Consider the following 60,948-nt stretch of genomic DNA (forward strand, 5'->3'; position numbering starts at 1 on the left):
AAAAAGAAAAGGATCAAGACACAATTTATAAATTATGTACTTGTGACAGAATCACCAAAAATGACAGAAATGGTTCATCAAGAACATTCCATCTTCATTCATCTCAGCATGATTATACGAAGGTTTCAAGGTTGATTATGATGGTTTTACTTGTTTTCATCATTTGTTATCTAAGTCATTTATTTAATTTATTCACAATCTTTTAGCACATCCTAGTCTAATTCTGTCAGTCCATCCCACTGAGCCCGTCTTCTTAAAAATGAATGTTGATGCATCTTATTGTGGGTGCTGCTACATTTCAGAAGATTTTTGAGTGAAAAGAGAGAGAAAAACACTTTGTCAAAAATGATAGGAATAAACCTCCACACCACATCTGTTCTGCTTGCAATATTCTACAAGAGGCCATCATTTCTTGTAATATATCTGCTCTCAAGAAAATATAGTTACCATGTTTGCATTGTTATAACACCCACATCGTCAAATTGTAGCCAGTTGAACAATTTATCTCTGAGTTGTACCAGTAATGTTTGTCACAATTTTCAAATGATCAGAAAATCAACAATAACAAAAAGGGTTCGCATAGCAATAGCTGCAGTCTTCTGAATTAGCCTTCTGCAAAGAAAAGCCTCCAGATGCAAATTCCCACAATCCTTATGCAGTAGTTCAAGATATTCCTCAGCATCCTGAAAATAATACTTTTCCAATATTTGGTTTATCCAGCCAAATACAATAGTTTAGCCATGTCGTTCGATACATTCATCTAATTTTTCTGCTTATTTGAAACTAAAAAAATATTCTCTAATACTAAATAGTAGATTGCACTCAACTTGATAGTTCAAATATTGTGTAGGTCTATTTTAACACATCAGATCTCAAAGGGCAAATTAACATACTATAAAAACAGATACTGCTGTGAATAGAATAACTAGAGAGAATTTAAAGTGACTAAGATCATATAACAAGCGAAGTCAGAATTCTCCAACTCTGTTCACGCAAAACATCATTGAAAGTTACAATTTAATAAGGGGTGCCTAAATGTTTGCATGGAACTTTAGGCAGAAGCCACTAACGTAATTTTTCAGGGCATAGAATTAAGGTACAGCTAAAAAAATTTCCCCTTTCATTCATGTCTGACTCTAGGGGTGGTGCTCATCACTGTTTCTTAATCTAGGCAGCCAGCATTTCCAAAAACATTTCAATGGTCATATGGCCAGCATGACTATACGCTGAGGCACACAGAAAGCTGTTACCTCCCCACCAAAGTGGTACCTATTTATCTACTTGCATTTGCATGCTTTCGAACTGCTGGGTGGGCAGGAACTAGGGCAAGTAACAGGAACTCACCATAGAATTAAACATGTCGATTCATTTACTGATTAATATAGACCAAAATACTCATAAAAGATCTAGATCAAAAGTTAGAAGCCATATCTGAAAAGGCAATAAAATACAATATATTTTGTCTATTGCAATCAGATTCACATTTTAATGCAGATGTGAGGGATTGCTCAAATATACGAATGCAGCTTCCTCTAAGGACTCTGCTATAACTCTATATAGAATGACTAGAGAGAATTTAAAGTGACTAAGCTAAGTCAGAATTGTCCAACTCTGTGCACGCAAAACTTCATTGAAAGTTACAATTTAATAAGGGATGCCTAAATATTTGCATGCAACTTTAGGCAGAAGCCACTAACATAATGACCAAAATGGTTCTTATTTCAACCTATTGATGGAAGTCTGCCTGACCATTAAAACATTCTGCATTACACAGGCTATAAGGAAAGTAATATTGCCCAAAACAGCATGTAGAGAAAGGATGGAAGAAAGAAAGTTTGATGAAAAATCTTTCTAGTTCACAAATCAAGAATTTGACTAAATGGTGAAGAAATGATTTTACTAATCAATCTAGTAATTGCTAATTATTCTGGGCCCAAAAGGAAACGTTTTGGAATTTCCCAATATAGCAAAAGGTGTAAGCTTTGGCACAGTTGACTTAATTGGCTGTCTGGTTAGTTTCTCAGCACGCATAAAACCCCCATCCCATTATCTTCAATGCATTCAGTCAGTTTGATATTTTGATCAAGACAACTAGGTTTTCATATGCTCCTGTTATGGAGTCAGCTTCTGGATGTAATTCATCATCATGTCAGTGATATGTGTAGTGATCATTCTCATACAGTATCATTATAAATTAATTCCTGGTGTCTTCCATTTCAATGTACTTAGGAGAGTCTAGATGTGGAAACGTAATACGCACCTCCTTTAAACCTCCACAAACTCTCACCTAGATGAACGGTGGAAGAATTCACTTGTCTTCAGAAGTCATCAAATGTAGAATGTTAGAAACTATCATTTGTAAAGGGTTAGAAGGGCAAGATGAAAGCTTATTTAGTTTATAATTTTCCAGAAAAGGGTTTGTTCTAAGCTTGAACAGTCTTGGTATGGCTGATCATTTTGATGGAAATTTCACTTGCGTAGAATGTTATTAGCCAACTCTTTTAGTCTACAGAATTTTAACCCTACTTGGGGAAATATTTAATTAATCCCTTAAAAAAATCTAAGATGAGCTACAGATAATTCTAATAAGACTGAGGAAGTCTAAGCTAAAGCCCAGACAATTTAACATTGTGTCTAGTTGAAGATGTTCATCATCATCTGCCATTAGCCCAGCTCAGACAATGTTCTTCCAAAAATGTTCTCTCAATTAGTTTTTTAAAAATCCCCTGAAAACTATTTTATAGATTATATATTAAAGTTTCATGTTATTCACTGATTTCATGAATATGTTATGTTGCATATGTTCCAAATGCTTGGATAGTTTTATTCTGAAGGATTTAAGTTTGTGGTTAATCTGTCATATAGTGTAAATTAATCTAATAATCCCTTGCTTTCTAGAAGATAATTTTGTATCCTAATTTCTATAGAGATTCCAAAATATTACCTATATTTTATCTTCTACTTCCACTTGAAGTTGAAATAGCCCTCCAGGAAGAACAGAACTATCACTCTGAGAATTCCTAGCCAATATGATGGTATCTCGGTATTCACCGTTACTGTATTTTTTGGACTATAGGACGCTCTGGACTATAAGACACATGCTTTAGAGGAGAAAAACAAGAAAAAAAATCTGCCTCTCAGCATCCCTCCAGTATTCATCTGGCTAGCATCCTTGCAGCAAATAACAAAGAGCATGTTATCACAGCCCCAGCACATGGCTCATTAGGACTCCGCTCAATTGTGCCCACCATCAGTCAACTGAGCTGAGCTGCTGCCACAGCTGGGGAATAGTTGAGCTGGAGCCTTTGCTGCCAAGCAGCTGATTGGCAATTTGTCTCCCGGAATACTGTTGATCAACTGTTCTAGGTGGCAGGGATCACTGCCTGTTCGCCGTCTGTTCGCTAAAGCCAGTTCACCACCACTGCCATCCATTTGCTGCAGCCCATTTGCCGTGGTCTGTTCGCCATTGATCAGTGGTGGTGGTGATAGGCAGCATTAGGCAGTGGCAATCCCCAACATTTAGATCAGGGGTAGTCAACCTTTTTATACCTACCGCCCACTTTTGTATCTCTATTAGAAGTAAAATTTTCTAACCGCCCACCAGTTCCACAATAATGGTGATTTATAAAGTAGGGAAGTAACTTTACTTTATAAAATTTATAAAGCAGAGTTACAGCAAACCCCTACCGCCCACCATGAAAGCTGGAACGCCCACTAGTGGGCGGTAGGGACCAGGTTGACTACCACTGATTTAGATCAACTGATTGGTGCCACATCAACCTCCCTCTCCCCCTGCCACAATATTAGCTCTATAAGCTGCATAGATGTTTCTACCATCTCGGGGGGGGGGGGGGAGTGTGTCTTATAGTCCGAAAAATATGGTAATTGGTTCCAGGAGATGTGATGAATACCAAAAACAATGAGTACCTTATGGGGAAACAAAATTTTCCATAAGGAATAATATAGGGAGTCACAAGGCAGCCAACACCGATAAGATCTAGCTTGTGTGTTGAGCACCAAATAAACAATGAGTACTGGGACAAAATTTTCACATCAAAATGTGCTGAGTATCAAATTTGATGAGTTTCAAAGCAGTTGAGTACCAAGGTACCACTCTACTGACATTAGAGATTTTGAAACTGAAAAAATATCTAAAAGCAGGGAATGACCTGTTTCTTTTGCAATGCCTTATTCTCAGGTTATCTATGATACAATTATGTTGCTGTACTGTTTTTATACTTTGCAGACTTTTAATTGTTCTCTTATGCCTATTCTGGTGAAAACTTTTTTTCTGGTGGACTTAAAAAAGAGCTTTTTCCCAGTGGAAATAACTTTTGTGAGTTTTCTAGTGTAATCAGTACCTAGACTATAATAGACTGTACCCTTCGACCTTCTAAAAATTCTTCACTTCTCCTTGACATTCCTGCCCAATCCAGTTAATTATAAGTTTGAACTTGCCTTTTATTTCTTCTATATTAAAAGTAAGTAGCAGCAACAGAATCACTTTTGAATCCATAACAACTAGAGTTAGCATCTCAAGTTAGCTACTTAGTTCTTCTGCAAGCCAGTTTTGGATTATTTAAACCTGTGCTCACATGATCAATTGTATGTCAATCTCCTAAATGTATATAAAACTAATTGACTTGATTCATGTACCACACTGAACCATGGTTTGCTTAATTTTTGGTTTATTAGAACAACATTGACTTGATTCATATATGTAGTGCTCACCCTTCAATCTGACCCATCAATACTTGTCCATCAGAAGTGTAGATCCCACATTTATACATTAGAGAAGACACTGAAACATCACCCGCCCTCATAATCTTTGATATGCCTGCCATTGAGTGCCCTAAAACATCTTGCCCCTGTTGCTAAATATACCCACAGCTATCATAACATATGATATTGCATCATGTGGGAGTAGATTTTTAAGTATGCTTGGGAAAGTGTTTGGCAGAATGCTAACTGAAAGGGTGCAAAAGGTGGCAATGAGCAAAAGTTGGGAAGTGTAGAGTGATTAGTTGCCGGAGTGAGATTGTTTAGGGTGTTTTGTGTTTTGCTTTTCAAAAGGTCATAAAGAAACACTTGAATATGAGGAAGTTTATAAACATTTGTTGATTTGGATAAAGTGTATTAGGAAATGCTTTGCACAAATATTGATTGTTGAATGCACTACTTTGTGTCACCATTTGTGAGATCACCATTATGAGTATAAATGGAATGCTTAGCAAATTATACCACTAAGCAGGGATAAAGTCAAGACTCTGTGATGCTTCGTTGATTGTGCAATGTGTTTATGAATAAATGTATTATGGAGTGTTGGTTAGGAACTGGAATATATTTTTACATGAAGAGTATGCCATCTTGTTGATCAACAACCCAACAAAATTATTTGCAGTGGATGTTAGTCAGATTATAACAAGGATTGTGGATCTGAAAAAGACCTAGGTTGTTATCGTTGAAAGAGTCAAGAAGGTTTAAATAAATGGTGAAAAATTAAAGGGTGAGGGGAGGGGATGGAGGAGGAGGGGGAGGGGGAGGGAAGAAGAAGAAGAAGAAGAAGAAGAAGAAGAAGAAGAAGAAGAAGAAGAAGAAGAAGAAGAAGAAGAAGAAGAAGAAGTAGTAGTAGTAGTAGTAGTAGTAGTAGTAGTAGTAGTAGTAGTAGTATTCCAGAAAGACTCTGGGTAGCTTAAATTTTTAAAAAAGCAATTTTTAAAGAAAATAGAACAACAAAAAAGAATATAAATACCCAGAAAAATAGTGCATCAAACCTTAGTACTTTGGCAAAATAGATGTTGAAGTGGATGGAGATATTTTAAGATGTGCAAATGCTGGTAGAAGACTTGTAGCCTATTGCAAGAAATATTTGCTGAAAAAAGTACAACTGTATAAGAGACTGCTTTTGCCTACTTTCTTGTATAGAAAATAAGAGCTAATCATGCAGAAAAAAATACTGTGTTAACTTTGTTGCAGTGTGACTACACTGCTTTTATAGTTTAAAAAAAGGTAGGATCAGGAATGAATGATTGCTAAATGTATGTTGATTCAGTGCAAACAAAGAAACCAGTGAGAAATGAATTCTTATTCATACTGGTTTTGGTAATATAGAAAGATGAATGAGAAATGAATTGCAAAACAAATATATGAAGGAAAACTGAATGGGTTGGGAAGAAGGGAAGAAGTGAGGCTGAATGGTGCTGATGAGGTCTCAAAAAGAGAAATGAGTAGCTGAAAGAAAAAAATAGAATTACATAAGGCACTGTATGGAAATGGTTAGAGTTAGGATGGTTTGCAAGGATTTGGAGCAGTATAATGAATAATAATAGTGTAAATCCAACCTAGGGTTTGTCATAGATTTGGAAAATTTGTGTTTTATCTGATTTCTGACATTATGAAGTCAATTTAAAAAAAAAAATCAGTGTAAGGCTGTTTAAAACATGGTCTATTAATGTAATTAAAAAAGGAATATTTGCTCATCAGGAAGAAGGCCTGATCAGAGAAAAGTTTTAGCAAGGACAAAATGATCTGGAAAGAGAATGTCAACTTCTTCCACACAGTAATGGTGTCCTTCCTTTGATCAACCTTTCTATTGGCTAACATGAACTGTGTTGACTTCAAGGTGGATCTAGACTGATAAAAAATATCCATCAGCCCAACTTCTCCATTGGCAAACACAGAGTCGCATTTGGGTAACCGTCTCATTTCAAAACTATGTTGTGTAATCTTCCTATTGTCGAAGATTGGCCTATATACTTGAAAACCCTGCTAGCTTTAGGTGAACTTGAGCTAGTCACCCTTTGGGGTAGAGCAACAGATGCTCTACTTTATATTCTTGGATCACTCACTATTTTCCTATCTGTCTGTTTGGAAAGAGACCCTGGTCCTGTGGTTCCCAATGCAGATATATGTGCTGGGAACCTTTTAAACTGGACAGTACATATTCTGCAAAAGAATCAATGCCATTCATCACTAGAAAGAACTACATTAGTCCTTTTCTAATGGATTCCTTCTCTACATAAGTGGTTGCTATGCTATAGTTGCCATAGAGATGTTGGGTGCTTGCTAAAAGGAAGCCATCTATAACATGGGGGGGGGGGACAGAGACAGGAGATGTTGTCAACAAAATTTCTCTAGAAAGATGTGCCTTTGATATCAGTTGGCAAACATAACCTGTTTGCAGCTAAGTGGAGTCTAGAGTAAATTACCTCTCTGTTTTTGAGAATAATGATGAAAAGCTAAAGTCTAATGAAATCCTTGAGGGAAGAGGGCACAAAAAGGATGTGAAGTTCATATTAGTGTGATCAAAGCAAGCCTTAAAACAAACATCTTGGAGAAGAGAACATTTCCAATAACCAGGATTATATCCATATATGTAGAATGCTTACAAACTATATCCAATGGTACAAGGATTATGGCTTCCAAGTCTAATCTATTCACTACCATTAACAAGTTCCAAGAACATCTGTTTCCCAAATGTAATAGAAGCTGCCTTTTGCTCAACGTGGGATTGTTTTTCAAGAAAACATGTCTAAACACACATGCAAACTGCAATCTAGCTAAGGTTTTACATGTCTTTCTTGCCATATTAGCTTGTCAATCATTGTTTAATTCATCAACCTTAACTTTCCATCACCAATTAGAAATTGAAATTATTTCAGATCCATATTAACCAAGAAACAATTGATGGAAACTTCTCAAAGAGAGATCCAACCTAGAACAAAGGGGAAATTTCATAACAGTGAGAACAATTAACCAGTGGAACAGCTTGCCTTCAGAAGTTGTGGTGCTCCATCACTAGAAGTTTTTGAGAAGAGACTGGACAGCCCCTTGTGTGGAATGATATGAGCAGGTGAATGGACTAGAATAGTGGTCTCCAACCTCGGCAACTTTAAGACCTGTGGACTTCAACTCCCAGAGTTCCTCAGCCAGCTTTCCTTTGCTGGTTGAGGAACTCTGGGAGTTGAAGTCCACAGGTCTTAAAGTTGCCAAGGTTGGAGACCACTGGACTAGAAGACCTCCAAGGTCCCTTCCAACTCTGTTATTCTGTTACTTAACTTATCATATTGCCAAAAATGATTTTTTTTAAAGAATGGATAATTTTGCAATATTGTTTCACCTCCAAGGAGAATGCAGGCATAGAGAAACAACCTATTTGTTTTCTGCCTTTTACAATTCTATAAATAAAATTCCCCAACTCACCATCGTGATCATGCAAAGTTGGGTTGTTCGACATATATGTTGAAACATGCATATTTGAATGTCTACATAGTGGGTTATTCAACTGAAAGGAGGAATAACATTTGAGAATAAGTAAAAGGAGGAGCTAATCTTGCACAGCTAATTAGAGTCATTTATGGTTAGCTCTTAGGTAAGAAAGCATTAAGAAATCACAGAGGAGAAAAGTTGAGGGAAGAGGAGAAGGAAGGAGAAGGAAGAAGGAGGAAGTAGAGAGGGGAAAGGAGAGAAAGAAATGGACGAGAGGAGAGGAGTAGGGGAGAGGGAAGGAGACGGAAGTGAGAAGAGGAGAGAAAAGAGGGGAGAGGAGAAGAGAAAAAGGGAGGAGAAGGAAGGAGAAGGAAGTGAGAGGGGAAAGGAAAGAGATTAATATATAGAATGTTCTGGTACAATTATGAAAATAATGCCTATAATTATGACGTACAACATTATACAAAAGAGACTATATATGTATGATTAAGAGAATATTGGTTATAATCAGAGTATATAAAACTATGTATACTCAAAAAGGACTGGATACAGCCAGTACACTGCCATTGCAAAACTGGAAATCTGATGTATTATAAAGAAAAATGTACAATAAAATTATTTATTAAAAAGAAAAGAAATCACAGGGGTAAGAGATCAAAAGAAATTCCTGGAACAAGAAAGTAACCACTTCCTATTGTTCCCAGAAAACAATATAAATATGTCCATGAATTAAGATAGATATTGACCTCAATTTGAAGGAGACTTTATCTTTAAGACAGGGTGAGAAAGATACATACTGTAACTCTTACACAATACATTGGAAACCAATTAGAATCATTTTCTGTCTCCTGAAAAAAATTCTTGAATACATGTTGGGCTTGCAGTGGGAGTTTTAACACAGTTTCCAACTTGTTCCACCTTTTAGGACATGAGGCTGGTTAGCTAAAACATTATTCACATATCAAGAAGAAATTAGTATATAAATTGTGGCAACTGGAAAATAAATACACTTCATAGTTACTTCACTGGTGTACAAACCTCTCATGAATTCAAATAGTTCAGACATTCCAATCAGCAAGCTGCAAGTCCTGGTAATGGATATTATTCTTTTCACTCAATTGCTTTGTTGTATTTTGTGTGATACTCAGGAAACTGGATTTGGCCTTGGGAATAACACCATTCTGATGTATGGGAGAAGGAGAAGGGTTTATATTAAGATGCATCATGTTTTCAAGGTCAAAACATTTTCTATTTGCTTTTAACAAATGGTTATTTCCTCTCTTTTCTGACTTGTTCTTTCTACATCACATTTATTTTGGTGCCTCTGTTGCCTCAAAACTCAGGCACTCTGAGTTTGACATGGAGTTGGGTAAGAACTTGATCCCTGCATTTGAGAGGAACCCTTTTACCTTTGCAAAGGAGCTATTTTCCCTATCTGAAAATCCAAATCACCAAGTAATTCAGGCAAAGCAAATATATATATGAATAAACGTGATGATACCTCCCGCCTACCAGACATCTGGCCCTAGTCAACAAACAAGCCCCACCCACAACCCAGGCAGTTACAACACAAAACAACAGTGGACACACAGACAGCACCAATCAGCACCAATCTACCAATCATGATACAACCACACAGTCAATCAATCCAGTTACTGAAACAAAAGCAGCATTCCACATCCCCTCACCAAGATTTATAGAAAGCCTGCAGCTCCAACCATGCTTTAAGCCAAAAACACGAGCCTGAGGATGGTGAGTGAGACCTCGGCAAAATGTTGCCAAGGCAATCTCAATCTTACATGGGAAAAGAACCGAACACAACAAGACCAGCATACCTACACCCGTGAAAATCTACAAAAACACACACGTGCGCCCGTGCACGGGCGCACGCACACACGCACACACAAACACACAAATATATGTATATGTATATGTATATGTATATGTATATGTATATGTATATGTATATGTATATGTATATGTATATGTATATGTATATGTATATGTATACGTATACGTATACGTATACGTATACGTATATGTATATGTATATATATGTAGGTCTTTGGTTATTCGGGTTTTCTCCCGCGTAAAATTGGAGGTGTCTTGGCGACGTTTCGACGAAGTCTCATTCGTCATCTTCAGGCTTCGTGCTTCCAGGAACAATGTGAGATCTCGGCTGTTTCTTCCTTTTAACTGCCAATGGGGGTTTGAGCTGATTGGGTGGGAGCTTGTCTGTGTTCTGATTGGGTGGAGGTGTGTTCTGATTGGTTGGGGGTTTGTGTTTCATGTAAGGATAGGAGGGGTTTAAAGAGGCTAATGGTGCATTTGCAGTCTGGCTTCTGGTCCTTGGTCGTGCCTCCGCATCAGTGTGGGGTTTTTGTCTGCTTTCTTTGTGGATGTTTGGTGGTGACATCCTGTGTGGCTCTTGTGAGTGTGGTCCTGGTGTCATTTATCATGTTAGGGACTCGTTTATCAATAAGGGCAGGCTTCCAAATGGCTGGCAGGCGGGAGGTATCGTCCCACCTGTTCATGCTGTGTGGGCGTTTTTCTATCTCGATGGCTTCTCTGATTATATATATATATATATAAAATGCTGGTTCGATTCCCAGCAAGGGTATGGCTAGCTGATGAGAGCTAAATAGCTTGAAATAGATCTATACTAGTCATGATATGTATGTAGGTCTTTTGTTATTCGGGTTTTCTCCTATGTAAAATTGGAAGTGTCTTGGCGATGTTTCGACGAAGTCTCATTCATCATCTTCAGGCTTGTTTACTCGGCTTCGTGCTTCCAGGAGCAATGTGAGATCTCAGCTGTTTCTTCCTTTTAACTGCCAGTGGGGGTTTCAGCTGATTGGGTGGGAGCTTGGCTGTGTTCTGATTGGGTGGAGGTGTGTTCTGATTGGTTGGGGGTTTGTGCTCGGCTTAGTCTGAGTTGCCAGGGGATTTGAGCTGGTGAGCTGCTTTACTGTTGTTGGGTTTTGTGTTTGTGGACATGCCAGCTCTTCTTGGTGGGTGTCAATCTGCTTCATGTATGGATTGGAGTGGTTTAAAGTGACTAATGGTGCAGTTGCAGTCTGGCTTCTGGTCCTTGGTCGTGCCTCATCATCAGTGTGGGTATGAGTCTGCTTTCTGCGTGGATGTGTGGTGGTGACATCACACTCACGAAAGCCACACAGTGTGTGTATGTCCAGAGGTGGACACAGCACCCTCTCTGATGGTACATGAGCCATCGCCCCAGTTCAGCTCCACTTTCCATGCATGTGCGCCTCCTGCTGGCCAGCTGGCCTTCAGGTCTCTGCCATGCATGCACAGGGGGCAGGACATAGAGGGTCACATATGCATGTGGGTGGGTGGGGCACATGTGGGGGTTTGTGTGCATGCATGGGGGTGAGGCACATGTGCAGGGGGTGCGTTGCATTTTGGGGGTTCACACGTGTTGGGCACTTGGTCCAGAAAAGGTTAGCCATGATCACTGGTATATGTTATATCAGAAAGCAAGTGATTAAACAATAAAAAATGCTGATTACATGCCAAACTTAAACAATAGGAAACGTTGATTCTAGATCACATTCCACAAGTGGCAAATGTATGGGTTACATTATTTTCTTCCAGCTGGGCTTGTATCTTTCTAAAAATTTGAAAGTGTATTGCAAGGACTTTCAGACTATGCTCTCTATTGTTTAGTGCTGAAAAGCCAAGTTCTCACACACCTCAAGAAATGGCCTTGGCTAAGAAAAAAATGTTTTCTTGAAGTTAGAAAAGAGGTCTAGACTACCATGTTAAAATGCTAATATCACCTTTTAAAATGCTAATAAAGGTGAAGGTTCCTCTCGCACATATGTGCTAGTCGTTCCCGACTCTAGGGGGCAGTGCTTGTTAGATAGGGTGAACGAATGAGGTAGGACTCAAGCTTCAGCGACAACAACTCTTTATTTGACAAACTATGTACAGTTCTTGCCCTTTTATAGGGAGCTGTCAGATGGCTCAGCCAATCAGCTTCAAGTATTCTCCCTCCAGAATGGAGGACCTTGGCGGAGCCTATTGCTGCAGTCTTAATATATAACAGTGCTCATCTCCGTTTCAAAGCCAAAGAGCCAGCGCTGTCTGAAGACGTCTCTGTGGTCATGTGACCGGCATGACTAAACACTGAAGGTGCACGGAACGCTGTTACCTTCCCATCAAAGGTGGTTCCTATTTTTCTACATGCATTTTTACATGCTTTCAAACTGCTACGTTGGCAGAAGATGGAACAAGTTACCGGAGCTCACTCCGTTATGTGGCACTAGGGATTTGAACCGCCACTGAGCTTTCTGATCGACAAGCTCAGCGTCTTAGCCACTGAGCCGTCGTGTCCCTTACAATGCTAATGACAAAGCTAAAATTGCAGATAGCACCTCCAAATACATTAATACATCTGCTCCATTGCCAACATAAAGTATTGTTAATGCCCAATGCCCTGCTGACAATTATTTCATTACATGGCAAACTCATCAATCTTAACCCTCCTCCTTAGGTCTGTCTTATCAGCTTTCCCATCTGTATTTTTATCCAAAGTGGACAGCTACAAGCTTGAAACTAAAAGGAAGCCAAAATGTAGCTGTAGGAACTCTCAGAATTCATCCACTATAAAATGAGCTGTTGGCCAAGAGAGCCACTTCCTCATGGTGGAATGTCTGTAGCTGCCTAGCAACAGCCAAGAGCATCCAGGGCTCAACTGGCATTGATTATAAAGAGTCTGTCAAATATGGTAATCTCTTGTCAGGGAAATGGAGGTGGCTTCAATTAACAAACAACTCCAGGCTTGCTGAAAACACAGCATATCCCAAAATAGCTTTTTTCCCCCAAAGAAGATCAAAAGTACTGTAAAATAATTGCCTTCACTGTTCCTTTCCAGTATAGCTCCTTTGTCAACAGTTTACATTCTAACTGTGATGGGTCCTGAATCCATCTTGACTACTTTCACTGTCCTTAGGGCAATTCTAATGTTAGTCTCTCTCCTGTCCCTCTACAGCTCTGAAAACACCTTTGATCTGAATTCATTTGTGCATTAACAAGCATTCAAGGAAGGGCAGATTTGAGATTTGATAACACAATTTTCTTTAGTTGGGAGAGCACTGAAATATAAGGCCAGATTTCCCAGCCTCTGGTCACTGATTACAACCCCAGCACTGTTGGAAAGAACAGGGAGAACTGTACTTGTAGATCAGTGGTGGGTTCCGGATTCTGTTCGGAACAGTTGGAATGGGCCCAGCGGCATCCACATGGACACGTACAGCGTGTACATGCGTCTTACTGCTTCCATGAGCCTCTGCGATGCTCCAGCTGCTCAACAGAGCATTGTGCAGGCGCTGTACGCGCCATGCGTGTGCATAGAAGGACAGAAGCCTTAAAAGACAGGTAAGGAGCTCGGGCTGGCAGGCCCTCCGGAGCACCATACCAGAATTGTATCTGGTGCTCCTGGCAGGCTCCGGTACGCCCGTCCCGGGCGTACCGCCTGCAACCCACCATTGTTGTAGATCAATGAGAGATTATCTCCCTATTGACTTGAAAGCTTCCACAATCCTTTCCCCTCTTTAAATTAAGCAAATGTAGTTGCAGAATGGCAGATGTAATTCCAGCATATGATTTGATGCTGTGTTCATGTCAGGTATCTGACCCCCAAGATGGAGAAAATATTATAGCCCAGTTTGGTAGATGAGAGAATGTTCAGTCTAAACCAGTGTTTTGCAAACTTAGCAACATTAAGATTTGTGGACTTCAACACCCAGTATTCCCCAGCCACATGGGTTTCAGAGTTGCAAGATTGATGTTAGATCTACGGGGAAGTTCAGATAAGAAGCACACCCACAAGTCCTAACTCTGATTTTATGATAAGTTCACATTGATATAATTTTGCCAGTCTGAAAATACCATTCTTGTCCCTCACTTTTACTCTCCAGCAAACTAGGGAAAGTCCCTTCAGAGATGCTTTCACCATTTCTCCTCCTTCATACTCAAATTTCTTTTATCAGACCATTATCTAGTCTGTGTTACTTCTTCTTCTCCTAAGCCATTCCTACAAACCATTGCAGATTGTAAAAGTAAAAAAAAAAATGATGCCTGTTATTATGCTTGATCTGGCATGCAGGTGTACATGTACCAGAGATGGGTTGTTCCCAGTTCGGCCTGGATCAGTTGAACCAGTAGTAGCGGTGCCGGGAGGCTCTGCCCACCCGGCCAGATGCTTCTGCACATGTACAAAAGCATAGCTCACGCAAGCAAGCATAGCTCACGCAAGCAAGCATGCGCGGGAGCAGACCTGAACCAGTAGTAAAAAGTTTGGCAAACCACCACTGACATGTAGAATATGTTATGTAATAATATCAAATATCAATATGTTTTAGACAGGCTTGCTATATATAGGTACCCTATATATAGGGTAGGACAAGAAACTAATCAAGGAGAGAAGCAACTTAGAACTAAGGAGAAATTTCCTGACAGTTAGAACAATTAATCAGTGGAATAACTTGCCTTTTAGAAGTTCTGAATGCTCCAACACTGGAAGTTTTTAAGAAGATGTTGGATAGCCATTTGTCTGTAGTGGTGTAGGGTTTCCTGCCTAAGCAGGGGGTTGGATTAGAAGACCTCCAAGGTCCCCTCCAACTCTGTTATTCTATTCTATTCTATTCTAATCACTAATAATGCAATCTGCATATATATAATTGTTCCCATTGTTTAAAACTTTCTACAGCCTGTAAAATGTTTTTTATTCAACAAGAATTCTAGTTTTTAAAAAGCCAAATTCTGTTCTTCAGCCAGTTGTTGACTTTCATGATGAAATTTACTTGTCTTTTATTCATTTCAATACACTTGGCAGCTGAAAGAGTGTGTCCTTTTGCAAAGGCATGTATATTGAGAGAGAGAGAAAATAAGTACAATAAATCAAAGCTGCAAAACTGTTGATAAACTATCACTTGTTTGCTTTAAAAGATATTAGAGGCAACTCTGGAAAATGTGAATCTTATTGGAAAAGCTGCAATATCAGGCTGAACTGTGTTATCAGATGTTGCGGTACTGCGTTGTACGCCTTGTATTCCTATACTGTTAGAATGATTTACACAGCATTGTCTTATGGGAAAGACCCTAATAGCTTCACCCATTTCAGTACAGCAATTATACCCATTGTCCAGCAGGGTGAAAATGGTTGTCTCCTACCCTTAGGATTAGTGTACAGATAGTTCTTGAGTTACAATCAATCACACAGCTAGTCTAATGCATCTTAGAGAGCTGAGGTGGCGCAGTGGTTAAATGCAGCACTGCAGGCTACTTCAGCTGACTGCAGTTCTGCAGTTCGGCTGTTCAAATCTCACCGGCTCAAGGTTGACTCAGCCTTCCATCCTTCCGAGGTGGGTAAAATGAGGACCCGGATTGTTGGGGGTGATATGGTGACTCTGTAAACCGCTTAGAGAGAGCTGAAAGCACTATGAAGTGGTATATAAGTCTAACTGCTACTGCTATTGCTATCTTAAAAATACAAAATTGCCCTATTGAGAGATGGAGTTATACTTTATGCCAATCAGCAAGTCTCTAGTATTGCCACATTTCTTTTTAAAAAACCTGTTGGGCCACTTAGAGACTAGCACAACTTTTGATAAGTTCTCCCTATGGAGATTATATATATATTGTATATATACTGTATATATACTCTGTGTGTGTGTGTGTGTGTGTGTGTGTGTGTGTGTGTGTGTGTATGAATAATGAGTACAATAGCATTAAGTTTCAGGAGCCATGAACTCCCCCTCAAGCAGCTGTTTCATAAGCTTTCAGTCATCAGCAAAACTTCATCCTAAAAAATGGACAAGGAGAAAATTCTGAGTGATATACAGGAAATGCCTTCATTTCGTGCTACTAAAATTATTTCCAAGTGAGCATCTGCAAATGACTTTTCCAGATGCCCTTTCTCTGCTGGCTAATGAGTTCTGTCTCCAAGTGTGAATTCTAATCGAATGCTCCCTCCATCCCCAAGGAATTTGTTTTATATCAGCTCCACCATCACTAACTCCTAAAAGCTAAAAAGCTTCCATTATTCATATTCATATATAAATTAACAAACAGGATGTTTTGATTTACTACTAATCACAGTAACTTAAAATGTTATTTCTTCCCCCAACCTTCCAAAGTTCAGTCCTTTCCCTACTTCAATGACTAGTTATTTCCAATCAAACTAAATATCAATAATTAAATGTAAGATTTTTAAGCCATCACACACACACAAATCCTCAACCTGAATTGACATTTAATAAATCTTTCTATGCTCCTTGACTGACCTAGAAATGTTGATGCTTCATCTTTTACTTATGGCCTGACATTTAAGTATCCCAAGGAACAATTTTAACTAGTATAACTTTTTCTTTTGCTCAGAACAATCATCTTTCCTGAAGGGTTTATATTGCAATTGGCATCTTCCCTACTTAACATCTGAAAGCTGTGGAAAAATATTGCTTCTTAATGATGGAGTTGAAGAAGCTGACTACAAGTTAAAGTCCTTCCAACTGACATATCTTGCTAAGTCATTGTGGGTAATAGATTGTCCCACAGGCAGCTGAAGCAGTTCCCCAAAGCACCTGGTTCCTTTACTTTTCCCTAATCATCAATGACTTTTTCCAAGTTTGGGTTTTTTTTTAGGTGCCACTATAAAGTATATAAAGACCATTATATAAATTATATAAAGACTATAAAGACCATAAGAAAGGCTGAGTGCCAAAGACTTGAGGCCTTTGAACTATGGTGCTGGAGAAGACTCCTGTGAGTCCCTTTGACTGTAAGACGATCAAACCGGTCAGTCCTAGAGGAGATCAACCCTGACTGCTCTTTAGAAAACCAGATCCTGAGAATGAAACTCAAATGAAACTTTAATAGACTTCTTGGGATGGAAGAGGACAGGAAGGCCTGGAGGAATGTTGTCCATGAGGTTGTGATGGGTCAGACATGACTTCGCAACTAACAACAAAATAAAATTTGACCCTGAAGTTTCTTCATCATTTATCTTACCCCTTCTTCTCAATGTCTAGATTCTATTTTTTGGCTTATCATTGTGTATGAACCTAATCACTGAAAATATCCAACTAACCATGTGGATTGCTGATGATGATAACCAAAATCTCAACTACTTTGGTCTTTATGAACTGAGGAATTTGTGGCTTTATGAGTTTAGCTAGACTGTGATTCCATCACTCACTCAGTATGTTAACTTGAGTTCCTAAATTTTCTGGATGACCACAAGTTCCCCAATCCTGTCCAAGAAACACTGAAATGTCATGGCCACCCAATGCAATATTATGGTTGATTAGGATTCCGCTAGGAAGATCAACAATGAGGAAATATACACCAGGCATTGTCTCTCACATTAATCTATCTGACTGGGTTGTTTGGAGGGTAAAATAATGGCATATAAAAATGTATAATATCCCTTGACCAATGGGAAAATTGAACTAACATTTAAGTATAGCAGTCAGCTGAATAAATTTCAACATTTGAAGATGGGCTGTAGAACTTGACAGCTGAATCATTAGATTCATGGACAAAACATTCCCCAGGGAAGGTTCAGGAATCTGAAAATATGCAACTATTCCAAGACTCTTTGTGCTAAATGGCAGATGTTTAAAAGAACAAAAAATTGTGATGCTATTTTTATCTCGGAGAATCTTTAAACCACTTACTTACCTAGAGTTAATTGGGTTCTTTGTCTTACTTTGAAAAGGCAGAACAGACTCTTAATGAATCAGATCCTTCATTAAGTTTCTAGTCCAGCTGTACTAGTTGTTAGCTCACTCCTGCCACTTAAATTAAATGTTTTTCCCCTTTCCCTACCAAAACGTTCCACCAGTCCATGGTACTTTAATTAGATTTATCTTACACGTCTAATTAATATTTTGTGTCACCACCATCACCAGCCTGCCCTCAAAATAAGTGCAGGTTTCAATATTTCACAATGCATATGTGTATTTCTTATATTTACAAATGACTTCTTAGCCATATGTTCCAAAAATCAATGTTTTCTAACTGGTAAATAGTTTAAATACCATTCGCTAGCCTTATGATCCATAGTAATAACATGAACTGATCTCAAAATAGGAGATCTTTTTATGATTTCTGGATTTCTGAAGATTCAACATCCATGCTAAAAAATTAGTCATTCCATTCTTGCATTCAGTTTCATGCATCAATGGACTTCATTCCATATCAGCAGTGCAGATCCTAACAGCTTAGTGGGAACTTAATTGGATGAATACATTGAGTATCCTCTAGGTCTGTACCATCTATATGCAGACATATTAAGTTCACATATTGTGCTAAACTCTCGTTGTATCATACCATATAAATGCCTTACAAATACACCATTCTATTTACAGATGATGACAAATTTCACACATGGGGCTTAGAACAGATTAGTATGAGTAGTACTGCATGGGTTATAGTAGTACTGTCCTCAACTTACAATAGTTCATTTAGTGACCATTCGAAGTTGCAAAGGCATTGAAAAATGGGACAGTTTTTCACACAACCCTTGCGGTGTCCCTGAAGTCATAAAAATTCAGATATTTGGCAACTGGTTCATATTTGTGACAATTGCAGCGCCCCAAGGTCATGCGATCATCTTTTGCACCCTTCCAACAAGCAAAGTCAGTGGACAGCCAGATTCACTTAACAACAGTGTACTAATGCAAGGGTGGGTTCCAGCAGGCACTACTGCCAGTTTGCTCATGGGCGCGCTGCGTGCGCATGCACAGTGCAATAAAAATTGTTCTGCACATGCACAGGAGTGAAAAACAAGATGGCAGCACCTATAGCATCGCCTGGAGAATCAGTTCGGGGGCGTGGCAGGCCTGGGTCACTGCCTGTTCCAGTGACCTAGGCTGCTAAACCACTACCGGTTCAGCTGAACCAGTTTGAACCAGTAGGAACCCACCACTGTGCTAATGTAAGAATTGCAGTGAAAGATCCTAAAATGGGGCAAAATTCACTTACAAATATCTCATTTAACAACAGAAATTTGAGTTCATTGTGGTCATAAATCGTGGACTACCTGCAATGCCGTATTCAGTTTTACATATCACACTAAGACAAGATATAGTTTGAGTTTTGACTGAATGTGCTTTCTGGGCCTAATGGTGTATAATCTATGATTTCTGGCTCTCCAAAATGGGTGAACTCCATCCCTGTATATAATAAGTCACAGAATAAATCATGTGCTGGTGTGATATTTAAGCCTAGCCACAGCAGGACTTGCAAAATGAGAGCAATAGCTTTCTTCTGCTGAATATTCAACTTGATGCTTCTGGGATGACCTGTGGCAAAGCATGAAGAGAGCATTCCCCTGATGTCCTTGCTGTTCCCTTTGCTCTCACAAATTGCATGCGGCCCTCACAGGGCACAGCCATTAGTAACATTCTTCATGAATTCATGATCTCTCAACTCAGGCCAAATTCATACAATAGCTTCCTCCACAAAAACACTTAATGCTAACATATGGTTTACTGTGTTCCATGAATCTCGATGTTAGGAGTGCTTTATGGCTTTGTATAGTGCACGAACCATGCGAAATACAACTTATTTAACAATGGCTAAAGTGGGCATAGATAACAGATTAACAGGGTTGGAAGGGACGTTAATAAGTCATCTAGTCCAACCCCCCCCCACTCAAGCAGAAGACCCTACACCATTTCTGATAAATGGCAGTCCAATCTCTTCTTGAAAGTCTCAAGTGATGGAGCTCCCACAACTTCTGAAGGCAAGCTGCTCCATTGATTGATTGCTCTCACTGTCAGAAAGTTCCTCCTTATTTCCAGGTTGAATCTCTCCTTGTTCCATTTCCATCCATTATTCCTTGTCTGGCCTTTGGGTGCTTTGGAAAATAGCTTGACCCCCCTCCTCCCTATGCCAGCCCCTCAAATATTGGAACACTGCTGTCATGTTTCCCCTGGTCCTTCTCTTCACTATACTATATGCCCAGTACAGTGCTTGAAATGTTGTGAAAATACAGTTTGTAGGTTAAACCTAACATAAAGTTGTCTTTTCTTTTCAGCATGGCTAGGGAAACTTTGGGACAGATGGCCCCAGGGGTGGCTGTGCCATGCATGCTCAGTACAATAAAAATTGTTCTGCGCATGCACAGAACTGAAAAACAAGATGGCGGCGCCTATGGTGCCGCCCGGAGAACCGGTTAGAGGGCGTGGCAGGCCTGGGTCACTGCCAGTTCCAGCAACCCAGGCTGCCAAACCCACCACTGGATGGCATCACTTGGAATAGTGGATCTACTCAGTGATGGGATTCAAAAAATTTTACTGCTGGTTCTGTGGGCATCACACGGTTCGGCTGTGGTTTGGTGGGTGTGACAGGGGAAGGATACTGCAAAATCCCCATTCCCTCCCCATTCCTGGGGGAAGGATACTGCAAAATCCCCATTCCCTCCCCATTCCTGGGGGAAGGATACTGTAAAATCCCCATTCCCTCCCCACCCTACTAACCTGCTTTCCAGCTCTGTTCTCCAAAGATTGAAAAACAGCCCAATGCAAACCGGAAATGAGGAAAGAGCTGCTGGCATGGGGAAAAGACAAGCGGCAAGGAAAGAAGAAAGTGGGCTTCTTTCGTTCGTGGTGCCTGTTCTGTTTCCCCTCTCCCCCATACTAACAAAGAGGATACTGCGCCTTTTCTTCTTTCCTTGCCGCTTGTCTTTCCCCTGTGCCAGCATCTCTCTTCCTCATTTGTCTATTGACTGTAGTGCCCAGGATCCTCTTTGATAGGGAGGGGGAAAATTTAGCAACCGGACTCACAGTAAAAAGGGCCCAATCTCTACACAGGAGAATGATAAGGGAAGGTTTTTTGACGTAGGCGCACACTTGAGCATCCCCACCTCCAACCCGGTCTCTGCCCGTTTGTGGCAGAGCAACTGCTCCCCTCGCTGGGTGTTAGCCAAGGGGAAGCAGCCAGAGCAGGAAGTGGCGGGGAAGCCTTGTGCAAAAATGTGCGGTTCACGGAGGTGAGGAGAGGCATTACGTTATGTGGGTGGGCACTCAAGTGCGTGTGAAAAAGGTTCGCCATCACTGCCCTAAGCTACGCTGTGTTGTTTGTCTGCGGAACTTCTGCTGAAATTGGAGTCCAAGAACTTGAAAACAATCATTTTCTGGACTGGTTATCTTGGTGTGCCCCAGAGGCATTCTTGGACACAAGCAGGACCCTAAGAGATTTGGGCTTGGCTTGGCATTGTAGCATGCCAAATTTTAATACTAAAACAATAGGCAATACATTAAAAACAATAAATACAAGATGCAAAGAGGCTGGTGAGTAGCAGGCAAAATGCAGATAGACACCAGAATGCCAAGCAACAACTCTGGCTTTTGTCTCTACAGTTCCAGATTAGCAATGTTTTTTCCAACCAAAATAGTGAAGTCAGCTCTTTATATGTGTTCCTTTTTTGGCCAATGAATAGCTCTATTGGACTCCCTCTTGAAATGTCTCCCCAGGCCTTCTGATACTATAAAAATTAAACAGGGTGGGCTGCTGGGGGTTCGCAGGGGTTTGGGAGAACCTCTAGCTAAGATTCTATGCAATTCAGAGATCCCACTCCTGGCTGGCCCCGCCCACCCTGCCCCTCCCAGGAGTCCCCATGCAACCCGTTTTGGATGCAAATAAGTGCAGGGCTCGCATGGAGACTTGGGGAAGGCACAAAACCAGGCCTGCCAGAAATTTGGGAAGGCTGGAAACGGGCTGGTTTCTGGTCTCCGGAGAACCTCCGGAGCCTGGGGAGACCTTTTTCGCCCTCCTGAAGGCTCGAGGAAAACCTCCGGAGCCCGGGAGGGCAAAAATGCTCCCCCCTTCACCATAGTGCAGGAGGCCGACTAAGCCACACCCACCATGGCCATGCCCACCCAGCAACTGGGCAGAAAACCTCTTGCTAAAATTTTGAAGCCCACCCCTGTGTAATTGCATTAACATGTGACAATTACACTGGTAAAAAGGGGAGGTTTAAGCTAGAGGAAGTCCTCGACTTATGACTTACAGGTAATCCTCCTCTTTCAACAGTTCATTTAGTGACTGTTCAATGTTATAACAGCACTGAAAAAAGTGACTTATGACCGTTTTTTCAGACTTACAACCATTGCAGTATCCTCATGGTCACATGACCAAAATTCAGATGCTTGGCAACTGGTTCATGGATATGACAGCCGCATTGTCCCAGGGTCACAAGATCAACTTCTGCGACTTTCTGACCAGCAAGTCAATGAGGAATCCAGATTGACTTAATAACCCTGTTACTAACCTAATATGATTCACTTAACAACTGCGGCAAGAAAAGTCGTAAAATGGGACACTTAACAAATGTTTCACTTCGCAACCTAGATTTTGAGCCCCATTATGATCGTAACTTGAGGACTACCTGTACTGCAGGAATCAGAATTTCCACAGCTTCCCCAGGAAGTTGTTAAGTGAGTCACACCTGATTTTATAACCTTTTTTTGCCACAGTTAAATGAATCACTGCGGTTGTTAAATGAATCTCATGGTTGTTAAGCAGATCTGGATTTCCCCATTGACATTGCTTATCAGAATCTGGCTGGGAAGGTCGCAAATAGCGATCAGATGGCCTCCAGGATGCTGCAAACATTATAAATACATACTGGTTATCAAGCACCTGAAAACTGATCATGGTACTACAACTGCCTTAAGTGCGAGCACCAGTTGTAAGTCAACCTTTTTCAGTGCTATTGCAATTTTGAATAATCACTAAACAAATGGTTGTAAGTCAAGGATACTTATATTGTACTGTATGTTTGGGGGGCGGAGCTGGAATTAACAAAATCAAGCGACTGTTTTAGCAGAGCAGAAGTGTTCTGCGTGATGCCTAGACTTATGTAAGCCCATTTGCCATGCTGGTGGGCTGATAGCAGTGAATTACATACGGTATCATCTTGTCTCCAGTGTCAAAAGTGTAAATCTGAATAATGTGTAGGTTGAAGTGCTATAGAAAATTCTTTATTGATTTGGACTGAAGAAAACTCACAGTCGTGGGGGTACAAATCTATGTTAGCCACAAAATGCTTTATGCACGTCTACCGATTACTGTAGAAATATAACATCTGTAACTTCCTGCAATGCATTAATGAAAGGAGTTTGAAAATGCCACTGTCCCTTTTAATAACTTTAATGCTGATTAACAGCTGACCTCATTTAGTTGCAAACGTTCGCTGAGAATGGAGCAAAAGCAAGATGTCAAGCCATTACAACTTGTCTTCTTGTCTTAGATGAAAAAAAATGCTGTCTTTGCTTGTTTTTCATGCATGGGGTGATCTAAAAATGTGTTTTCTCCTTCTTCGATTTTTAAGTTAACCTGCTACCTGATAACCACTGCATATGTCCAAACAGCAGTTCCCAGAATTTGAATTGAAGCACTGGCTGGAAATTTTCAGAATTTGTTGACCAAAAGACTGTTCAGAATCACATGCCATACCATGGCTAGTTTCAGACTGAGTGATGACCAAACATATTGAGTTCATTCAACATGCTAACTCAAAATTAAATACGATTTTAATCAAAATACATCTTAACAATCCAGACATACTGCAAAGGCGCACGCAACGAACTTGCATTAACGATGGCAGCAACCCACCCCTGAATCAGCCTAACATCAATACCTGGGAAGATACTAGAAAAAATAATCAAAAAACAGATCAATGAACATCTAGAAACAAATAAATGTATAACAGGTTTATTAAAAACAGATCATGCCAAGCCAATCTTATTTCATTCTTCGACAAAGTGACTAAATTAATTAGACCAGCGAAATACTGTGGACATAATATATTTAACCTTAAGCAAGGCATTTGACAAAGTAGACTACAATCTACCTCTTGTTAGTTAGAAAAATGTAGGATAGACATCACTACCAGGGGGATTTGTAACTGGCTGAAAAAACGTACTCAATGAGTACTCCTTACATCTACATGGAGGGAGATAAGCAGTGGGGTACTACAAGGTTATCTCTTAGGCTCGGTATTCCTCAATATTTTCATAAATAACATAGATGAAGGAATAGAAGGGGAAGGTACAAATCAGTGGTGGGTTTCAAAAATTGTTCGAACCTACTCTGTGGGTGTGGCCTCCTTTGTGGGAATGGCTTGCTGCCCATGTGACCGGATATGAAGATGCCGACGACACTTGTCAGAACCACCTTAAATTACCTCACACACAGCACTGGCATGCATAAGAATATGATGTAAACCTGTTTTTTAAAAGGCATCTTTGGTTTGCGTTAAAACAACTTCAACACACGCAATGTTCTGATTGCACCACAAACGCAGTAGTCATCCTTACCTTTCACAGAGGCACTGAGTTTTATAAATATGAGCATGATAGTGTAGAATAATCATATCCAAGGACCAGTGGTGGGTTTCAAAAAAATTTGGAACCTCTTCTGTAGGTGTGGCCTGCTTTCTGGGTCCACTAGTGGAACCTCTTCTAACTGGTCCGGTAGATTTGACGAACCGGTTCTACCGAATAGGTGCGAACTGGTAGGAACCCACCTCTGGTACAAATACAGATTGGGTGAAATCTGGCTCAAAAACACTAACTGTGAGATGGACCTTGGAATCCTAGTGGATAATCACTTAAACATGAGCCAGTGGTGTGCAGCAACCAAAAAGCCAACACAATCCTTGATTGTACAAACAGTGGCATAGAATCAAATTCACATGAAGTATTAGTACCATTTTATAAAGTCTTAGTAAGACCATACTTGGAATACGGCATCCAGTTTTGGTCACCATATTTCAAAAAAGATGTTGACACTTTGGAAAAACTGCAAAGAAGAGCAACTAAGATAATTAAAGACCTGGAGACAAAAACATATGAAGAACATTTGCAGGAATTGGGTTTGGCCAGTCTAGAGAAAAGAAGGACTAGGGGTGACTTGATAGCAGTATTTCAGTATTTGAGGGCCTGCCACAAAAAAGAGGGGGTCAACTTATTTGCCAAAGCACCAGAAGGCAAGACAAGAAGCAATAACAGTGGATGGAAATTAATAAAGGAGAAAAGCAACCTGGAATGAAGGAGAGACTTCCTAACAGTGAGGACTGGTGGAACAGCTTGCCTTCAGAGGTTGTGGGTGTTTCATCAATGGAGGATTTTAAGAAAAGACTGGACAGCTACCTATCTGAAATGGTATTGGGTCACCTGCTATACTTCAGGAGGTCCCTCACAGCAGTGGTCTCCAACCTTGGCAACTTTAAGACTTGTGGACTTCAACTCCCAGAGTTCCTCAGCCAGCAAAGCCCACAGGTCTTAAAGTTGCCAAGGTTGGAGACCACTGCCTTACAGCTCTATTCTGATTGATTGATTGATTTTAGGTTGCATCCCCTACTTGTAGCAAGATAGACAACATAATCTTCCTAGTGTAGTATCTGCAAAAGGGAAAGGAGTAATGTTTCCTATAAAAATATTCTTAACAGCACATGTAAGTTCCTAAATTATTGCCCAGATATGACATCTAACCTTCTCCAGATGTTTTCTGCTATTATTAATGTATTATTTTTGGCAGTGGGTCAAGAGTCTGAATTCCTAGGTTACTGACCACAGAAGTCAGACAATCCTCAGGTGATATCTATTACAGATCCTGTCTTACCTAAAAATATCCCTGAGCCTACTCTCTCGAATTATAACCAATTATTGGTAAGATGTACAACCATATTCGGGAACAAGTGGTTATATTTCCCATCTCTTAAGAATATTATAAATAGGTGCCAAAAGGCTGTAGGTATTTCCCCTTCCTATTCAGGTCAAAGCTAACGTTAGTTGTTGATACTGCCTTTAAAATTCTCCAGTAAGCAGATAAAATGCCATAATAACGCATGCAGATAACAAAATTACAGTGACATAAATGCAGGAACTGAGCCTGGGAGAAGGATTTATTGTTGTCTGAACAATTCAAATAGATATAATTGTGTATAGCATTCATTTCAAAATGATGCATTTCACTGCACTTAATTTACTTACATTTGTTTTTACTCCGCAAAGAAGCTGCTGGCAGATAAGCCAAAGCAGTAACTAACAACAATGTGTCTTATGAATATTTTCCAGTGCGTAAAAATTTGATCGATGTCTGAGATGAACTGATCCAATTCATCTTATTACAGAGTCAAGAAAATAAATTAGGAATGTGGTAGTCTATTATCAAACACAACATATGTAAGAATCAGTCATTGAACTGCAGTTTAACAGACCATTTCATCATATCTTGAAGCAAATGAAATATTTGCATAAAATAGCACAGATCAGGGACTGTGACATGGACAAATCCATATATTTCAACCACTTCTCATTTGCTGCCTCCTTTCTTTGGAATTGTACTTAATTAGCACCAATTCCACTGAGGTGGAGACAAATACTCAAACCCCAGCAGTTTCAGTTAGCTGTGGTGGAATCTCCAGCTAGGCTGGAGGGAGTGGTCAAGAAGGGCTTGAGTTTAGAGTCCTTGCACTGCAGTAAGTGGCAAAGGCCAGGACTCCTCCAGAATCCTTGAAGCCATTCCCAAGGAGATGCAGTCAGTCTGGTGAGATTCTTGTAACATCATTGACTAGCAATTGTCAGGTGCAAGAAACCAGGAACAGGAGTGGAGTTCAAAGCACTAAAAAGATTGTTTCATGCTACCTATAGACAGTAATCTGATCTACTAACAGACAAGCCAAATTGGCACTAGATAAAAGTCAATGGAGTTCATAGGGGAACAGGATTAGGTCTCTTGTGGGAATGTAATGACTCCAAATTGGTGATGCAATTGACCCCCAACCTCAGGCTCCACCGTCATCCCATACATCAACACAACTACTGTTGTGTTGACACTCTTCATGAATGATTCTGGTTGCTTTCCCCCTAACAATGGCCTTCAGGATGGATGTGGTATGAAACTTAGTCTTTTTAGTGATGGGACAATCTGTTGAATGCAATTCTAATTGGTTTTTGGTGCAATGTGGGTACTTGTAATTTGTTATGATCTGGTTGTTATTTTTTTAAATCATACTTATGGATGTTGGGTATGTATGCTTCTTAGAGTCAATAGCAACTGTAATGGCATATAAGATCAAGAATTATATATAAATATCTCTAAAAGTCTTTTCTCCCTCTTCCCTGCCAACCTGCCCACCACCACCTCAAATCTGGGCAAGGCAGCAATGTGATGTTTGTTAGATATTCCTCTTGCTGATCAGCCTGCTTCTTCTCAAAACAGTATGGTTTATTAGTACAGACTCCAGATTGCAAGAGCAAATGACTGAACAACTAAGCCAACTAGGTAATACCCTTGGCCTGTTCTCCCATGATTATGTCAGCTAATCTTCAATACCTTGGTCAACAGTCTTATTGGCATAGGTTCATGAAATAATCAGCTGGTTAAAGAGCCATCCTATGAGAGATATGTAGTGCTGACCTAAGAGACAAAGAACATCCTTCTTACTTATACAATACAATAGCAGAGTTGGAAGATACCTTGGAGGTTTTCTAGTGCAACCCCCTGCCTAGGCAGGAAACCCTATACCATTTCAGACAAATGGCTATCCAACATCTTCTTAAAGACTTCCAGTGTTGGGGCTTTCACAACTTCTGGAGGCAATTTCTGTTCCACTGATTAATTGTTCTAACTGTCAGGAAATTTCTCCTCAGTTCTAAGTTGCTTCTTTCCTTGATCAGTTTACACCCATTGCTTCTTATTCTGCCCTCAGGTGCTTTGGAGAATAGCTTGACTCCCTCTTCTTTGTGGCAACCCCTGAGATATTGGAACACTGCTATCATGTCTCCCCTAGTCCTTCTTTTCATTGAACTGTTGCAGCAGATTGAGGTTTGTAATCTACTTACGAAAGACCAGGACTCGAGACCATGAAGGTGAGAGAAACAGGTTTATTTGATGCATTGAGTTCAGCGTGTTCACACACCAAAATCTGAACTGCCTGGGCTCTGCCCAGGATGCTACTTTTATGCCGTGTTCCACACTGTGCATTCTCAAGGTGTTTCCATACACGAGACAAGCATGACATTTCGAACAGGAGAAGTTCATTTGGAATGTTAGCTGTTTCTCCTCTGTTCTATCTCTCACCCACGCCTGGCTTCCTGTGCCCCTCCTTTACAGGGTCTTGCCACACTGTTCAGCCCTATTTTTAATACTTATGAGGAAGTTGGAGAGAAAGTTCACTCCAGCTAAAAGTCATAGTTGGAACTCCAGGGCACTAGAATGAAAAGCCAAGCTAATATGAATTTATAAGGTCCATTCTATTAAGACCACCTAACCTGGCCAGCCACTGGTGGGTTTACCTGTGCACCCCCTCCTGCATCAGAACTAGACATACCCAGTTCCTGCAACAGTTCTCATATGTTTTAGCCTCCAGTCTCCTAATCATCTTTCTTGCTCTTCTCTGCGCTCTTTCTAGAGTCTCCACATCTTTTCTACATCGTGGCAACCAAAACTGAAGGCAGTATTCCAAGTGTGGCCTTACCAAGGCATTATAAAGTGGTATTAACACTTCACGTGATCTTGATTCTATCCCTCTGTTTATGCAGCCTAGAACTGTGTTGGCTTTTTTGGCAGCTGCTGCACACTGCTGGCTCCTATTTAAATGGTTGTCCACTAGGACTCCAAAATCCATCTCACAGTTACTACTATTGAGCAAGGTACCACATATGCTGTACCTGTGCATTTTGTTTTTCTTGCCTAAATGTAGAACCTTACTTTTTTTACCACTGAATTTCATTTTGTTAGCTAGTGCCCAATGTTCAAATCTGTCAAGATCCTTCTGTATCTTAAGCCTATCTTCTGGAGTGTTGGCTATTCCTGCCAGCTTGGTGTCATCTGCAAATTTGACGAGTTCCCAATTTATCCCCTCATCTAGATAACTTTCAGATATAGAATTCAAAGACTATGGCTGCTGGAACTTTCTTCAACTCAGAGTGGAGTGTTTCGTTTCTATAGGAAGGTAGATACTCTACGGTGCAGGAAAAATACATTAGTAAAGCTATATTCAATATAGGAGTATTAGTAAAAAAAATGCACATAGGGAGAAGGTGTACATATAAAAGTACTTCTCATTTTTAAGCAGACTTTCACAAACATTCAGAAAAATGAGTTATTTTTAAAGACTCCCAAACATCAATCAGCCAGATGGAACAGCTTGCCTTCAGAAGTTGTGAGTGCTTCATCACTGGAGGTTTTTAAGAAGAGAATGGACAGGCACTTTTCTGAAATGGTTTAGAGTCTCCTGCTTGAGCAGGGGACTGCACTAGAAGACTTCCAAGGTCCCTTTCCAGCTCAATTCTGATTGATACAAAATTACAATTTATCAAAATTGAAGTTGTGCAAAAAACTGGGGAGGGGTGGTGGAGAGCAGATTTGTGGCTCTTTCTCATCCCCACCCATCATTAGGTGCTGAATTTAAAGTCTGCCTCTGCCCTCCAACTTCAATCCTCTTTAACCATTTAATTTACTAATACTGCTATAATACTTGCACTTGGAAAGAGGGGGATAAAATCTGCAAGTGATTTATCTTGATTAATCCAAACCCTAATCCTGGACCCATGACATAAAGAGCTTTAAAGGTAGTAACCAACACTGTGATTTGGACCCAGAAGCAAGCTGCTAACCAGTGCAGTTTTTGTGCAACAGGAATGTTGCATGTGCAACACGCAACATGAGCTTCCAGAAGTGTCCATGTCACTGTGTTCTATAGCAGGTATAGGTTCTGCATTTTCTTCAAGGGTAGCCCACGTAGAGCAGGTTGCAGAAATCCAAACAAGAAATGAGCAAGACTTTGGTGCCTGCAGCCCATTCACCAAGAAGTGACTCCAAGAAACCAATAGCGCTTGTAAAAAAACAACAACAACTCATGCCTATTGCCCAGGACCAAATTTGGAAGATGGGCAGAATACAATACTTCAGTTAGTAAGCATGTATATGCTAATATGAGGGATGCGGTGGCTCAGTGGCTGAGCTTGTCGATCAGAAAGGTCGGCAGTTCGGTGGTTCAAATCCCTAGCACCGCGTTAACGGAGCGAGTTCCCATTACTTGTCCCAGCTTCTACCAACCTAGCAGTTCAAAAGCATGTAAAAATGCAAGTAGAAAAATAGGAAGCACCTTTGGTGGGAAGGTAACAGCGTTCTGTGCACCTTTGGCATTTAGTCATGCCAGCCACATGACCACAGAGATATCTTCAGACAGAGTTGGCTTTGAAACAGATATGAGCACTACACCCTAGACAGGGGTGGGTTCCTACCAGTCCTTGCCGGTTCTTGCGGACCGGTTGGTCGGTGAACCTGGAAGTAATTAACTTCCGGGAATGCCGGTCGCGGTCCTGTCTCCTATCGCTGCAAAGCGCCCTTGCCGGCGTGTCGCAACTGGCTCGCTCGCTCCCCCGCCCATCTGCACTAAGCCAGCCCAGCCTGCCGCTCACTGATTGGCTGGAGTCCAGCCAATCAGTGAGCGGGCTGGAGGCGAAGCGTTTAAAAGCTTCACGCTTGACCTCCATTTGAAAACTCCCTTTGCCTTCCAGGAGCTTGCTGCTTCCCCCTCAGGTAAGCAACTAAGCCCCGGCAGCGGGACTCGGAGGCTTCAGGTGGGTGGCGGCAGCCCAGCTTTTGCAAGGGAAGACCTTCAGGCCTTCCCTCACGAAAGCCGCAGGCTGGCGTATGCCACACGGACAAAGGTGGGTGGGGGCAGTAGTGGCACTGCGGTGGTAGCGGCCTAGCTTTTGCAAGGGAAGGCTGTCAGGTCTTCCCTCACGAAAGCCTCGGGCTGGCGTACGCCACATGGCCAAAGGCGGGTGGGGGGCAGGGGTGGCTTAGCTTTCACAAGGGAAGGCCATTAGGCCTTCCCTCGTGGAAGCTGCGGGCTGGTGGTAGCTGCGGCGGCCTAGCTTTCGCAAGAGAAGGCCTTCAGGCCTTCCCTAGCGAAAGCTGCAGGCTGGCGGTAGCTGTGGCGGCCTAGCTTTCCCCCCGTCCCCCCTTTCCAGCCTCGCCTGGCTGGCTAAGCCTGCCAGGCGACCTGCTTAGTGTCTTACCTGTTCCTGCTGCCTCTCTGCCTGCCTGGTTGCTATTGCTTCCATCCATCATGACGATGATCCACCGCATCGGAGTTCTGCTGATTCTGCCTGCTTGTAAGTGACCCGGGTTTTTTTCTTTCATTTTTTTAATGTATTTTAAAATAATATTTTATTTATTGTGCATAGAATTTTTTAAAATAGTTTTACTTAAAAGTATTGAGTTTAGAATATTTTAAAATGGTTTACTTCAATTTATTGTGTGTGGATTCTTTTTTTAAATTGTCTTAGATTATTTTAAAAAAGATTCTATCCAAAATAAATTAAAATAAACCATTTTTAAAAATTCTATAGTCAATATTTTGAAATGTATTGTGCATAGAATTTTTTAAAATAGTTTTACTTAAAAGTATTGACTGTAGAATATTTTAAAATGGTTTACTTCAATTTATTGTGTGTGGAATAGTTTGAAATGGTTACGGTATAAATTATTGCTTGTGGATTGGAATAATGGTTACAGTATACTATGGCTGGTACAATACCTTAAAAGTTATAGTATAAATTATTGCTGGTGGAATACTTAACAATGGTTTTTAAGGATTTATTTTGTTTATATAATATATTTTTTTAATTATTTTTGGGGATTTTTATTTTTAAATTGTTTATAAAACATATTTACTACAAGAAATGTTCCTTTTTGCAAATGTTTTCTTTGTGATGCAATATGTTGCTTTTAAGTGTTCAAACCAGGTTTATGTGTCTCAAAGTGGCTGCTTTTCTATGGGCAGGCCAGGTTGGTGCAAGGCAGCTATGCCAGATTTAGTGTGTTTCACCCTCGTTGTTTAGGTAATTCTGAGGTGGTTGATGGTTCTGTGAGCGCCTGTCCTTTATAATTTCCCACAATGCCTTGATGGTTTTTATTCCAGTGACTTTGTCTTTCCTGTCCTCAGGCTTAGGAAAAAAAACTGGTTTCATTGGCAGTCTTTGCGGGGAGGGTTCTTATTTTTTGGTGTTTTCCTGGCACTGTCATAGTTTGTGTGTGGGTGTGGGTGGGTGTGTAATGTCCCGCAGTTATCTACACATTAATAATGATCTAGTAATATTTCCTTATACATTTTAGGGACCTTTCCTTACATAATTGGTGTTTTCTTTCATGCTTTTGGATTTCTAATTTCTGTTTCCGTTAGTTGGCAATTGCTAAAACCAATCCCATGTGTAAAAATAATCAAAGCCTTCTTGATTTTAATTTATTTATTCAATTTATTTATTCCTGCACATTGTAATATTTATTCATTTACATATCTCTGTTTTTCCACTGTTGTGCAAACACAATTCCAGCAGCTGCTAACATGTGTAAAATTAAATATATATTATACTCCCTTTCAAATAGCCAACAAAATATTTCTGGTTTTAATTCCATATCTTGCTTTACGACTGCTTCTAACCACTAACTTCTGAATAGCTACTTGGACCGACCTAAGTACTAATTCATAATTTCATATCCGGTCACATGGGCGGCAAGCCACTCCCATCCGGTCATATAGGCAGCTAGCCACTTCCATCCAGTCACATGGGTGGCAAACCACTCCCACAAAGGAGGCCACACCCACAGAGTAGGTTCCAACAATTTTTGAAACCACCACTGCCCCTAGAGTCAGGAATGACTAGCACCTATGTGGGAGGAGAAACTTTACCTTTATGCTAATACAAAAAAGTTTTAGTATATACAGTACATATTTTAATGTAGAGGGAAACAGATCCAACATGATTGAAAAACCTAGGAGACATTCTAATTTGCATCTGGTCTCCAAAAAGAAACATCATAAGACATATCATTTGCAGAAACACCTACTTTGCATTTAGATGTGTTTTTCCTTTAGTGCAGCACAGTGTACAAACAGTTCTTTCCGATTCATTAAAGATGCACAAATCACTTCCAGAAGAAAGGGGCACTGATATCTGGAATATTTCAGAAGTGTTTTAAATACCTCGATATCATTTTCTTCCTGCGGAAAGGCTACAGCTGAGTGTCAACTCTTGGCTCATAAAAACAATGGCCTTTTTCCCCCAGGAACACAAGATTGCCTTACAATTCTGGAAAATATAATTAATTACAGACTGGTCTTTCTTTCATCCAAATGATGACCAAGCAAACTTAGCTTCTGAATCAAAACCGGGTAGGGTAGATGCAACACGACTAGTCCTCAATTTATGACTGGGAGCTCAACAACCTTTCAAAATTATGATAGACACCTCCCCCCACCTTCATAAGCTATTTGCAACCCGTTTTCAAAGTTATGATGGCCACACATACCGGCTCCCCTTTTTGGCTATTTGCAGCATCCCATGGTCATGTGATTGCAATTTGTGATGACTTTGCCATGGTAAAAAATGCTCCTTGGGGAAAATTGATTTCCTTAATGTCTGATGTTTGCTTGACCCCGGATAAATCAAATTTGCTTTTCCAGTGGACTCAAATTTATACGCTGAGAAGAGGGGAATAGGTATAGAAATAGTGTGTTGTGCATCCTTTAGAAGTGTGAATCTACATTTAAAAAATCTTGAAGACAACAGTCCTTTCCAGATTCTGTGGGACTCTAATCTTTTCTCTCCATGTACATTCCTACAGCTTTCCTATAACTAAGTCAACGTGGCACACTTAGTATAATTTTCAGAGTATAAGTCTCACCTCCCTTCCCGTAAAAGAGTGTGGAAATTTTGGTGCGTCTTATACACTGAATACACTCATTTTTGGCCTCCCAAAGCCCTGCCCCCATATCCCATTTTTGCAAAAAATGGGCTGTTTTTTTTACAAAAACTGAGGCTTTTTTTGCCTTCCCTCAGCCCCCAGCAGCTCTCTGCAGGCTTCAGCAGGGCTGGAGCAAGGCAGAAATGGGGGCGTTTTTGCCTTGTCCCAGCCCTGCTGAGGCCTGCAGAGGACTGCCCTGCCGGAGCCTGAGGAAAGGACAAAACTTTTTTTTCTTACTTATCTCTTCGAAGTCTTGGTGCATCTTATACACCGGTACGTCTTATAGTCTGAAAAATACGGTACTTATGGCTAACTGCACTCAACTCAATTTTGTAATTTTGAATGACAAACTCCAAAAACACCTCTGATCCACAATTTAGTCAATATATTTTAGCCGAACAGCTGTGCATATTCAGTGTACATGATCAACTGGAAACGTGGTCAAAGACAAGCCAAGGATTTTCAAAGAAGTGTTAACAAAAAGAGAAAAAACAGCTCTGATCTAGAAGTCAAATAGCCATGATCTGAAACAAAACCAAGTGCAAATGATCATCCATCACTGAGTGCTAAAAACAGAAGGGTTTGAAGCCACAGACCAGAACCACACCTAGGTTCCAGCTGCATACTATCAAGTCAACCCCTGCATTGAAGAGGCTTTTATCTCATAATAGGTCATCAGATGATCTGTATCTCAACCTCTTCTCCAGTGAGCCTAAAATTTCATCTTCCCTTTACTTTCTATGGCTAATTGGTCCTCTTCATTTCGTCCTCTGAACCAAGTATGGGCTCCTAGGTTACCTGAAGATCTGAGCTCAAAGTAACGGCTTTTTAAGAGTCTTGATTCTTCAGGTTGTAGTTCAGAAGTTGCTGTCCTAGAGAAGAACGCAGAGTTCTATAGCAAGGTCATTACACTCAGTGGTGGGTTCCGGGCGGTATGACCCGGTACGGCCATACCGGTAATAGCCGGGAGCAGTGGCCACCATACCAGCACGGTGGTTCGTTTGGCCCACCAGCCTGCCCGCGTTCCATAACTGTTTATAACGTGACTGGCCCGTTGCACATGCGCACACAGTGTGCAGTGCCTGCGCGGCCTCCACCAAGGAGCTGGGTATTGCAGGGTGGTGGCATGTGCATGTGTGCACAGTGCACATGCCTGACTAGGATGCCCGGCCCCGTGAGCAGCGTACCGGTTGCAATGGGATCCGGAACCCACCATTGATTACATTTCAGTATATGCAGGACAGTGGTGGATTGCACACGGTACACCCCAATACAGGTGTACCGGAGCCTGCCCGGAGCACAGGGTACCGTTCCAGTGCGGTGCTCCGGAGGTCCCGCCCGCCCGCCAGAGTTCCTTACCCTGTTTTAAAGCTGTTGACGCTTCCACGCATGCACAATGGTGTGTACAGCGCCTGCGCGACGCTCCGTCGAGCAGCTGGAGCATTGCAGAGGCTTGCGTAAGTGTTGTTTGCAGCTACAATGCATGTGCACACCACGCATGTGCGTGCTGCGCATGGGAGTGCGTGCACTGCGCACATGTGTGCGCACACCACACACGTCCATGTGGGTGACTCCGGGGAATCCGGAATCCACCACTGATACAGTACAAGAGCTCCATAAAACAAGTGCAACCTGAAATGTGAAACCTTTCCGAGACTTTGGGGAAACATTTGGGAGGAATACAATTCAAGCTCTGTCTAATTAGGGGGGGAGAATTAGGAGCTAAAATGTAAGAAAAAGGAAATGGAGCTGTTTCTGTGCAGAACATAAAAAGGTACAGCTGCAGGGAAGGTATCAAGTTCCACAGCCACTTTGAATTTTCAAAAGAAAGAGGAACTATTTTGAAACATCCTTGGGAGTGTGTACATTCTTTTAAAAGAATAGAACCTGTTGGGAACAGGTGGCTATTTTAACTCAAGTCAACTTTTCAAAGGAAAACCAGCAAGTTATTCTAAACCTTGCTTCAATCTCTAGTGGAGAAACTAAAATTTAATGACATTTTTCCCTGCACCAGCTGCGCATTTAGTGAGAAAACTGATTTCCAGGCTCTTCTAACTGGAGGAGGCAGAAGTGTTCAGGTCTGATTTATTAAATCTCCGGATAAAAGACAAGATCATAGAAAATGATCTAAAGGTAAAAGCTGCCCAAAATAAGAAACACAAAATTGCCACAGAAGTGTGCATTTGATTGGTTGCTAGGGGCTTTTCACTCTTCTAAAAAAAAATAATGAATATTGTGATAGGCTTTACTGTACTGCCACCTACTGCGTAGTACTGAAATATCCGATCTGCTAAAACCAAGTTTGTTGATTTAACTTCTGGACCAGTGGTGGGTTTCAAAAAATTTTTAAACCTCTTCTGTAGGTGTGGCCTGCTTTGTGGGAGTGGCTTTCCAGCCATATGACCGGGTGGAAGTGTCTTGCCAGCCATGTGACCGAACGGGAGTGGCTGGGCAGTCATGTGACTGGGTGGGCATGGCCAACTTGTAAAATGTGTAACAGCGCTCATGCTTAGCAAACAATAGCAATAGCAATAGCAGTTAGACTTATATACCGCTTCATAGGGCTTTCAGCCCTCTCTAAGCGGTTTACAGAGTCAGCATATCGCCCCCAACAACAATCCGGGTCCTCATTTTACCCACCTCGGAAGGATGGAAGGCTGAGTCAACCTTGAGCCTAGTGGGATTTGAACAGCCGAACTGCTGAAGTGCAGTCAGCTGAAGTAGCCTGCAGTGCTGCATTTAACCACTGCGCCACCTCGGCACCGCACCACAAAATGTTGGTTCAGAAACTCTGGCATTTGAAGCATGCAAGTCTTAAAGCTATCAAGTTACAAGACCCTTGCACCCCTAACCCTTTAGAAAAAAAACTCCAGGGATGTTCAAACTTGACAGCTTTAAGACTTTAAGGGTTAGATACGACTCTTAGAAATGGGTGGGGTGATTGGTGAGCCAGCCAATCAGTGAGCGGCGGGCGGGGCAAGCGTGGTGCGGAGGGGCGGGAGGAGGGAGCTGGAACCAGTTCTAAACGGCACGGTAGATTTGTGGAACCTCTTCTATAGCAGAGGTTAGAACTGGCAGTAACCCACCCCTGCTCTGGACGGACATTCGTCTGTTTTAGTCAAATTCAGGATCAAGGTTTGGAGAAAGTTATCTGTGTGCTGTTGCAAATTGTGTAGAAATTAGGTGTTCCTTTGACTGTCTAAAGCAGTGTTTCTCAACTTCCGCAATTTTAAGATGTCTAAACTTCAACTCCCAGAATTCCTCAACTCCCAGAATTCCTCAGTCAGCCTGCTGGGTAAGGATTCTTGGAATTGAAATACACACACATCTTAAAAAGTTGCCAAGATTGGTGAAGCCTGCTGAAGTCCCTGCAGTATTTAATCTATTTTACTTGCAAAGGTTTTCTGCTGAAGCCCCTACAGTATTTAATCTGTTTTACTTGCAATGGTTTCTCTTTTTTACTTCTAGCACTAAGGTAAAGGTAAAGGTTCCCTCGCACATGCATGTTAGTCTTTCCCGACTCTAGGGGGCGGTGCTCATTTCCGTTTCTAAGCCGAAGAGCCAGCGCTGTCCGAAGACATCTCCGTGGTCATCTGGCCAGCATAACTAAACACCAAAGATGCATGGAATGCTGTTACTTTCCCACCAAAGGTGGTTCCTATTTTTCTATTTGCACTTTTACATGCTTTCAAACTGCTAGGTTGGCAGAAGCTGGGACAAGTAACAGGAGATCACTCCATTACACGGCGCTAGGGATTCGGACCGCTGAACTGCTGACCTTCTGATCAACAAGCTCAGTGTCTTAGCCCCTGAGCCACCGCGTCCCTCCCTAGTACTACTGCCTCCTAACCTAGCAGGAAAAGGAATAACATCTTTATACACATTATTAGGGTCTCTAGAATTAGATGTCTGTGACAAATTGTCTTCATTGTAATATGAAGCCGAGGTGGCACAGTGGTTAGAGTGCAGTACTGTAGGCTACTTCAGCTGATTGCGAGCTACAGTTCGGCAGTTCAAATCTCCCCAGGCTCAAGGTTGATTCAGCCTTCCATCTTTCAGAGGTCAGTAAAATGAGGGGGCAATAGGCTGACTCTGTAAAACCGCTTAGAGAGGGCTGTAAATTAAGGTGACCAGACGTCCCGCTTTTGGCGGGACACCCCCACTTTTTAATGCATTTTCCCGCGTCCCGCACACTTTTTTAAAAAGCACGCTTTTTTTGGCGCTCGCAGCTCCCGCCCATCAGCTGCTAGCTTGCTGGGCTGGCTCATCGTTCTGTTCTATCTGCTACCTACAAATTTAAGCCAGCCCAGCCTGCCGCTCATTGATTTAATTGGCCAGGACTCCAGCCAATCAGTGTGCTGGCTGGGATGGAAAATTTTCCATCCCAACCAGCTCACTGATTGGCTGGACTCCTTAGCCTGAGGACGCCTGCGCGAGTCTCCATTTTCCTTTCGTCTTTTGGGGTTGCAGCTGCGCTTGTTGGTGAGTAATCTAATCTAATTCTAATCAGAGAATTTTCCGCTCGCCGCGGCAGGAGGAGAGGGTGGGGGCAGCAGCAGCCGCCCGCACAGAACTTCCTCTCGCTTCCGGGGCTCCCGCCGCCCGGCAGAAGCCCCTGAAGCACGTGGAAGTTCTGTGCGGGCGGCTGCCGCTGGCCCCACCTCTCCTCCTGCCTCTTCGTGAATGGGATCGCCGCCTCCGAGACTGTGGGGGCAGCGGCAGCCGCCCGCAGAGAACTTCCTCTCGCTTCCGGGGCTCCCGCCGCCCGGCAGAAGCCCCTGAAGCGCGTGGAAGTTCTGTGCGGGCAGCTGCCGCTGGCCCCACCTCTCCTCCTGCCTCTTCGTGAATGGGATCGCCGCCTCCGAGAGTGTGGGGGCAGCGGCAGCCGCCCGCAGAGAACTTCCTCTCGCTTCCGGGGCTCCCGCCGCCCGGCAGAAGCCCCTGAAGCGCGTGGAAGTTCTGTGCGGGCAGCTGCCGCTGCCCCCACGCTCTCGTTCGTGCAGAGAATTAGCCTCGGCTTCTGAAGGGATCGGGCCGCCACTTTAACTTTCTCCTCCTCCTCCTCCCCTTCCGCCCTCAGCAAGAGAAACGGCAGCCGGGCCGGGGAACGGACACTTTGGCAGGGCTTCCACAGCGCTGTGGAAGCCCTGTCAAAACGCACGTTTCCCGCCTCGGCTGCTGAAGGGATCGGGCCGCCACTTTAACTTTCTCCTCCTCCTCCTCCTCCTCCCCTTCCGCCCTCAGCAAGAGAAACGGCAGCCGGGCCGGGGAACGGACACTTTGGCAGGGCTTCCACAGCGCTGTGGAAGCCCTGTCAAAACGCACATTTCCCGCCTTGGCTGCTGAAGGGATCGGGCCGCCACTTTAACTTTCTCCTCCTCCTCCTCCCCTTCCGCCCTCAGCAAGAGAAATGGCAGCCGGGCTTCCGCCACGCCCCCGCGCCGCCGCTTTTTCTTCTTCCCCGGCCTTCCCAGTTAGCTTGCTTGAAGCTCCGAGGAGGCGGGAGGAGGGTCGCAAGAGTGGAAGTGGGGGGAGGTCTCCCCGGCCGGGAACAGCTGAGAGGCTGCCGGCCCCTTTCGCAGGAAAGTTAACTTTTCTTGGCGAAATCCTGCCCCCCCCCCCCCCGCGTGGTTGAGTGGTCGGCTGTCCTCTTCCCGTAAGCCGCCCGGAGTTACCTGTGTGTGAGGTGGGCTGCCCTATGCATTTGCGTGTGTGTGCTGGAGAGAGAGTGAAAAAGAGAGGGAGAAATAATTATATTAATTAGATAGATCAGTCTTTCTCCACCTTGGAGACTTGAAAGTGTGTGGACTTCAACTCCCAGAGTTGGGAGAAAGGGAGAAAGGAGGAGAGAATGAAAGGAAGATGGAAAGAAGAAAGAGGTAAGGAGAGGAGGATGGAAAGGAGAGAAAGAGGGGGAGAGAGGGTAGAAAGGGGAAGAGGAAGAGCAGGAGTAGGAGAAAGGTAAGGGAAGAAGGAAGGGAAAGGAGAGCAGGAAGGAAGGAAGTAGAGAAGGGAGGAAGGGAGAAAAGAAAGGGAAAATAAGGTGGTGTTATAACAGGAGGAAGGGATGGTAAACAAAGCAACCCAAACTGTATATTATAACCTATTAAATGAAATAATAAATGTATAAGAATGATAAATGTTAAAACACTTGTAACCAAATGACATGCTATATGTGATGATGGGTCTTTTTCTTTTTGTTTTGTTTTGTTTTTATTGTTGTGGGTATGTGTCGTCTATGTAACAAAAAAAAAAGTTGATAGGCAAGAGGAAGGAGGAAGGAAGGAAAAAAGAAAAAGAGGGAAAGAGGAAAGAAGAAAAGATGGAACTAGAAAGGAAAGAAGGGAGGGAGGGAGGAAAGGGGAAGACAGGGAAAGAGCAGAAAGACAGAGAAGGTGAAGGTAGATAGGCAGAAGGAAGGAAGAAGGAAGAAATAGGAAAGGAGGGAAGGAGGAAGGAACAGAAGCGAAGAAATGGAAAGAGCAGAAAGACAGAGAAGGTAGATAGGCAAAAGAAATGAAGCTGAAAGAATGGAAGGAGGAAAGAAGAGAAAAAAGGAGGAAGGGAGTGAGTGAGGAAAGAAGAGAGGATGGAAGGAGAAAGGAAGGAAGAGAGGGAAAGAGCAGAAGACAGATAAGGTGAAGGTAGATAAGCAAGAGGAATGAAGGAAGAAGTGAGGAGTCTCGAGGAGGGGGAAAACATTTAGTGACCAAAGTTACAATGGCATTGAAAAAAGTGACTGATGACCATTTTTCACACTTAGCGACCGTTGCAGCATCCTCATGGTCACGTGATCAAATTTTTGTTTGGCAACAGATTCGTATTTATGCTGGTTTCAGTGTCCTGGGGTGACCTTTTGACACAATTTTTTTTTTTAATCAAGCCCCCCCGCCCCCCCCGGTCAAGGGCGTCCCTCTTTTCCAATCTGAAAATCTGGTCACCTTACTGTAAATACACTATGAATAGAATAGAAAGCATTATGAAGTGATATATATCTAAGTGCTATTGCTATATCTAGTCCTTTAATACATCCCACTAAATAATGTCAACTTCCAGCCACCCTATAAATTAACTTCCTACATAGCTGTGCTGGTTCTGAAATCTGAATGTCTGTCCTGACCTTAGAAAGGTAACTAATAACTTTAAAGCATATGTTGAAGATCATCTAGCCCAGTGATGGCTAACCTTTTTGTCATCGCATGCCAAACGTATACACGACAGTGAGTGCATGCCCGCCTGCACCCATAATGCAATGCATGTGTGACCCCATGTACTCCTTGCGACCCCCATGCATGCACATGCAAACCACCACCACCGTGCTCCCCTGTACATGCACCCCACCCCCTTACCCATTTTTGGCTTCCAGGTGCTGCAGGAAGACTTCTAGGCCCAAAACAGGGCACGGGGGTGCTGTGCGAGCCCCCAAAATGCTATGCAAGCACCCCCATACATGTGCCTTCCTGTGCATGCATCCCCCACATGTGCGGCAGACACCCGAAGACCAGCTGACTGGCAGGAGGTGCACGCACATGCGTAGTGGAGCTGGGCTGGGACAATGGCTGCCATGCCTGCAGGGAGGGCTCTGCATGCCACCTTTGGCACATGTGCCATAGGTTCGCCACCATGGATGTAGCCATTTCACTGAGAATTGCTAGGTAAGCTCCCCGTCGGGAGAGCGAGTGCGTTCAGCAAAGCATTGTGAGAGTTGTGTTGGAAAACACACAAACCAGTATACAGAGACACTGCAGTTTAAATAGGCTTTTACTTTCGTGGAAATAGAGGTATCAGAGTCCATCAAACAGTCCAAGTCATACACAGATAAGTCAGTCAGTCATCAATGTCTTTCAGTTAAGGGATAATCCAAATAACATAGTCCAGTAATCATACAAACAGTCTGGTACACAAAGTTTGCTAGCAGTTGCAAAACTTACAATAGTTCACGGCACTTTTTAACAGCCAGCTTCCAAAACACTCAGATCAGATCAGCCCAGCATCTAATGAAACAGAGAGCTAACAGTCATTCTGGCTCCCTCTTATGGCCGATTGAGGAAAACAGCAACCAATCACATTTTACAGTATGATTTAAAGAAACAGGTACAACATTGTTACATGATTTATATATTGCCAATCCAACCGTTAAATTATATTCCTAACATGAATGATATGTACTTTTATTTCTCTTCCCTTTCTCGCCATTTTAAGTTTCTCAACTTTTTAAATTGTTTAATAATAGTTTTGAGATCAGATTTGTATGGAAGGAAACGGTAGTAGTTCTGCTTCATGAACTACATTGGTTACGTTGGTTTTCAGGTGCCGAGTGGACTTGGTTCCCTCTTGGTTCCCCAACCATTTCTACCAATCTGGTAAGAATTGGTAGGATAGGTGTGCTCTGGGTCCTGTCCACAACCCACCATCTTGTGGGACTTCACTACCACTGCTTCTGCTTTCTGCAAGGTTCAACCTTATAGTTTCTTTGTTATTGTTGTTAGTTGTGAAGTCGTGTCCAACCCAACCCCATGGACAATGTTCCTCCAGGCCCTCCTATCCTCTACCATCCTGTGGAATCCATTTAAGCTCATACCTATTGCTTCATTGACTCCATCCAGCCACCTCATTCTCCGTCATCTCCTTCTTCTTTTGCCCTCAGTCTTTCCCAGCATTAGGCTCTTCTCCAGTGAGTCCTTCAAGGTGCTAGTTTCTAGGAAATCACTAATAGTTTGTTTTCCTATCAGACTCTGGATCAGACAATTTGTGACCTCACTTGAAAGATTGTTATGGTAATTGACGTTTGAGTGAATTTACCAATATGCTATCCCCATATTTGATGCTGCCCTTTTTTTGAGACATATGCTGCAGGAACTAACCAATTATATTTTAGGCTTCAGGCTAGTTAAACTCAGGCAGCATAGTTAGACTGTGTTTAGAACATTGTGTGGATATTAGCATGCTTACTGAATTAACCTGGTTGCTTGGCAAAATAAATAAATAAATAAATGATTGGCTAATTTCTACCTCAGGGTTAATAGGGTGTGCAAATAATTTCAAATGCATGTTCAAATTGCCCATTTTGAGTGCAAAACAGCTATTCTGGGCACCACTTGGACTCTCCCAATCACTTTGGAAGTATTTTGTACATCAACAGCTGTTCCATATTAAAAATCCTGGAATACTTCCAAAATGATTAAACCAGCCCCTCTTGACGCAAAACAGCTGTTTCATTTTCGCAAACTTGAAAAAGAACATTGGAAGGTCAATATGAATTTGAAACATTTTGCGTATCCCTAACTTCTACTATCTCTGGCATCTTAGGGATTGAATTTGGGTTCAGAGCATATGTTTCCACACCCAGCTTTTCAGTCTAGTTAACAGCTTTGTGTAAATTGTGACGTGTTATCCTCAATGGGTCCAAACAGAACACTCACAAAAGAAAAACAATAATTTGTTCTCACAATTTTTATTTAAATCATTTTGTATTTTTTTTCCAAAATGTATGAATGACAAACTAAGGAGCATTCTTTACACTGTCCATTCTAATATCATGTATGTCATCCATTTATGACATTTTACTGGTGAAAAAAATAAACTCAATTTAAAAGATTTTATAAGACTTAATGCAAGTTTTATGTCATTAATAAAATGACTTAATTGGAGTCTTATACATGAAGCAGGAATATTAGAAAAAGCTTTAAAATCCACCCAACAAAATATCTCAATATCTGTTTCCTTAACTACGGCTGAATCCAAGACCAAACAAATTTTCACGCACCGAAACAGAGAGCTTTATAAACTTCAAATCTTTCAGGATTTACACTGATAATACAATTATAGACATATTTACTCTAGCGTAAAACTTGCTGAGTTCATCAGCCAAACCTTTTTTTTTCATATTACAGTTCCTGATAAGGCCATTTTTGCAATTACTTCAGCCTCAAAGCTATGGTCGTCTGTGACCAGGGGAGCCTTCGCCCAGGTTCGCCTGGTGCACCAATTGCGACCCTATCTGGACCGGGAGGCCCTTCGGATAGTCACTCGCACCCTCGTCACCTCAAGATTGGATTACTGTAACGCGCTCCACATAGGGCTGCCCTTGAAGAGTGTTCGAAGACTTCAGCTAGTCCAGAATGCAGCCGCGCAAGCAATTGCGGGTGCACCTAGGTACACCCACGTTACACCCATCCTCCGTGAGCTGCACTGGCTTCCCATTGGTCTCCGGACACGCTTCAAGGTGCTAGTCATTACTTTTAAAGCCCTACATGGTATCGGACCTGGTTACTTGAGAGACCGCCTCCTGCCAGTCACCTCCCAAAGACCTATTAGATCCCACAGATTAGGCCTCCTCTGGATTCCATCTGCCGGCCAATGTCGGCTGGCGACCCTCCAGGGGAGGGCCTTCTCTGTAGCTGCTCCGGCCCTATGGAATGATCTCCCTGTTGAGATCCGGACCCTTACTACTCTTCCGGCCTTCCGCAAAGCGACCAAGACCTGGCTGTTCCAGCAGGCCTGGGGCTGTTGAATTATCCAGCCCCATTCTAAGTTATGAATGTTGTTGAATTTTTAATTGTTGTTTTTTTATTTTTATATCCCCCCTTCCCTTTTTATTTGTAAGCCGCCCTGAGTCTTCTGAGAGTGGGCGGCATACAAACTAATTAAATAAATAAATGGTGGGCTCAAAGAAGACACTAGGCTTGTAATCTGTAACCCACAATCTGATTACACATCACAAACCTTACAATGGCTTAGCATAATGTGTCAAACCCTTGTCAATTCCTGACACTATTAGGGGGTGATTTATTTCATCCCTATGATATATTTCATCCTTAAACTATGCTTCTATTTGGACTGGACCAGTTATGAACAAAACTGTTTCATAACCCAGAGATTATGGGGGTTGAAATCCAAGATATCTGGAAGTTACTAGTGCAAACTTCCAGAAGAAAAAACAATGATATCCGGAAAATTGTTGAATTATCTCTGCCTTACTCAGCCTTCTTTACTGGATGCTCATGGAGAAAGCTTGACAAAACTGCTTTTCCCACATAAACATTAGCTCTGATATTTCACAAAAGCAGCTTCAGTTTTGTCAATTACCTCTATATTGTTTTTCTCTTTTTAAAATATACTTCGGTAGCCAAGTTATCTGTTCTTCACCATTCACATTCTAAATAAAGTTATTTAAATTTTATCCTACTACATACATCAAAGCTAAGTTCATATGATATCATTATGCATAAATTATTAAATTACCCCAATTTTCTAAGTTTGCATGACAAAAACTAATAATAGTCTGGATTCAGGCAATACACTAACTTAAAATGCTCTGAATAGTTTTTGGATCAGTATGTGACATAAACACATTACTTTAAGCACTGATTTGTTGAGAAAATAGCTATGTTTGTATAACAAGGACAAGCTATCTTGGTTCATCATGCTGAATAAGCCAAAGCTTTATGTAAGGTGATCAGTGTTATGTTATGTGGGTTCCTCCAATCAAGTTTACAGCCAAAATGAAGTTTTGGGGCCAAATGAAAAATCCTTCCCAAACACATGAACTTCAGACATTGTGCTGATTTGGCTAACCAAAATGAATGATAAAAGATTATAAAGTGCTTATGTCATCCTCTTCATTTTCCCAAGTACAGTTTTCTCTTACGTAAAAGCAAAATCTCCACCAAGTCCATTTTGATACCTGCCGATTGCGTGGCTATGTCCATATTGTGGTCCTTGAAACAATGCAGAGGTGGTTTTCCATTGCCTAGGATGTTTTTCGAATCTAGTTTGCAGTCTTAAGTTTCTCTGATAATCTCCTATCCAAGACTTTATGCTAGAACATCCCTTTAAGACAAAAGAGCATGTCTTTCATCTCAGCTCAAGAACAGAGGTAAGAAGAAATGTTTTATAGTGTAATCATTCTCATCATCATAAAAGCTTTCCACTCTAATGATAGGATTGGATTTGATCAAAAAGATCAGCAGCTAAACTTCAACCTGACTGTCACAATATAGTTTTAGAAAAGTTGCATGATATTACAGATGAATTGTTATTAAGAGTGTATATATTCACACAACTTGTAACCTATTTGTAGAAACTTTTCTACCAACTATTAATAGTTAATAAAATATTCCAAGAATACCCTACTTGGATTGTAAGAGGTTTCTTGTCATCACTGAGGATGAATGCATAGTTTGGCTTTGTCAATCTTCCAAGTAGGCAGCATCAAAAATCAGCATCTAAAGTAAATACTTTATTATTTGCTTGGGACATAACTGCAAAATGTTGATATTCTGAAACCCTCCTCTCAAAGAAATTGGTTTTTCCTTCCAGGGAAATGTTCTCCATGAAGTCAAAAGGGTTTTCTGCTTGAAAGACCTGAGAAAACCAAAAGGTATTATTAAAACATAGGAACTGAATGAGGCACTGCAAGGACAAATCCGTCTTTGGTGATTGCTAGGGAGCATTTCCATTTAGCCACATTTGGTTTCTTCCTCTTTGACTGATAAGGATGACCAGGAGAAGGCCAAGATAGTTCAAGTTTTCTAAAAGCCTTCACTTCTGCAAAGATTGACAGATCGTTCCACTTTGCTCTCTACGTTCATATCTTTTTCCAAACATCACCTGTTCTATCACATTTCCCTAACACTTTGCATATTTAAACAACACACGAAAATTCGCAATCTCTCCAAATACACAAATATGTGTATGCTGTTGTGCACGTTTATCACTAAGCAGTGGGGGCTACAGCTTGTTTGTCTGCCCATCAGCAGAATATTTCTCCAAAAACTGAACAGAATAGATTCAAATCTGCTGATAAGGAGATGCAACAAGTTCCTTCATTACGGAACAAAGGATAAACCAGATGCCTCTTATGGCCGTAAATGGAGAGACACTGGGCTTTTGCAGAAAATCAGGAGATTTGGATTGTGAGATCAAGAAAAGCTTTATTTTGGCCAAAAGGCTCAGACCATGTAAACCCCCATCTGACGTCTGAGCGAGGTTCTTAGGGAGAAGCGTGTTCTTATAACTTCCTCAAAACAGCTAACACAGAAATGTGCTAAATCATTTCTATTGGCTAGGCTCCTTATTGCTAGGCAGAGAACCATGCAGGAAACACTAGTTTCATTCTGACATACGTGGTTAAGGCCTAGTCTGCCTCGCAAGCGAGACCTCCAACTGACTTGACCTACTTACAGCAGGTGTTAGCTTTTCCGGTTTGACATTCAAGTTTCCTGAGTTCAAGCTTCCTATCTCAAAAATGCTTTTTGTACTTTACAAAGCGCAAAGATAAAAATGACTAAAGATCATCTAACCTGACCCCGACCCATCTCACTCTTATGTCCAAATCTCACTTTACGTACTGCCTTAGGGCTGAACTACAAAAGCTGTGCTTTGCCCTATTTCCCAACCTTGATAAAAACTGTTTTTAATTACTTAGGCCAGACTTTACAATAAAAGATACCTTTCACTTGCCCTTCAGACCTCCAGAAGGTCCCTGAAGCCTCCGGAGGTCTTAAACCAACCCTAGGAGCAAACCGGAAGTCCGTTCCCGAACTAATGGTTTTTTGCGCTCCAGAGGCTCCAGGGGAGCTCCTGAAGCCTCCGGAGGGCGTCTGGAGGGCAGGGGGAGGCTCTTTTCACCCTCCCCAGGCTCTTATAAAGCCTCTGGAGCTTGGGGAGGGCAAAACATGGCTTTAAAAAAGGCTGAACTCAGCTGGCTAGTTTGTGCATGCATGCTGGCCAGCTGACAGGGCAACTCCTTGTGTGCCCTGAGAAATGGCTCCACATGCCACCTGTGGCACGCGTGCCATACGTTCACCAACCCGGCCATAGCCTATTGCCTTTGCAAGCCTCATTTTCTCCGTTTGCTGCAAGGAGGTAAATTGCTGGGAGGCAGAGGCCAAAGGGTGGGTGCCGGTTGATGGGTGGGGCTACATTCCATGTATAAGACGTACCCAAATTTTCACCCTCTTTTGGGGGGGAAAGGTGCATCTTATACTCCAAAAATACGGTATGCCACTCATACACAAATACAGAACAAACCTCATTCTCCTTGCAAAACAAGAGTTCAGACACTACTTTGAAATAGATTTAGGAAAAGTTCTCCTCAGAGGGCCAAAGTTCCCTGCAAATACTTTAAGGTAAATTACTTTACCTTAGGGAAGCCCAGTTCCAGGAGTAGCCTATCAGCCACAAATTCAATATACTGTTTCATCAGAATACAATTCATTCCAATCAATCCCACAGGTAAGGCCTCTGTCAAAAACTCCTGCAATAGTAAAAAAAAAGAAAAAAAGAAAGAAATTATTTCAGAGTATTTTCCAGGAGTATTTTCCCAGTTTGATTCACATGTGTAGCAATAGAAGCTCTTACACCATAATAATTCTGGAAGTGTGAGTCACAGCGATATAGTGGTTCATATTGAACAAGGATCAGTAAGATCTGGGTTCCCAATTCACAAAGCCCCAAAGATTTTTGGCCATTTTTGAAGTTTTTCCGCAGGGACTATCCCCTGAAACCATTAGAAATTTCAATTTGTGGCAGCTTTTGGAGGGTTTCAGAGCTGCTCCTAAAGCTTTGGTAGGATACGGGTGGGAGGGAGAGAGAAATCTCCCCCACCTTAGTAGCAGCTATGTATAGTAATAATTACTTACTTTAAATATTAATCAATTTAATTGTGGTTTGTGAACCATGCTGTGAACCAGGGGTGTCAAGCTCGATTTCATTGAGGGCCACATCAGGGCTTTGTTTGACCTAGGGTGGGTGGGTAGCAGCCTGGGAGGGTGTGGCCAACTCAACATCACTTGTCAAGGCTTCATTTATGGCTGTGATGGCCTGCTACAGCCCTCTGCCTGAAAAAACAGGTCAGTGAGGCCGTGTGTGGCCTCCCCGGACTCCATTTTCACTGACAGAGGGCTGTAGGAGGCTGTCATGGCTGAAAACGGAGCCTGGGAGGGCTGTGCCCAAGCTCCATTTTCACTGGCAGAGGCACCACAGGCCAGTCCTTCACTGTTTTGAGGATAGCTTCATGGGCCAGATCTAAGCGCCCCACGGACCGGATTCAGCCCACGGGCCTTGAGTTTGACACTCCTGGTTTAGAATATTGTGCGAGCTCAGCCAATTGTGCTTCATTCAGCAAGTAAGTGACCTGACCTTCATGCAATGCATTGGGCAATCACAGCAGCAAATCACAAGGGTATAAACCTTGGGTAGGGTGGTTGTTTGCATAAACACACTAAATCACAACTACTCCACCACATTTTAACCTAGAGGATTTATTAAACCAATCCAGATGGCCACATTATAGCAATAGCAATAGCAGTTAGACTTATATACTGCTTCATAGGGCTTTCAGCCCTCTCTTAAGCAGTTTACAGAGTCAGCATATCGCCCCCACAGTCTCGGTCCTCATTTCACCCACCTCAGAAGGATGGAAGGCTGAGTCAACCTTGAGCCGGTGAGATTAGAACCGCTGAACTGCAGATAACAGTCAGCTGAAGTGGCCTGCAGTACTGCACCCTAACCACTGCGCCATACATTAGGGTGTGTATTATGCAAATTCAGAAAATTACAACTGAGTCCCTCATATTAAAGTTCATCATAGGCCAAAATGGTCTTATAAACACAGACTGTATTATTTTGAGATTGATCACAATTATGTCCAGGCAAAGGGGTTTCCTCTCCTCACCTTTTCAATTTCAACTGCATTGACAATGATCTCTTTCACCCTTCCCTCCAAAGGTTTATTCACTAAATGCTGAAACATCAGGCAAGCAAAGTCGCAGTGGAGCCCCTTAAAGAAATAAATAGGACAGAAACATTAGATATTCAACTTTTTTTTAAAAAAAAAAAAGCAGAAGACATTTTTTTAAATGTAAGAACTACTTTAAGCCTTTGTGGCTTATTTTTAAAAGTTAAAATAATCAACTAACGACACACGTTAGCAGCAACGATTTAAAATGTGTTTTAAAACTTAACGTAAAATAAGATGTGCATTAATGGTTTTTGTCTACATCGAAGATGTCTCCCGACATCTCTTGACTAATTTACAAACATGCTTTGCATACCCCTATTCCTTGCGAGTACGGTTTAGGATGGTGTTTCTCAACCTTGGCAACTTGAAGATGTCAGGACTTCAACTCCCAGAATTCCCCAGCCAGCATTTGCTGGCTGGGGAATTCTGGGAGTTGAAGTCCAGACATCTTCAAGTTGCCAAGGTTGAGAAACACTGGTTTAGGACATTTCTAATTCAGAAGTCGTATTTATTCCCCACTCAATATCTTAAATACAAGAGTAGTATGTTGTGGACTGGGAAAACACACAACTCCTAAAAATATTGGTAGAATTGGGAAATGTGTTTTCTCAAAACTACAACATATTGCTGTACTAAAAAATAAATGGTAGCATTAACAATATTCTTGTTAAACAGCATTCTGTGGATTTTATTTCAGATTTTAATGATGTATGAATCATAATCTTTTCAAAATAGTAATAATCCTCATCAGTTAATTGCAAAAGGCAGCTTTACTTGGAACAGCTTACATCCTGCAAACACCATTGAAAACTCCTTATCCCAGGTTCCTGAGGAGGACTCATTAGGTGGATAAAAGTGCCAAATCCGGTCTAAACATCGGGTGACTATGCAACCAGCCATAATACATCACATTTGTAGACTGTGCAAGTCTCCACAAATAAGAGAGTCTACAAGTAACGCTGCTTCTCTGAAAGCATCATATTTAACCTTATTTAAATATGTTTGCCCCACTCCTTACTTCATCTCTGCTAATAAGTTCGTTGGAGAAAGTAAGGCCTGGCATTAACCCTCTCTTCTTGAGCCAAAATATGGCTGCAAAAGCACCAGAAAAGAAGATTCCTTCGACAGCAGCAAACGCAATCACTCTTTCACCTGTTTCAACAAAATTAAAATTTGTTATCAGACCATTAGTGATACTTCTTCAAATTGTAAAAAAAGAGAATAAAACAAGTTTCTCCTATTTTACCCAGCCAGTGTGTGAAGTAAATGCATTTGAAGTGTAGAAGGTGGGAAACACTGGGGAAAAAACCACGACCCTTCCAAATCTTGATTAAGGTAAAATCTCACTAACAAGGAAACAGCACCTACTGCATCTTGTATAAATACCCTGGACATTGTCTCATTTGGCTTGTTCTATTAATTCCAAAGAGATATTTCAGAAAACCTCTTAATTGCTTGATTTTCCCAGAGGAATAGCTTTAACGCAGAGACTTCTGGAATCTGCATGTTCTTAAGAGGCTGATGTCAACTTCTAGGATGTAGAATAGATTGAAGAAATATATGTAAATATAGAATCTATTGGAATGGCAAAGGTTTATTTCACTGTCATTCCTGTGAGAAAATTATTTATCTGAAAAGTGGGCAAGGTTCAGAAGGTAAGAAGCCACCTGCTGGACTTGTTTGATTGATTGACTATCTATCTAACTATCTCTCTATATATATAGTTTGACTAGAAAGACAGATAGACAGACAAACAGATCTATCTATCTATCTATCTATCTATCTATCTATCTATCTATCTATCTATCTATCATCTATCTATCTATCTATCTATCTATCTATCATCTATCTATCATCTACCTATCTACCTATCTACCTATCTATCTATCTATCATCTATCTACACCTACCTACCTACCTACCTACCAACCAACCAGTGGTGGGTTTCAAATTTTTTAGAACCTCTTCTGTTGGTATGGCCTGCTTTGTGGGAGTGGCTTGCCGGCCATGTGACCGGGTGGGAGTGGCTTGCCAGCCATGTGACTGGGTGGGCATGGCCAACTTGTAAAGTGTGGTGAAACTAACTTAACAATGCTCTTGTTTAGTAACCAAAATGTTGGCTCAGAAACTCTGGCATTTGAAGCACACAAGTCTTAAAGCTGTCAAGTTACCTTGCACCCCTAACCCTTTAGAAAAAAAAAAACCCGGGGTGTTCAAACTTGACAGCTTTAAGACTTGTGGACTTCAACTCCCAGAATTCCTCCTCTTGCTCTTCATCAGATGATGTGCAGACAGGCGGGGGGGGGGGGAGTCTGGAACTGGTTCTAAACAGCACTGTAGATTTGTGGAGCCTCTTCTATAGAAGAGGATAGAATTGGCAGGAACCTACCCCTGTTACCTACCTACCTACCTATATACCTACCTACCTACCTACCTATACCTACCTACCTACCTACCTACCTATCTATCTATCTATCTATCTATCTATCTATCTATCATCTATCTATTTCTAGATATAGTTTGGATAGATACATGATAGATGATAGATAGATAGATAGATAGATAGATAGATAGATAGATAGATAGATAGATAGATATGACAGCAAAGGGAGAAATTAAACCTCTGTTCACACAACACACTTACCCATAAATAATTGAACTACTATTTATTCAATTAACCCAATGAATAACACATACAATGGAGGCACCTACCAAAAGTGGCTTCTCTGTCTGTTATCCACCTCATTGCCCAATCTGCTTTCTTCCTGACACATGGCATTGTTTCAATAGCATTAAATAAAAAGTCCCTGAGAGGATGGGGAAGGAGGGAAGAGGAATGGAGGAAAAGCAAAAGACTGTAAATCTGGGTAGCAAGACTGACACAAAAGCATAGATTACTTGCGGTGACAAATTAGCTTCCATCCAAGGATACCAAGGATGCTTTTAACATTGCACCTTCATTTCTCACTGATCTAGGATCTTCTGAAACTACACTAGCATAAGCTAGAAATCTCTTCTGCAGTTTGAAAAAATTGTCACATTTGTTAAGTAAATCACTGCAACTGTTATATTAGTAACACGGTTGTTAAGTGAATCTGGTTTCCTCATTGACTTTGCTTGTCAGAAAATCACAAAAAGGAGCACATGACTCCAGGACACTGCAACTGTCATAAAAGTGAGTCAGTTGTCAAGCATCCCAATGTAAATCATATGACCACGGGGATGCCACAACTGAGAAAAGTGTGAAAAATAGTCATAAGTCTTTTTTCACTGCTGTTGTAACTTTGAATGGTCACCAAGTGAACTGTTGAAAGTTGAGGACCAGCTGTATAAACATAATAGAACTTAGACTTAGCAATAGCACTTAGACTTATATACCGCTCACAGTGCTTTACAGCCCTCTCTAAGCGGTTTACAAAGTCAGCATATTTCCCCCAACAATCTGGGTCCTCATTTTACCCACCTCGGAAGGATGGAAGGCTGAGTCAACCTTGAGCCAGTGAGACTCGAATTGCCAAACTGCAGGCAGCTGGCAGCCAGCAGAAGTAGCATGTAGTACTGCATTCTAACCACTGAGCCATCTCGGCTCTTTTAAAGGTAGGACAGAAATAAAACAAAAAAGTTACAACAAATACTGATTTTCCTAAGATCAAGCAAAAACTCTTCTTCTCCCCCATTATAAGCATAAAAAAAATACAAACATCCACGGATATGTCCTTGCAATGTTAAACGACTGTGTTGTGGCCCGCCAGCAGGGCTGGCAGCAGATTCGGACAGTGAGAAGGTTGGAGAGGAACATGGGCCAGTCTTGGAGTCTGGGGAAGGCTCTGACAAGGGCTCTGTGTCGAGGCAGAGAGGGGGCCAGAGCTGTATGCCAGTTATCAGCTGCCTTCAGAGTCAGACATCAGTAAGCCAGACGAACAGCTGGAGCCTGTTCCCAGTGTGCGCATGTGCAATGTTGCCAGACAAAGGGAACAGCTAAAGAACAGGGGTCAACTTGGGAGTAAGGCCAGAGGATGAATGGCCCCTCCCAGAGGAAATAAAAGAGGAGCAAAAGGGGAGTGGAGTTTACAGGAGACACTTCATTCGCTAACTGGTTGTGACTCTCAAAGACTCCTTGCCAAGTTCTGCAGATATCGGCCTGTCAGCTCTCCAAGCCTGATAAGGTCTGTGACTATAAATCCTCCCCTGAAAGACTTAGCCACTTGTGAATGAGCGGAATTCACAGGTAATCAATAAAAGGATTTTCTGTTGCGACCAGGACTTTGTTTCATGCTCTTGGGAAACCTCGGTCAGAACACACGGACGGTCTCCCATTATACCTAGACTAGACTATACATGAAAATTACAAATAAAGACATCTATAAGTCCTCTACATAGTGGTCATACTTACACTAATTACCTTTTCTCGGGATCTTTGATGTAAGTGTCTATTAACAAACTGTACATCTCAGAATGAACGTTTTCTATTGATATCTGGAAGCCATAGAAACAGCGAGCTTCTGGGATCTGCACTTCTTGGCTAAAACGTTCTACCTGTCAATGAAAGAAGTCAGATATCTAAATGTTCATGTAAGACCAGGTTCACACACTGCACTAGACCACAATGTCTTATGTAAATGACTATTTTCTTCCAAAAGAGCATCTCTGGGTATAGCGAATATGATATACCCATATAGGATTCCCAAGAAAAAGCAGTTGAAAGTCAACATGATTAGTACAAACTTCATTAAAAGTAAGTACTTAATAGGGAAATATCCACAATGCTCCTTATGATGGACAACAAATACATGCAAAGTACAATTACAAATAGATGTTTGATTGCATGCAATGAAAAAGAAACACAGCATCGAAGTATTACAGGCTACATCAAAGGAAGTATCTTACCAAGTTTTCATTGACAATTCCATCACTGGCAGCAAAAAAAGCTAGGATATGCGAAATAAAATATTTCTCTTCTGGTTTTAGGTTGTTCCAATGAGTAAGATCCTTTGACAAGTCAACCTATACAAAAAGAAATATAGATTTACACACTTGAAATCCTCATTGTTTACTGAAAATTCTGAAAAGCAAAATAAATGTCTAAGAGAATATACCCTATAACTTCAAAGAGGAGCATTCATGGGGGGGGAGGCATTTTTGATAAAGTTGGTAGCTGCAACCTCACCAAAGTTCATTCTTTTTCCATATTTTGTAATATGCATTAAAAAGGGTGGGGCTTCTATCATACAGCTCTTCTCAATCTTGACTTTCTTTTAATTGCCTTTGCAGATTCTCCTAATAGCCTTCTAACCATATTCTCCCTGGTGGTGTCTTGTAATGAAATATGTTATTATTAAATGTAAAGGATTATTACACTCACCATCCTCTGCCAGGATGGGTCTGTGAATAATTGGGAGTTGTATTGTAATCATCTGGTGGTTACCTAGTGAGTAGACACTAGTTTACTAGAAATTATCTGCCTAAGTTTACACATAACTTGCCACTAATGGAGAGGGAAAGACAGTGAAAACACATACAGCTCATTGTGTGATTTATTACAGAAATCCTTCTATCCCTGAACCATGCCAGAAAACAAAAACAAATAAGCCCCTCATTGCCTACTTGCATTGCTCATGCAAGTAGGCAGTGCGTTTGTTGTTTTGTTTGCAATGGTGACTGCCTTTTTATAAGAGGAACTGACTCTTTCTTAAAAGCAACTTAAGCTAAATGTAAGGAAAGTATGTAAATTAGAATACCAGATTAGTGAACAGAATTTCTTCTGCACCTTTGCTTCTCTCTCTTGGCTGCCTTATGGTTTAAATATATCAAGGACTTTTCAGTTGTTAGATCTTGAAGGATCTACTGCAGGGTTTGAGTTTCACCGTATGGCCCAAGATGCAAAGTCACTTTTCTGCCAAGATGGAAATAAAAGGATTACCTACGCTCTGGGTAGAAATCTGTGATCGCTACTAGAAGCTGATCATATTCTTTCCACAAAAAAACTATTTCACTCTGGTATTCACACATTCTTGTGCTGCTAACACTGTTGCTAGCGTTAGGCTAGGGGTGAATAATCCATATGTAGCTTCCCAAATCCCATCTGCAATGCCCAGAAAAGTAAGGGTTGAGCACTTCAAGCCTTTACTTTGAAGGCTAAAGTTTAAGAGGCAGAAGGTATATTTAAGTCCTGCAGAAGTCATGGTGTTATTTTTGTCATACCCTTATGGTCCCAAGATAGGAAAGAAAAAGAAAATACAGACAGCCCTCGACTTACAACACAACGGCTTGTTTAGTGGCTGTTCAAAGTTACAATATCAGTGAAAAAAGTGAATCAAGTGTCTACTCGCTAGGTAACCACCAGATGATTACAATACAACTCCCAATTATTCACAGATCCATCATGCCAGAGGATGGTGAGGGTAATAATAATCCTTTACAATATCAGTGAAAAAAGTGACTTATGACCATTTTTCACAGTTATGACCACTGAAGTAAATCCCTTGGTCATGGGATTTAAATTCAGATGCTTGATAACTGGTTCGTATTTATGAAGGTTGCAATGTCCCAAGGTCATGTGATCACCTGTTCTTACCTTCTGACAAGCAAATGTCAATGGGAAAGCCAGCTTCACTTAACAATGTTACTCATTTAACAACTGCAGTGATTCACTTATCATACGTGGCAAGAAAAGTCGTAAAATGGGACAAAACCGGTGGTGCAATTTAGCCAGTTCTATCCGGTTCGGGCGAACTGGTAGCGGTGGTGATGGGAGGCTCCGCCCGCCCACCCGGATGTCATCACGTCCCATTTTTGACGCTCTATGCATGCTCGGAAAGGTCCTGCACATGCATGGAGGTGGCACGCACATATTTGCGAACCGGTAGCGAAAGTAAGTTGATTTCACCCCTAGGCAAAACTCACTAAATTTCTCATTTAGCAACATACATTTTAGGCTCAATTGTGATTGTAAGTCGAGGACTACCTGTATAGTCCCTAGGCTGACATTGCAGCCCGCCCTTGGGTTAGTGCCAGTCACCTCTGCAACCTGTCTTCTGCACAACTCACCTCTTCTACCGTCCAGAAAGAAGCTTGAGCCTGCTTGTACATTTTCCATATATCGGGGTACTGGATTGGAAAGATGACAAATCGATGGGGATTCTTCCTTAAGAGAGGTTCCTCATTTGATTTTAAGTCATTTTCAAGTCCATCTCTGGGCAACTCCTAAAGAAAAAAGCAAGAAATCATGCAGGTGCTGTTTTCAGCAATACCCCTGATTTTCCTTAGCTTTCATCTAAGAAAAACAAGGCGGATCCTATTAATCTAAACATCAATTATATTAATCTTGTCTTTCTCAATCCAGAATCAATCCCTGATTCACTGAAAGACTGTCTTGATGGGGACAATTTACACAGCGAGTACAAGAATGCAACTTTCAGTTCACCGAAATGTGTGCAATGCGGAGAAGGATAGCAATAGCAACACCACAACTCTGATGTACACTTTTAGCACGAGCTTTCTTGTAGCCCATTTGAGGGGACTCGCTTTATGCTGCAATGATAAGCCAAGCTTTTCAATCACAACTCCCAGATCTTAAAGCATTTGGGGAAACCAAGTCAAACCCAGGCATTTTCGATGTCTAATGTCCCATCTAAAAACTGGAAGCCAGTACTATAGAAACACAGCAGCAGCTAGCTCTTCTCAATCATCAACTTTAGACCCATGTTAACTATTTAAAGCCTAAATAAGCCTCATCGAGGGAAACTCCTAGAGACCATTTGCTTACTAAGATTTTCTACATTCCCCCAATCATTTTTGGGCCAAAAATAACATAACATGGAGCTTTTTGTTACTTCAGTGAAGACAGGATGATGCCCTGAAGACATGGAAAGTTGTTACTACTGCGTATTGACCTTAGACAGCTTACACTGTACACAGTACTTAACTGAATTGTGCTTTACTTGCAGGCTTACAGATTGCAACCAGAATCAGAATCTAAGATCCAGATGCCTAGCTTTGAAGGCTGGTTTGAGCCCTTTTGGGGTATATGTTGCAGGATGGATTTGCCATCTTTCTTATTGTAAGATATTCTATTTTTATTGTGTTGTTTTGCTTTCATGAAGTGAGTCAGGCAGCATCTAAATAAATATCTCTGCTGCCCATTGTTAAGTAAAATATGGGACAAAGGGATAATCAATCTCTGAAAACACTGGTATCAGACAGAATACTAGAAGACATTTAAAAAACCCAATTTGGGAATAATTCAACTGCCTTGAATTGTTTAACATTTTCATAATTTTTATACCACCTTTATAACTGTGAAAGTATACAGGTAGTCCTCGACTTATGACCACAAATGAGCCCAAATGTTCTGTTGTTAAGTGAGACATTTGTTAAATGAGTTTTGCCCCATTTTATGACATTTCTTGCGACAGTTGTTCAGTGAGTCCCTGCAGTTAATAAAATAGTAACCTGGTTGTTAAGTGAATCTGCTTTCCCCATTGACTTTCCTTGTCAGAAGGTTGCAAAAGGTGGATCATGTAACTCCGGGACGCTGCAATGGTCATAAGTATGAACCAGTTACCAAGCATCTGACCACATGTTCCAGGAGATGTTGCAAAGGCTGAAACTCTGAAAAACTGTCGTAAGTTGTTTCAATGCTGTTGTAACTTTGAATGGTCACTAAATGAACTGTTGTAAGTCGAGGACTACTGTACCGCACTTGACCAAGCACCTGTGCAATTATGATAACCATCAAAACAAAATCAACAACCACTAAGTGCTTTAAAAGCTATAAAATGACAACTTTTCTAAAACCCAGCCCAAGAAAGCCTATTGGACTATGCATAGGGGATCTCTAAGAGGGAGCGGAAACCCCAGAACTGCGGGTCACAACTCCTGGCATCAGGGGTCTTCAACCGTGGCAACTTTAAGACTTGTGGACTTCAACTCCCAGAATTCCTCAGCCAGCTTTGCTCTTGCCCGCCTCTTTTGCCAGAGCAAAGCTGGCTGAGGAATTCTGGGAGTTGAAGTCCACAAAGTCTTAAAGTTGCCAAGCTTGGAGAGCCCTGCTCCAAAAGACCTCCGCCGCCTTCTGTTAGGCCCGTCGGCGTCTCTCCGCCCGTTTACCTCGCTGCTTTCCGGCCTCACCGTCCCGTACGATCCAGGGCAAGAGCCGCGAGGCTCGCTCATGGCGGCCGGCACCGCTCCTCCCGGCGCCCTGGAAGCCAGCAAGGGAGAGGGGAGCCCGCGGAAGGCTCGCCTGACCTTGGTCTCCTTCTCCGCCTCCTCCCGGGGCGGGAACTGCGGGCGGCTGCGAAGGGCAAGGCGGGAACAGCGCCGAAGATCCGATTCCGAAGTCGTAGAGTCGAACGAGGCTTATTCGCCAGTCACTTTTCTCGCTTCGGTCTGCGGATATCGTCCCCGCGCGGGACGCCTTCCCGTGTTTTGACGCGCAGCGACTCGGGCTGATGCCCTGCGGCCGGGAGGAAGCACGCGGATGTCTGCAGTGCTGGGGATTGTTGTTAATGTAGTAGTGGGGGCGTCCTTGCAAAATGGCTGGAGGTTGGGGGGGGGGGCTGCCTCTTCATAAAATGGCTGCCAGAAGCCCGTAAGCAGATTCAAAATAATGCTTTATCAGCATTCTGCTTGATCCTCCTTGCGCCTTGCAAAGACACCATTCCAAAAACCACCTTTTAAGAGTATTGGGCCGACTGGTAGCCCAGACCTGTTCTTGCAAATCAAGATGATGCTGGAAACTTTGCTTGCACTTGGCCACCGTTGCATTTGTTTGGTTTGAAACTTCTTCAATGTAAAAAGGTGGGGCAGGGACCTAGAAGGAGACGGCAATACTCCTGTGGGTGTCCAGAAGCATTGCACTGGAGGAGGGCTTAACTCGCAGCAACAAAAGATACATGGAGTCATCAGTCCCATTGCAAAGGCTTAAATCTTCATGTCAAACAGCAGAAAGTCTTGGCTTGACATGAGGGGCAGCAGCTGGTTTAGGATTTTGAAAAATGGTATAAAATGTTTCTATACTATTGTGTTTTTCTTGCCAGAGTGTATCTCCGCTTCAATTATACAATAAGTAAGATACAAACCTGCCTCCAAATACTATTTGCTAGGAAACATCAGGCTTATTTATCTCATGGGCTTTATAGTATATTATTCAGTTTATCAACTACTGGAAAAGACAGATGTCTGTTAGGAAATTTCCCATTGGATCTAGAATGCTCTAAATTCTTGGGTCATGAATCATAAACTCAGTATACAAGGTGTAAGTGGTATTTGCAAACATCAGCCAAAAATTTCACTAAAATTCAAATCATTTAAACAGATTACTTTTGCTATGCACTCTGTATGTCTTGAAATGTCTAGCAGTATACTTTTGCAGTGACAACTCTTGTCAGTTGTGGCCTGTTCCTTCTCTGGAGTTCAATGTGTACAGCTGGGACTAATATAGCACAACTATATTACTGTGCATGGAAAGTATGGTCTCCCATGCATTAATTTCCTTCCTTATCATTTACCTAATGTCTTATTTTTTTACAGAAAGTAGACAAAGGTGAAGGACTGGGGGAAGAGCCACTGCTGAGGCAAAAATGAGACAAATGTGGCATAATACAATTCCAATAAATAAATAAATAAAATTATAAATGTATTTGAACAAACGTCTCAAATGAAATTATAATTCACGGGAAGATAAAAGGGATGAGGGAAGCACATTTGGACTTGAAAGATTATGATACCTATTATAAGGGTTAAAATAAAGATAATTATCTGTATGGCATTGGTTTCTTAGTCTGATCTAATCATCAGATCTTAAAATAAATGCAAATTATATAAGATTTTAATATACCCTTAAAACAGCAATTAAAAATAAATTGCAACAAATAAAATCAGTTTTACAAAGCATGTTGTTATTTCTTTAAAATGTAGACAGTAAGAGGGTAGCTTCAAAAGAGAGAGGAAAGTTATTTCTTACCAAAGCAGTGAGAAGTAAAAAGGCTTGTCTAAACAAAGTAGCAATGTGAAAATGTCTTGGGGCAGGTTTCATGCTCTAATATCTTGGTCTGTGATAAGCAAAGAATATGCACCTGAACCTATTTCAAATGAAGGTCCTGGGAAGGAAAGAATTTTCAAAGGAAGTTTACCAAGATGTGCAGACCCTTTTTTTCCTCCTTTTTATGTATGGCAGTTGGTATGATGGGGGTTGAG

General features: G+C 41.6%; 1 protein-coding gene across 1 annotated transcript; it reads right to left on the reverse strand.

Moving 5' to 3' along the window:
- Positions 1–44,815: 44,815 nt before the first annotated feature.
- Positions 44,816–60,474, reverse strand: RRM2B (ribonucleotide reductase regulatory TP53 inducible subunit M2B). Its single transcript, XM_032223213.1, has 9 exons — positions 58,861–60,474; positions 56,800–56,955; positions 54,640–54,756; positions 54,155–54,288; positions 52,465–52,559; positions 50,772–50,905; positions 49,688–49,792; positions 48,155–48,268; positions 44,816–46,374 (listed from the first exon to the last, which is right to left on the reverse strand). Exons 1-9 carry the CDS (start codon positions 58,921–58,923, stop codon positions 46,222–46,224), a joined length of 1,071 nt encoding a protein of 356 aa, XP_032079104.1. The 5' UTR covers positions 58,924–60,474; the 3' UTR covers positions 44,816–46,221.
- Positions 60,475–60,948: the final 474 nt, after the last annotated feature.

This window comes from Thamnophis elegans, chromosome 8 (genome assembly GCF_009769535.1).
Source record: "Thamnophis elegans isolate rThaEle1 chromosome 8, rThaEle1.pri, whole genome shotgun sequence".
Taxonomy (NCBI): Eukaryota; Metazoa; Chordata; class Lepidosauria; order Squamata; family Colubridae; genus Thamnophis; species Thamnophis elegans.

What these genes read in the sequence shown, in the direction of transcription:
- RRM2B (XM_032223213.1), bottom strand. Translation starts at nt 58,923, where the DNA reads ATGAGCGAGCCTCGCGGCTCTTGCCCTGGATCGTACGGGACGGTGAGG. An exon ending in AGACAGAGAAGCCACTTTTG is followed by an intron (nt 50,906 to 52,464) that starts GTAGGTGCCTCC and finishes TTGTTGAAACAG; the next exon opens with GTGAAAGAGTGATTGCGTTT. An exon ending in ATGCAGTTGAAATTGAAAAG is followed by an intron (nt 48,269 to 49,687) that starts GTGAGGAGAGGA and finishes TTACTATTGCAG; the next exon opens with GAGTTTTTGACAGAGGCCTT.